The following is a 60,948-nucleotide window of genomic DNA, read 5'->3' as shown; positions in this document are numbered from 1 at the left end:
TGGTTTGAAGTGTTGGCAGCCAATCAGATCTTCGGCACAAGATCGGGAGGGGTCACCGGTCCATTGTGACCCTATATATACAAGTGGGAATTTCATCACATTACTAATGAACACATTTACACTAAATCAAACAAATGGAACTTCCTTGAAACAACATCTACCTTCCCTGGCAAATTTGGTGTAATTCCGTTCAGCAGTTCAGGCTGTTGCCTTGTCTGAAGGTCCCATGGGAATTAACATGGGGAAAACATGTTTTCAAACACACCCTGATTCTAGTCCCCCATTTGACGGATCACCCCAAAATGTTGAAGAGATCAGCTGAAGTAAGCATCGTAACAAGTTCGACAATGTTGTGAAGATTCGTCATTATTGGCAAAACAAAAAACACTTTTCTAATAGAAACTGCAAGTAGGTATTTATATGTATATATTCACTGAAAAAAAACAAAGATTACAGGGGCATTTCACTTGAACAAAAGCAGATAAATTTGGCCGTTATAGTTAGTTAGTAACTATAACCCACACCCTCACAATGCACTGCTTATGACCTCACATATTACATCACTCGTGATATGGTCAGTGATATCACTGATGACATCAATGATGACATCATCCGGTGACTGTATCTCAAAAGTTTGTGTGTTAAATATATATACCAAGGGGTCTTGGTGAATCAGTGGATGTATGTCAGATATTTCCCAGGAGCTGAAGTGAGCTCCCAATGCCTACTCACCACTGCCCACACTCACAACAATAGCTAGGCAACAGAAAGGGGGATGTGGAGGTGGAGGAAAAACAAGTGACTGCCTTGTAGACTATGGTTCACTACTTCTCACTAGCACTCTTCTTAAATTGATCTTCTCAGTTTGAATACCTGCTATGGTGTTCCTGTAGTTAACAGATGAACAGAAATATACTAAACATTCTTTATTAATAGTCCCTACTTTAGAAATATCTAATTTCCAAATCTTTTACCCAAATATCACAAGGCAAGAGCCCCACTCTTTATAATGTGTCTGTACAGTGGAATGACACTTAAATGTTGAACTTCAATAGTATTTTACTTTTGAAAAGAATAGAACTGATGACTCAGTTAAAAGTCTTGTTTTGTTCCTATGCAGTCTCTAAGACAGACTCTGGAAAAGTTCTTAAGTTGTAGATCCATTATAAGAGGATTGCAACTGTACAGCTTGCTACAACTTGTTGAGAATGATATATATAGTATTTATATGTCTTTACCTTTGACCTTCTTCTCAATCAGCTTTTTTTCTTAAAATAAGCACGTCTTCTCTCTAAGGTGCACATCCATCAAAGAAGTCAATAGCGATTCTTCAATTGTGATTTTTAAGGAATCACAATTAAAGAACCGCTATTGCCTATGCATGAAGGAATCGCAAATAAAATAGAGATTCCTACAAATTCCTTAATTGCGAGTTGCAAATCTCAAGTTACAATTAAGGAATTGCTTCCCATTCATTCCTATGGGCCTATGAATGGGAATGCATGTGCAATTTCAAGGGTGCACACAGGCCACCCTGTTGCACCCCTGAAATTGTAATGTGAACTCATGTTGCGCACACACATGCCCCAAGGGCATGAATGTGTGTAACCAGAAACTTTGAAAAATACACTTTATTGCATTTTTCACAGTTTTTGCAAAGTACCGTCAAATATCATTTGACGGTAATTTGTGTCCCCTAATAGCGAAATCGCTATTTTCAATGGCATCATGCATTGCATTTCAGGCATCGCCAGGTACTCAGACAAGCAATTACTTACCCATAGATAAACTTACATGCACATTCACACACCCATATGGCCACTTAGATACCAACTAACAGACAGTTACAGACATTCTCATAACCAGTCTCTCACCAACACATTCACTGAGACACCTAATCACTCACGTATATAGACAGTAACATACCCATTGAATAATCCATGCAGACTCTCGTCCATTCTCTCAGGTACTACCCATGCACTCATCCAATTACCCATGCACTACTCATACACTTATACAATCACTCAGGTACTACTACTACACTCTTACAATCACCCAGGAACTACCCAGATACTCTTGCAATCAATCTGGCACTACCTATATACTCCAACAATCACCCAGGCACATGTATTCTTGCAATCACTCAAGCACTGCTTATGTTGTTATTCATTCACCCAGACACTACACATCCACTCATCCAATCACCCAGGCAGTACCCTTTCAGTCATACAATCAACAAAGCAAGGTGTTCAACATGTAGATACATGCCCAAAAGAGAAAACAAACAGGTGTTAAATCCTCCTTTTAACAAAATGAAAATCCTTTTACCAATCAAAAGCTTTATTTCCATGTCACATAATGTCACGACGGGGGTCGCGTTGTCATAGCGTCCACGTTGTGCACCTGTAAAATATGTTAAATTCCATTAAAAAATGTAATTTACCATTAGTAAACCAATGTTTTATACATTTTAGACAAAAGTCTTAAACTAACACACATCTGAATAATACACAAGCATATTTAAAACTTTTTCAAATCATGCCAAAGTCGAAACTGCTACCCAACCCCGGAAATAAGTGCAAGCACTGTGCGAAACACCATTGCAGTTTTATAATATACTTATGAACCATTTTGAATTGAACTATGATATCTTCATATTGATTTCACTACTCTAGTTCTAATTCACTACCATTAAAATCTACATAAAAAACATTTTAAATGTATTCAAAACTATAAAAAAATATGCAGTCGTGAACCTGTGGGGTGCTCGAGGTAGCCACGTCCACGAAAATCTGTTGTAAACCTCAAAAAATATTTAACAGATACACTATTACTATTTATTTTTTGAATAGTAAACCTTTTACCTAAAAAAAATCCTATTTTTTTCTAAATATGTATTTTACACTTGTAACCATATATGGATTCAGAAATGACTCCCCCATAAATGATTCTAATTATAAAAAATGTATTGAGAAAGTAACACAATAATATATTTAACACTGCTAATAGTAACCTGACATAAATTACTTGTCATGAAAACAATAAAAAAACAGAGAAAATATTCCCAAAGACCGAACACAAATTTTCTCTTTTTTAATGTAACTTTATCATAGTATGACAAACTTAGTAAAACTAATAATAATAATAGAACACTATCAAATATTTCTAAAACTCCAAAACTTACAAATAAGTAACATTACCACCATATTATCACATAGCCATACAAATATTTTTTTAACTAATTAGAAAAAACACTTTAATGTTTTTAAAAATTTAGAGAAAACATAAAAAACAATAAAAAAAAAGATTAGAGGTATCTTCTAATAATGAAATGCTATTTTAGAATATTAATATATATGACACTGAAAACTGTCAGTAGTAGAAACATTAAAGTTACACAATAGTTTTTTAAAAACCTTAAAATGTCACTGAACAAAAAAAAGGTTACAGGGATGTTATAGTTAGTAATTAGCATTTAGACTGACATTTCACTAGTAAATAAACCAGAGAAATTCAGGTGTTATATTTAGTGAGGTAAACACAACTCAAACCCCGTATATGCTGCTTATGATGTTATATATTACCTCACTGATGACATGGTCAGTGACATAACTGATGACATCTTGAATGAAATCACTGATGACATCATCTACATCATCTCTGATGTATCCACTCACACCCCCAAATAACCTTTCATAATCTACTCAAAATCCATACCATTACTTACACAGCCACTCACTGATTCATATCGCACTCACCCATAAAGGCCTTCATAGACCCACTCACTCACTCACTCATACAACCACTGACACATCCATTCATACATACATGCAGCCACTCACAAACTGATCCAGTCACCCATAAATCAATTCACACATCTACTCACCTCACTTATTTTTACAGATAATAACAGGTACTCACACACCTATTAAGTCACTGACACAAGCACACACTTACCCATACAGAAACTCTCACATTTACGCAGCCACCTATACAGTAAACATAGCCCATCACTCATATATATATTATGTTATGTTATATTCATTTATACAGCGCACAGCTACTCGGAAGTGTCCCGGCGCTATAGACCGCTGGGGAACCTGTCCTGGCTATCCCTGTGAGATGGTCCCTTTCTGGGTATCTCCAAGGTGAAACCAGGTATCCCCGGCGTCTGTGGGGGGCCGTTGTAGAGCTGAGGCAAGGTTAATGCCCAGAGTTGCCGAGTGTGTTCCTGGTTAGAGTAGGTACCGAGGCGAGAATTATCGAGTCCGTTTTGACCCTGGTCCACGACCCTGCCGCGTCGAGAATTGAACCCTGGTCCCTGGCCGATTCTCTGCTTACGGATCTGCCACCTCTAACCAGTGAGCCACACCTCTCCACATCTGTCATATACCCAGGTGCTCACACATATACCACTGATACATGCACTCCCTCACCAACACAACCATAAACACACTTGAACAATCATACAGTTTGTTGTCTGACGATGGAAGCAAGGGGGGCCATGTAGGTGTTGAAGAACCTGGGGCTGAGCAATGATCCTTGGGATACACCGCAGTTGATTTCCATGGGTTCAGAGAGGAAGGGTGAAAGTCGGATTCTGTCTCAATGACAGAATCTTCTTCCATGCACCCAGCAGGAACCGCCGATCCACTGACCTCGCCCTCCCTGAACCCCCGCACTTAGGTTCTCACATATTACATCACTTGTGACATGATCAATGACTGTGAGTGTTTTTATAATGTTTATGTGTGTTAAATATATATATACAAAGGTGTATTGATGAATCAGTGGGTATATGAGTACCTGTAACTATGATTCAGGAGGTGCTCGACTGTCTGTATGAGTGAGTGATTGTATTGGTCACTGACTAGGTTGTCTGAATTTCTGTATCAGTCTGTTGGTTGGTGTTGAAGTGGCTGTATGGGTTGCTGAGTGGGTACATGTGTGGGTGTATCGGTGATGTTTTTTTTCAGTTACCTGTGCAGGTATTTCCACGCACAAGCCATGGTTTATAGGGTGTGAATTTCATCCGGGGTTCTCCTAAGTCCACATGGAAGGATAATGGAAAGTGTGTAAGGTCGGCCCTGTGTGTGTTCCGGTTTCAGAAGTTGAAGGCACGCATCTGGATGATACCAAAAGTAGGCGTAATGTGCCTGTGCTACCAAATAGGACAAGTAAAAATCAGATATCCCAAACCCTCCCCTTTTGAAAGCTTGAATGAGTGTTTGCCAGCTTACTCATGCCTGTCACCAGGCCCATATCAGTTGAGTCAGCAGCCCTCTAAGGGTTTTAAAAATGTTACTGTGAGGGGATGGGAAATTTTTAAAAAAGATTTAAAAAAACTGGGCAGCACAGCCATCTTAATTACAGCAATGCCTCCCGCCATTGACAAAGGCAATGCAGTCCAGCAAGCTATCTGTCCGGAAAGTTTATCTATAGCCGAACCATAATTTAACCGCACCACTTCCAAAGCCACATGTTGTATAGTTACACCTAGGTACTTAGGGGGTTTATCACACCATCACAACGGGAACTCCAGTGTGAAGGAAATATCTCTGATTTGTACTTAATTCCAGAGATGTTTCTTGATGCAGGAAAGTGGTTCACAGCGCCAACCAAGGGTTCATATACTCTGGTTTTCCTCTTGGGCACTGGGACTACAACTCCCACAATGCACCTGGTCATCTTATGGATCTTTTGACAGAACTTGCTTCAATTTTCAGGAACTTCTTCATGAAGTCCCACTTGTGGGTTCAAAGTGTCCACAACACCAATCCAAGGGTCTAGAAGCTCTGAGGTAGTAATGGGTTATTTGGGCAACGTTTCCAAAAATGTACCTGGCCAAATACTTAAAAGTCAACTGAACACATTCCAGGTGGATATGAAAATGCACCCCCAACAACTTGGGGTGTGTCCCCCAGGCGCGTAACTAGTCCTCCAAAATGGGTTGTAAAAGATTATACTTGATTCTTCAATATGTTGAAAAACTTTATTTGTTATTTCGAATTCATCATGAGCGTTTTTTCACTTCAAACGCATTACGAAGATCATGACATTAGTTATATATTCCCAATGCATTTCGGCATGAGCCTTCATCAGGGGAACTCTAGAAAAACGATACAGAGAACAATGAGCGCTATGTGTGAGGTCTGATAGTTACTCGTGCGTTAAAAAAGCGAAAAGAAGTGATTTAAAACGGGTAAGTTGTGACGCGTAGGCGGTATAGTGAAGGTGAAAAAAAGTTGATGCGCGAATGGTAAATTGCTCGTGAGGGTTATGGGGAACTGTTTTGCAACCAGAAGCGGATGACAACGATTAAACCAACGTGATGTTACAGCTATTAAAAGATTTAAACGTGATGTAATATGGAAGTGAATTTACCGGTAACGGGCGGTGTGACTCATTTCGAGGTTTACGAAAGGTGATGAAGTTAGTAATGAAGCGTGAAAGCATTCTAGAATGGTGATAAAGGTTACTCTTACCCAATGTAGAAAGTGTAGACGTGTGCTCTCGCGTTTGGTCACGAACGTAGTGATGGTTGTGAATCAGAATTTGGGTACGGGAGTTAAAAAACTGCTAACGGCAAGTGACGTGGTGAAACATAGTGCGCATAGAAATAGGACGAGTGTTAGGTTACGAGACAACCGAGGAAGGACTAACCTGATAGAGTGAAAAAAGATTCTGTTATCACCGTGAAGAATAAGTAACCGCAGATCTAAGGGACCTCAAAAGTTATATTAGGAAGCGTGTTATCACTATATTAAGGCATTTTAACACATTTTCACATGTTAACACATGAGAACAGAAACGTCAATATAAGTAATGTTAAGGATGGTTCTATATGCGATAATAAAAGGTGAATATGATGAAAAAACTGCGTATATCGGTGTAGTATTGGAAACTGCAGACAAAAACATCATCTTATGTACAGTGGATGTTAATTCACTGTACACATCTATCCCTCACCAAATGGGCTTGGAAGCCATCGAACAAGCGCTATTATATTCTCAGTACACACACAACTTGCAAGTCTTTCTAATGGAATTAATGGAGTTCACTCTTTTACACAGCTATTTTCAACACAGCAATGAGTGGTACCAACAGTTAACCGGTACATCTATGGGGAATTGTGCCGCCCCAACGTATGCCAACATCTTCATGAATCAATTTGAGGAAGACCATATCCTTAACACACCAGCATGGACCAAGCATTTAAAGCTATACCTTAGATTTATCGATGACATCATCATGATATGGAACGGTCCTATTCACATTCTCAAAGACCAACTCAACAACCTCAATCAAATAGATCAACGTTTACAATTCACTTTTAACATCGATACAGACACTATCAACTTCTTGGATGTTACTATTACCAAAACATTCACAGGATTCGAAACTGATCTATACAGGAAAAGTACCGACAGGAATAATACCCTCCACTTTCAAAGCTTTCATCCTCCACCTCTCAAGCAACACCTTCCTTATTCGCAAATGCTTCGAATAAAGAGAATTGTATCCAACCCCAACAAATCCATCAATCAACTCAATTCACTCACACAAAGATTCAAATCCCGTGGTTATCCTGATCAAGTACTACAAAAAGCTCAAGAAAGATCAACTATTAAAAATCGTGATGAACTTCTTGCCATTCAACCCAAACCCATCAAGAATCAAATCACGGTAGTATCTAAATACTCTACCATCAGCCCCAACTACAAACGAATCATAAAAAAGCATTGGCAATTACTTAAACTGGAGCAGGAGTTTAATCACATCTTCGATCAAGAACCAATTTTTGCTTACACAAGAAATAAAAACATAGGTGAAATACTCAATCAACCAAACCAACCCCTTTCAAATTTATCATTTAAAGGAACCATTCCTTGCTTAAACTGTAACAGTTGCAATAACGTTATGAAAGCCGATTACATCACTCATCCAATGAAAGGACACAAAATCAGAATCAAAACTACGGCTATCTGTGACACTTCTAATGTTGTATATATGCTTAAATGCCCTTGCGGCAAAGTATACGTAGGGCAGACCGAAAGGAAAATTAAAATCAGACTGAATGAACATAAGTCTAATATCAGAACCAAACAACAAAAATCATCAGTTGCACAACACTTTTTGGATCCTAGAGACCGTCGCTAAAAGGGAAGGAAGAGACAATCACAACTTTCTTCTTAAAAGAGAGAACCATTGGATATATTTGTTAAACTCGATGAAACCAGATGGTTTAAATGACCGCACAGAATTTTTATGTTACTTGTAATTTTCCTAAGCACTATTGATCTCTAATGTCGTTTACAATTTTTAAATAGTTACCAATTAGCCTTGTTTCCAATACTACACCGATATACGCAGTTTTTTCATCATATTCACCTTTTATTATCGCATATAGAACCATCCTTAACATTACTTATATTGACGTTTCTGTTCTCATTAACATGTGAAAATGTGTTAAAATGCCTTAATATAGTGATAACACGCATCCTAATATAACTTTTGAGGTCCCTTAGATCTGCGGTTACTTATTCTTCACGGTGATAACAGAATCTTTTTTCACTCTATCAGGTTAGTCCTTCCTCGGTTGTCTCGTAACCTAACACTCGTCCTATTTCTATGCGCACTATGTTTCACCACGTCACTTGCCGTTAGCAGTTTTTTAACTCCCGTACCCAAATTCTGATTCACAACCATCACTACGTTCATGACCGATCGCGAGAGCACACGTCTACGCTTTCTACATTGGGTAAGAGTAACCTTTATCACCATTCTAGAATGCTTTCACGCTTCATTACTAACTTCATCACCTTTCGTAAACCTCGAAATGAGTCACACCGCCCGTTACCGGTAAATTCACTTCCATATTACATCACGTTTAAATCTTTTAATAGCTGTAACATCACGTTGGTTTAATCGTTGTCATCCGCTTCTGGTTGCAAAACAGTTCCCCATAACCCTCACGAGCAATTTACCATTCGCGCATCAACTTTTTTTCACCTTCACTATACCGCCTACGCGTCACAACTTACCCGTTTTAAATCACTTCTTTTCGCTTTTTTAACGCACGAGTAACTATCAGACCTCACACATAGCGCTCATTGTTCTCTGTATCGTTTTTCTAGAGTTCCCCTGATGAAGGCTCATGCCGAAATGCATTGGGAATATATAACTAATGTCATGATCTTCGTAATGCGTTTGAAGTGAAAAAACGCTCATGATGAATTCGAAATAACAAATAAAGTTTTTCAACATATTGAAGAATCAAGTATAATCTTTTGAAACCCATTTTGGAGGACTAGTTACGCGCCTGGGGGACACACCCCAAGTTGTTGGGGGTGCATTTTCATATTTACATACGCCCTATTTCGGAGGACGAACCCCGGAGCACGCTACAAACTACAAACCACCACTGAACTATTAGGTTGTGCACGTACCAAATCCATTTTCTTTTCACATTCCAGGTGGGTCATTCTTGATGGAGATAATTCATGTGCAGCTCTTTAAACCTTTTGCTTTCAGGGAGTCGACTCCTTCCACTTTTGAGGCCAGGCAAAGTCCTTAGGGCTGTGGCTCCTAATGTGCAGCAGGTGCAGTCATCCAGAGTGCAATCTATTGGGTGCAGGCCAGGGTTCCAGCAGGGGAGTCCTTGTTCTTCTGTTGTGTCAGGCAGGGAACTCTTGTAGCTCATTTGTACCTGTTGCTATTAGAGAATCTCTTCCTAATACTTAAGGCTGTAGTTCAAAAGTGTTCAGCATGTGCAGTCCTAATCATAGCATTCCATTTAAGGTGCAGACCAGGGGTTCCCACATGGCAGTCCTTCTTCTCTTGACTATTCCAGGAAGGATCTTATTTGCTGTGCAGTTATCCTATATTAAGCAAATGTTCCTGTAAGACAAGCAGGGAGGCACCCCTGACCACTGGGGGATAGGGTGACATCAAGAAGTATGACGACTTCCTCCAAAGTACAGCATATTCATGCCCAAGAAAGTGCTATTCTTCCAGAATCCAAAATGGTGAAACTCTCTCCTGGAGGGTTATATATGGATAAGCAAACCCACTGGTGTGGCTAACTATACCTAACACACCCTTCCCAGCCCCTCTGTGAATCTAATTACTGGTGCTCATGTGTATCTGGGAGTTCAGGATGTGGGAGTGACCCTGTACTTCCCAAACCTTTCCTTCTCTCTTTGAAGACCAGTTTGGATACTTCACCCTCATCCTTCCTTTTGCTCTTTAGCTTGCAATTCTCCCCCCACAGGAAACCCATTGTCTCTAGTCAGCTACTTCAGACCTCATTAAGACAGCTTGGATCAGCCTGGCAGCAGCTGGCCAATCATGAGAGGCTCCTGGATGGCTGGATTTTGGCTCACAGAAAAGAAAGTTCTATAACCTATTTTCTGTGATAGTTATAGAAAATCTAATAGTGTCATATTGTTGGATTTATTCTATCATTTCAAGTCTTTGAATGATATTTTAGTTCACTGTCAATAATTATACTGTGATAAAGTATTCCCATATTAGCCTATGGAGATCATTTTCTACAATACGGAACATTAACATTGTCTGTTTTTTTCTTCACCAGGGCATATTAAACATATGTTATAAGGACCTTGCTTAGAGTTATAGCACTCAGAGGAGAAAATGGGGGTGACATATATGTAATAGTAAATTTGAGTCTTTTAAATTACCTAAAAATTGAAAAGAAAAATGTACATATGATTTAAGTTTAAAAGCAGCCTAGCAAAGCAAGGCTGGGTTTTGAAATAGCAGCAGGTGCCACAGCAGTGCACACTTGAGTGCATTAAATCGACTGGGCCTTCAGACCTACATGCCCTTCTATATACTAGGGATGTACAGGTAGGGTCTCAGTACCAACTGTAGTTATACCTAATTGCCATGTACATTTAATCAAAGCAGAGGCACTGGATATGGTCAGCAGAGCCCAGGGCACAGTCAGAGTCATACAATCACCTTCTAGTTGTCAAAAAGGGAGAGACAAAAGCGGGGGCGCAGGAAACAAGTCCTGGCTCCACAATCTAAGCCTGAGATCTTAAGTGCACAAAGCAAGGAGCAAAAGTACATGAAGTTTTGGTATGATCAAAAGGCCACAATGCCTGATTATTACTGAGATCAGTCTGTGTTCGTTTTGGACCAGAGGTAGCTAAGGTGATTGAGCTGGGGATAATTGAGCCCTCTGACAGTCCATGTTCTGTTATGTTATGTAATGTTATTGGCTATTTATAGAGTGCACAATCACCGGGGAGGTCTCTTTGTGCTAGGTAATGAGATGTCATAAGCCCTTACTACTGGTAAGCCTGTATAAACAACCAAGTCTTCAGAAGTTGGCTAAATTTGGTGTAGACAGAGGACTGCCTAATCTCCAAGGGGAGTGTGTTCCAAGCTTGTGAAACCACGACACAGAACCTGCAGCCTCAAATCCTGAGTTTCTTATAGGTGGGGGTAACCAGGTAGTGTTGGTGGCTTGATCTCAGTTCTCTTGTTGGCCGATATTTTACAATTTGAGCTTTCATGAAGCCCGAGCAGCTCAAATGCAATGCCTTGCACACTGTGCAGCATGCCTTAAATCTCTTGTTATGCTTCCAGTGGCGGGCTCACCACCATCCCATCTTGCCTGCTCTGTCAGGGAGGTGGAGCATGAGCATGTGTGATAGGACCCGAAAGATGGTGAACTATGCCTGGGCAGGGCGAAGCCAGAGGTAACTCTGGTGGAGGTCCGCAGCGGTTCTGACTTGCAAATCAGTCATCAGACCTGGGTATAGGGGCAGTAGACTAGCAGTTGGTTCCCTTCGAAGTTTCCCTCAGAATAGCTGGAACTCGTAGCCCCCAGTTTTTTCTGGTAAAGTGAATGATTAGTGGTCTTGAGGCCGAAATGATCTCAACCTGTTCCCAAACTTTAGATGCTGGCGTGGAGCCGGGCATGGAATGAGAGTGCCTAGTGGGCCACTTTTTGTAAGCAGAACTCGCGCTGCGGGATGAACCAAATGCCGGGTTAAGGTGTCCAAGGCCAATGCTCATCAGACACCAGAAAAGGTGTGGGTTGATAAAGACAGAAGGACGGTGCCCATGGAAGTCAGAGTCTGCTAAGGAGTGTGTAACAACTCACCCTCTGAATTCACTGACCTTGATAATGGATGGCGCTGGAGAGTAGGGCCCATACCTGGCTGGCGCTAAGAGCCGTGGGAGCTAAGCAATGCAATGAGTAGGAGGTCTGCTGCAGTGTGCACAGAAGCCTGGGGCAAGGGCCCGGGTGGAGCCACCACAGGTGCAGATCTTGGTGGTAGTAGCAAATATTGAATCGAGAACTTTGAAGGCTGAAGTGGAGGAGGGTTCCATGTCATCAGAAGTTGAACATTGGTCAGTCGGTCCTAAGAGATGGGTGAGTGCCGTTAGAAGGGACGGGCGATAGCCTCCGTTGCCCTCGGCTGATCAAAAGGGAGTCAGGTTCAGATTCCCTAACCGGGAGTGGCAGCATCCAGTAAGCTCTGGGGGGTTTGGTATAAATCTCGTGCCGGGCTGTACCCATATTTGCACCAGGTCTCCAAGGTGAACAGCCTCTGCCATGTTGGAACAATGTAGTTAAGGGAAGTCGGCAAGTCAGATCTGTAACTTCGGTATAAGGATTGGCTCTAAGGGCTGGGTCGGTCGGGCTGTGGCGCGAAGCGTGGCTGGGCGAGCATTGCGGCTGGGTGAGGAGCCTCCCTTCGGAGCAGCAGCGACTCTGGATGTGAGCTGGGCCATTCCTGTGGATCGCCCCAGCTGCAGGTCACCTCTCTTCCATGCCCCCTCCCCAGGGGCAAAGGGCAGGCGTTCTGCCTTGGTTGGAGCCTAGCAGCTGACTTAGAACTGGTGCGGACCAGGGGAATCTGACTGTTTAATAAAAACAAAGCATTGCGAAGGCCCGAGGTGGGTGTTGACGCAATGTGATTTCTGCCCAGTGCTCTGAATGTAAAAGTGAAGAAATTCAATGAAGCGCGGGTAAACGGCAGGAGTAAGAATGACTCTCTTAAGCGAGAGTAACTATGACTCTCCTAAAATATTCTCAGTTGTAGTGGCCTTTACCTCCCAGTGGTCTTGCTGGTAACTGCCTCTATAGTACTAGACTCTGAGTAGAGAACTCTATAGAGACAGGTCAAACAAGGTTCTATCATGGCGGCGAGCGTGATAGTGAGAAATGGCGAAGCAAACAAACACATTAACCTACTCACCAAATTTGACAAACCAGAACCCGCTTCGAACAATGCAACAATGAACAATAAATCAGATCATGATATAGGCCCTAGTTCACCCTCTGTAGCAGAAGAAGACACAACAGTAGACCTCAGCAAAACCATCGAGTTTGTGGCATCCTCAGCCAAGAATGACATTGTTACAACCAAGTTTGTATGAGGTCAGCAAAGAATTAATAACAAAGAAAAGTGACTACACAAAATAGTCACATACTGGAAATACCCAAACGAAAAGTATAAATGTGACTTGTGTGGAGACATATTGGGAACTTTTAAAGAGCTGAGAAAACATGTCTCCAACAAGCATAAAGGATTCTATCTTAAAACGTATTGCTCAAAAAGGGACAAAGAAGCCGAATACAACAATATTGCATGCAATATATTTTGCTGAGATGTACACTTTCTTGCAGCACATATGTCACCCTTATAAAAAACATATTGTTTTAAACTGGTCATTCATCAATATTTAAATGTGGTTATACAGTTACATAATAGTTCATAGTTGACACAAGATTTAGGATAGATGTGAATTTTATTGAAATGTCTTGAATGATGACTAGGTCTCAAATAATTACATACACAAAATCACCACATACCCCACATTGATTATTGATGTCCTGTTAATCATACTTTAAGTTCTCGGGACTGTTTGTAGAAAATTTTAAATTGTTGGAATAGTACTGCAGGGTGTGCTATCTCTGGCCTATACGTGATCCCAGTTCCAGTGAGGACAGCGTTCAGTGTGGCTGTAGTTTGGAGCAAACTAATGTTGTATTGTTGGAAGCAAAACTGATTTTATACCGATGGGCAGCATAATAACCCAGATTGAGCCACCATGAGGTGGTACAGATATAGCCAAATGCCTCGTCATCTAGTTAGTGATGTGCATGAATGGATAAACAAGATTCCCACTGTCCCTACCTACTATGTAACGAAACCACAGCTAAGGGAACTTGCTTGGCGGAATCAGCGGGGAAAGAAATACCCATTGAGCTTGACTCTAGTCTGGCACAGTAAAGAGACATGAGAGGTGTAGGATAAGTGGGAGGCACTCGGGCTGCCGGTGAAATACCACTACTCTTATTTTTTTTTCACTTGCCCGGTGAGGCGAGAGGGCGAGCCTCGTGGGGCTCTCGCTTCTGGATTAAAAGCACCTGGCCCCCGCTGGGGGGACAGTGACAGGTGGGGAGTTTGGCTGGGGCGGTACACCTGTCAAATGATAACACATGTGTCCTTAGGCAAGCTCTGGGAGGACAGAAACCTCCCATGGAGTAGAAGGGCAAAAGCTCATTCGATCTCAGTTTTCAGTATGAATTCAGACCGTGAAAGCGGGGCCTCACGATCCTTCTGACTTTTTGGGTTTCAAGCAGGAGGTGTCAGAAAAATTACCGCAGGAATAATTGGATTGTGGAGACCAAGCGTTCATATCGACGTTGCTTTTTGATCCTTCGTTGAGGGTTCTTCCTATCATTGTGAAGCAGAATTCACCAAGTGTTGGATTGTTCACCCACTAATAGAGAATGTGAGCTGGGTTTAGACCGTGGTGAGACAGGTTAGTTTTGCCCTACTGATGATGTGTTGTAATAGTTCCTGCTGAGTATGAGAGGAACAGCAGGTTCAGACATTTGGTGTATGTGCTTGGCTGAGGAGCCAATGGGGCGAAGCTACCATCTGTGGGATTATGACTGCATGCCTCTAAGTCAGAATCCCCCTAAACCATAATGATACTGCAGTGCCGTGGAGCCTCGGTTGGCCTGGGATAGCTGGCCTCTCTCGGGGGCCAGTGCGTAGAGCTGCTCGCTTGGGGACCACCTCCATCGCCTTAGTACATCACATGTTTGTGGGGCACCCGGTGCTAAATCATTTGTAGATGACCTGATTCTGGGTCAGTGTTTCATAAGTAGCAGAGCAGCTACCTCGCTGCGATCTATTGAAAGTCATCCTCTGAACCAAGCTTATGTCTTTCCATGCGTTGGTGCCTGCAGATGCCCTCCTCCAGCAAACCCAGGGGTAGGTCTCTCTGCCGCTAGGATGGTGGGAGGGATGCAGAGGGGGCGATGCGGGCCTGCGGGAGACCGCCTTCACCATGTGCCCTCCGGCATTGGGCCTCTCCCTGCCGTCCCTGTGCCACTGGAGTGTGGGGATGGGGGCCACCATCCCTTGCAGGTCAGCAGGGTGACCAGATAGCCTGGACCTGCCTGCTCCCAAACAAGTCAAACAGGGAGGTGAGCAGCCCAGGGGAAGAATTGGCTCCCCGGGCAGGCCGGCAGAGAGAGGACATGGCCTGCGCTTAACCTTCTTTGGTTCCAGCCGAGAGTCCGGGCGCTGGGGACAGGGGGTCCATTGGGGCCCGGGGAGGCTCTCCCCGACCTGGCTAGGGTTTGGAAGCTGGAACCGGGCCTGGGGCTTGAGCTCTGTCTGGCGAGCCCCAGGGTGCGTGAGCCCCCTGTCCTGCAAGCCAGCTGAGGGTCAGGGCACTGGAGAAAGGGGTTCATAGGGGCCCAGGTAGGCTCTCCCTGGCCTGGCTAGGGTTTGAAAGCTGGTATGGACCTGGGGCTTGAGCCCTTGTGTGCCGGATCCCCATCCAGCAAGCCAGCCGAGGGTCTGGGCACTGGGAACAGGGGTTCATCGGGGCCCAGAACGTCTCTCCCTGGGATGGCTAGGGTTCAGAAGCTGGGACGGGCCCAGGGCTTGAGATACGTCTGGCGGGCCTCTGGGTGCGGGAGCCCCGATCCTGAAAGCCAGCCGAGGGTCCAGGTGCTGGAGACTGGGGACCACTAGAGCCCAGGAAGGCTCTCTTTGGCCCTGCTAGGGTTCTGAAATTGGGACCCTGTGAGGGGCTTGAGCACCATCGGGTGGGCCATAGGATGTGGGAGCTCCTGTCCTGCAAGCCAGCCGAGCATCTGGGCACTGTGGATGGGGGTCCACTGGGGCCCGTGGAGGCTCTCCACAGCCTGGCTAGGGTCGGAAGCTGGGACCGGGGCCCGGGCTTGATCTCCGTCCATCCAGCAGGCCCCAGGGTGCGAGAGCTCCCCGGTCCTGCAAGCCATCTGAGAGTCCGGGTGATGAGGATGGGGGTCCATTGGGGCCAGGGCAGGCTCACTGACCTGGCTGGGTTCAGATGCAGGGACCATGCCAGGGGGCGGGGGTGGCTTGCCAACTCTGCTCCGCCGGCGGAGTGGAGTTCTCTGCCCACCCCTAGTTTTACCTTGGCGAGAGTGGGACAGGGGTCCACCGGGGCCCGGGGTGGCTCTCCCCGGCCTGGCTACGGTTTGGAAGCTGTGACCGGGCACGGGGCTTGAGCTCCATCTGGCGGGCAACGTGGTGCAGGATCCCCCCACCCTGCAAGCCAGCTGAGGGTCTGGGCGCTGGGGACAGGTGTTCATTGGGGCCCAGGGAGGCTCCACCAATTTGGGTACGGGAGTTAAAAAACTGCTAACGGCAAGTGACGTGGTGAAACATAGTGCGCATAGAAATAGGACGAGTGTTAGGTTACGAGACAACCGAGGAAGGACTAACCTGATAGAGTGAAAAAAGATTCTGTTATCACCGTGAAGAATAAGTAACCGCAGATCTAAGGGACCTCAAAAGTTATATTAGGAAGCGTGTTATCACTATATTAAGGCATTTTAACACATTTTCACATGTTAACACATGAGAACAGAAACGTCAATATAAGTAATGTTAAGGATGGTTCTATATGCGATAATAAAAGGTGAATATGATGAAAAAACTGCGTATATCGGTGTAGTATTGGAAACTGCAGACAAAAACATCATCTTATGTACAGTGGATGTTAATTCACTGTACACATCTATCCCTCACCAAATGGGCTTGGAAGCCATCGAACAAGCGCTATTACATTCTCAGTACACACACAACTTGCAAGTCTTTCTAATGGAATTAATGGAGTTCACTCTTTTACACAGCTATTTTCAACACAGCAATGAGTGGTACCAACAGTTAACCGGTACATCTATGGGGAATTGTGCCGCCCCAACGTATGCCAACATCTTCATGAATCAATTTGAGGAAGACCATATCCTTAACACACCAGCATGGACCAAGCATTTAAAGCTATACCTTAGATTTATTGATGACATCATCATGATATGGAACGGTCCTATTCACATTCTCAAAGACCAACTCAACAACCTCAATCAAATAGATCAACGTTTACAATTCACTTTTAACATCGATACAGACACTATCAACTTCTTGGATGTTACTATTACCAAAACATTCACAGGATTCGAAACTGATCTATACAGGAAAAGTACCGACAGGAATAATACCCTCCACTTTCAAAGCTTTCATCCTCCACCTCTCAAGCAACACCTTCCTTATTCGCAAATGCTTCGAATAAAGAGAATTGTATCCAACCCCAACAAATCCATCAATCAACTCAATTCACTCACACAAAGATTCAAATCCCGTGGTTATCCTGATCAAGTACTACAAAAAGCTCAAGAAAGATCAACTATTAAAAATCGTGATGAACTTCTTGCCATTCAACCCAAACCCATCAAGAATCAAATCACGGTAGTATCTAAATACTCTACCATCAGCCCCAACTACAAACGAATCATAAAAAAGCATTGGCAATTACTTAAACTGGAGCAGGAGTTTAATCACATCTTCGATCAAGAACCAATTTTTGCTTACACAAGAAATAAAAACATAGGTGAAATACTCAATCAACCAAACCAACCCCTTTCAAATTTATCATTTAAAGGAACCATTCCTTGCTTAAACTGTAACAGTTGCAATAACGTTATGAAAACCGATTACATCACTCATCCAATGAAAGGACACAAAATCAGAATCAAAACTACGGCTATCTGTGACACTTCTAATGTTGTATATATGCTTAAATGCCCTTGCGGCAAAGTATACGTAGGGCAGACCGAAAGGAAAATTAAAATCAGACTGAATGAACATAAGTCTAATATCAGAACCAAACAACAAAAATCATCAGTTGCACAACACTTTTTGGATCCTAGAGACCGTCGCTAAAAGGGAAGGAAGAGACAATCACAACTTTCTTCTTAAAAGAGAGAACCATTGGATATATTTGTTAAACTCGATGAAACCAGATGGTTTAAATGACCGCACAGAATTTTTATGTTACTTGTAATTTTCCTAAGCACTATTGATCTCTAATGTCGTTTACAATTTTTAAATAGTTACCAATTAGCCTTGTTTCCAATACTACACCGATATACGCAGTTTTTTCATCATATTCACCTTTTATTATCGCATATAGAACCATCCTTAACATTACTTATATTGACGTTTCTGTTCTCATTAACATGTGAAAATGTGTTAAAATGCCTTAATATAGTGATAACAAGCATCCTAATATAACTTTTGAGGTCCCTTAGATCTGCGGTTACTTATTCTTCACGGTGATAACAGAATCTTTTTTCACTCTATCAGGTTAGTCCTTCCTCGGTTGTCTCGTAACCTAACACTCGTCCTATTTCTATGCGCACTATGTTTCACCACGTCACTTGCCGTTAGCAGTTTTTTAACTCCCGTACCCAAATTCTGATTCACAACCATCACTACGTTCATGACCGATCGCGAGAGCACACGTCTACGCTTTCTACATTGGGTAAGAGTAACCTTTATCACCATTCTAGAATGCTTTCACGCTTCATTACTAACTTCATCACCTTTCGTAAACCTCGAAATGAGTCACACCGCCCGTTACCGGTAAATTCACTTCCATATTACATCACGTTTAAATCTTTTAATAGCTGTAACATCACGTTGGTTTAATCGTTGTCATCCGCTTCTGGTTGCAAAACAGTTCCCCATAACCCTCACGAGCAATTTACCATTCGCGCATCAACTTTTTTTCACCTTCACTATACCGCCTACGCGTCACAACTTACCCGTTTTAAATCACTTCTTTTCGCTTTTTTAACGCACGAGTAACTATCAGACCTCACACATAGCGCTCATTGTTCTCTGTATCGTTTTTCTAGAGTTCCCCTGATGAAGGCTCATGCCGAAATGCATTGGGAATATATAACTAATGTCATGATCTTCGTAATGCGTTTGAAGTGAAAAAACGCTCATGATGAATTCGAAATAACAAATAAAGTTTTTCAACATATTGAAGAATCAAGTATAATCTTTTGAAACCCATTTTGGAGGACTAGTTACGCGCCTGGGGGACACACCCCAAGTTGTTGGGGGTGCATTTTCATATTTACATACGCCCTATTTCGGAGGACGAACCCCGGAGCACGCTACAAACTACAAACCACCACTGAACTATTAGGTTGTGCACGTACCAAATCCATTTTCTTTTCACATTCCAGGTGGGTCATTCTTGATGGAGATAATTCATGTGCAGCTCTTTAAACCTTTTGCTTTCAGGGAGTCGACTCCTTCCACTTTTGAGGCAAGGCAAAGTCCTTAGGGCTGTGGCTCCTAATGTGCAGCAGGTGCAGTCATCCAGAGTGCAATCTATTGGGTGCAGGCCAGGGTTCCAGCAGGGGAGTCCTTGTTCTTCTGTTGTGTCAGGCAGGGAACTCTTGTAGCTCATTTGTACCTGTTGCTATTAGAGAATCTCTTCCTAATACTTAAGGCTGTAGTTCAAAAGTGTTCAGCATGTGCAGTCCTAATCATAGCATTCCATTTAAGGTGCAGACCAGGGGTTCCCACATGGCAGTCCTTCTTCTCTTGACTATTCCAGGAAGGATCTTATTTGCTGTGCAGTTATCCTATATTAAGCAAATGTTCCTGTAAGACAAGCAGGGAGGCACCCCTGACCACTGGGGGATAGGGTGACATCAAGAAGTATGACGACTTCCTCCAAAGTACAGCATATTCATGCCCAAGAAAGTGCTATTCTTCCAGAATCCAAAATGGTGAAACTCTCTCCTGGAGGGTTATATATGGATAAGCAAACCCACTGGTGTGGCTAACTATACCTAACACACCCTTCCCAGCCCCTCTGTGAATCTAATTACTGGTGCTCATGTGTATCTGGGAGTTCAGGATGTGGGAGTGACCCTGTACTTCCCAAACCTTTCCTTCTCTCTTTGAAGACCAGTTTGGATACTTCACCCTCATCCTTCCTTTTGCTCTTTAGCTTGCAATTCTCCCCCCACAGGAAACCCATTGTCTCTAGTCAGCTACTTCAGACCTCATTAAGACAGCTTGGATCAGCCTGGCAGCAGCTGGCCAATCATGAGAGGCTCCTGGATGGCTGGATTTTGGCTCACAGAAAAGAAAGTTCTATAACCTATTTTCTGTGATAGTTATAGAAAATCGAATAGTGTCGTATTGTTGGATTAATTCTATAATTGTAAGTCTTTGAATGATATTTTAGTTCACTGTCAATAATTGTACTGTGATAAAGTATTCCCATATTAGCCTATGGAGATCATTTTCTACAATACGGAACATTAACATTGTCTGTTTTTTTCTTCACCAGGGCATATAAAACATATGTTATAAGGACCTTGCTTAGAGTTATAGCACTCAGAGGAGAAAAGTGGGGTTACATATATGTAATAGTAAATTAGTTTGAGTCTTTAAATTACCTAAAAATTCAAAAGAAAAATGTACATATGATTTAAGTTTAAAAGCAGCCTAGCAAAGCAAGGCTGGGTTTTGAAATAGCAGCAGGTGCCACAGTAGTGCACACTTGAGTGCATTAAATTGACTGGGCCTTCAGACCTACATGCCCTTCTATATACTAGGGATGTACAGGTAGGGTCTCAGTACCAACTGTAGTTATACCTAATTGCCATGTACATTTAATCAAAGCAGAGGCACTGGATATGGTCAGCAGAGCCCAGGGCACAGTCAGAGTCATACAATCACCTTCTAGTTGTCAAAAAGGGAGAGACAAAAGCGGGGGCGCAGGAAACAAGTCCTGGCTCCACAATCTAAGCCTGAGATCTTAAGTGCACAAAGCAAGGAGCAAAAGTACATGAAGTTTTGGTATGATCAAAAGGCCACAATGCCTGATTATTACTGAGATCAGTCTGTGTTCGTTTTGGACCAGAGGTAGCTAAGGTGATTGAGCTGGGGATAATTGAGCCCTCTGACAGTCCATGTTCTGTTATGTTATGTAATGTTATTGGCTATTTATAGAGTGCACAATCACCGGGGAGGTCTCTTTGTGCTAGGTAATGAGATGTCATAAGCCCTTACTACTGGTAAGCCTGTATAAACAACCAAGTCTTCAGAAGTTGGCTAAATTTGGTGTAGACAGAGGACTGCCTAATCTCCAAGGGGAGTGTGTTCCAAGCTTGTGAAACCACGACAGAGAACCTGCAGCCTCAAATCCTGAGTTTCTTATAGGTGGGGGTAACCAGGTAGTGTTGGTGGCTTGATCTCAGTTCTCTTGTTGGCCGATATTTTACAATTCGAGCTTTCATGAAGCCCGAGCAGCTCAAATGCAATGCCTTGCACACTGTGCAGCATGCCTTAAATCTCTTGTTATGCTTCCAGTGGCGGGCTCACCACCATCCCATCTTGCCTGCTCTGTCAGGGAGGTGGAGCATGAGCATGTGTGATAGGACCCGAAAGATGGTGAACTATGCCTGGGCAGGGCGAAGCCAGAGGTAACTCTGGTGGAGGTCCGCAGCGGTTCTGACTTGCAAATCAGTCATCAGACCTGGGTATAGGGGCAGTAGACTAGCAGTTGGTTCCCTTCGAAGTTTCCCTCAGAATAGCTGGAACTCGTAGCCCCCAGTTTTTTCTGGTAAAGTGAATGATTAGTGGTCTTGAGGCCGAAATGATCTCAACCTGTTCCCAAACTTTAGATGCTGGCGTGGAGCCGGGCATGGAATGAGAGTGCCTAGTGGGCCACTTTTTGTAAGCAGAACTCGCGCTGCGGGATGAACCAAATGCCGGGTTAAGGTGTCCAAGGCCAATGCTCATCAGACACCAGAAAAGGTGTGGGTTGATAAAGACAGAAGGACGGTGCCCATGGAAGTCAGAGTCTGCTAAGGAGTGTGTAACAACTCACCCTCTGAATTCACTGACCTTGATAATGGATGGCGCTGGAGAGTAGGGCCCATACCTGGCTGGCGCTAAGAGCCGTGGGAGCTAAGCAATGCAATGAGTAGGAGGTCTGCTGCAGTGTGCACAGAAGCCTGGGGCAAGGGCCCGGGTGGAGCCACCACAGGTGCAGATCTTGGTGGTAGTAGCAAATATTGAATCGAGAACTTTGAAGGCTGAAGTGGAGGAGGGTTCCATGTCATCAGAAGTTGAACATTGGTCAGTCGGTCCTAAGAGATGGGTGAGTGCCGTTAGAAGGGACGGGCGATAGCCTCCGTTGCCCTCGGCTGATCAAAAGGGAGTCAGGTTCAGATTCCCTAACCGGGAGTGGCAGCATCCAGTAAGCTCTGGGGGGTTTGGTATAAATCTCGTGCCGGGCTGTACCCATATCTGCACCAGGTCTCCAAGGTGAACAGCCTCTGCCATGTTGGAACAATGTAGTTAAGGGAAGTCGGCAAGTCAGATCTGTAACTTCGGTATAAGGATTGGCTCTAAGGGCTGGGTCGGTCGGGCTGTGGCGCGAAGCGTGGCTGGGCGAGCATTGCGGCTGGGTGAGGAGCCTCCCTTCGGAGCAGCAGCGACTCTGGATGTGAGCTGGGCCATTCCTGTGGATCGCCCCAGCTGCAGGTCACCTCTCTTCCATGCCCCCTCCCCAGGGGCAAAGGGCAGGCGTTCTGCCTTGGTTGGAGCCTAGCAGCTGACTTAGAACTGGTGCGGACCAGGGGAATCTGACTGTTTAATAAAAACAAAGCATTGCGAAGGCCCGAGGTGGGTGTTGACGCAATGTGATTTCTGCCCAGTGCTCTGAATGTAAAAGTGAAGAAATTCAATGAAGCGCGGGTAAACGGCAGGAGTAAGAATGACTCTCTTAAGCGAGAGTAACTATGACTCTCCTAAAATATTCTCAGTTGTAGTGGCCTTTACCTCCCAGTGGTCTTGCTGGTAACTGCCTCTATAGTACTAGACTCTGAGTAGAGAACTCTATAGAGACAGGTCAAACAAGGTTCTATCATGGCGGCGAGCGTGATAGTGAGAAATGGCGAAGCAAACAAACACATTAACCTACTCACCAAATTTGACAAACCAGAACCCGCTTCGAACAATGCAACAATGAACAATAAATCAGATCATGATATAGGCCCTAGTTCACCCTCTGTAGCAGAAGAAGACACAACAGTAGACCTCAGCAAAACCATCGAGTTTGTGGCATCCTCAGCCAAGAATGACATTGTTACAACCAAGTTTGTATGAGGTCAGCAAAGAATTAATAACAAAGAAAAGTGACTACACAAAATAGTCACATACTGGAAATACCCAAACGAAAAGTATAAATGTGACTTGTGTGGAGACATATTGGGAACTTTTAAAGAGCTGAGAAAACATGTCTCCAACAAGCATAAAGGATTCTATCTTAAAACGTATTGCTCAAAAAGGGACAAAGAAGCCGAATACAACAATATTGCATGCAATATATTTTGCTGAGATGTACACTTTCTTGCAGCACATATGTCACCCTTATAAAAAACATATTGTTTTAAACTGGTCATTCATCAATATTTAAATGTGGTTATACAGTTACATAATAGTTCATAGTTGACACAAGATTTAGTATAGATGTGAATTTTATTGAAATGTCTTGAATGATGACTAGGTCTCAAATAATTACATACACAAAATCACCACATACCCCACATTGATTATTGATGTCCTGTTAATCATACTTTAAGTTCTCGGGACTGTTTGTAGAAAATTTTAAATTGTTGTAATAGTACTGCAGGGTGTGCTATCTCTGGCCTATACGTGATCCCAGTTCCAGTGAGGACAGCGTTCAGTGTGGCTGTAGTTTGGAGCAAACTAATGTTGTATTGTTGGAAGCAAAACTGATTTTATACCGATGGGCAGCATAATAACCCAGATTGAGCCACCATGAGGTGGTACAGATATAGCCAAATGCCTCGTCATCTAGTTAGTGATGTGCATGAATGGATAAACAAGATTCCCACTGTCCCTACCTACTATGTAACGAAACCACAGCTAAGGGAACTTGCTTGGCGGAATCAGCGGGGAAAGAAATACCCATTGAGCTTGACTCTAGTCTGGCACAGTAAAGAGACATGAGAGGTGTAGGATAAGTGGGAGGCACTCGGGCTGCCGGTGAAATACCACTACTCTTATTTTTTTTTCACTTGCCCGGTGAGGCGAGAGGGCGAGCCTCGTGGGGCTCTCGCTTCTGGATTAAAAGCACCTGGCCCCCGCTGGGGGGACAGTGACAGGTGGGGAGTTTGGCTGGGGCGGTACACCTGTCAAATGATAACACATGTGTCCTTAGGCAAGCTCTGGGAGGACAGAAACCTCCCATGGAGTAGAAGGGCAAAAGCTCATTCGATCTCAGTTTTCAGTATGAATTCAGACCGTGAAAGCGGGGCCTCACGATCCTTCTGACTTTTTGGGTTTCAAGCAGGAGGTGTCAGAAAAATTACCGCAGGAATAATTGGATTGTGGAGACCAAGCGTTCATATCGACGTTGCTTTTTGATCCTTCGTTGATGGTTCTTCCTATCATTGTGAAGCAGAATTCACCAAGTGTTGGATTGTTCACCCACTAATAGAGAATGTGAGCTGGGTTTAGACCGTGGTGAGACAGGTTAGTTTTGCCCTACTGATGATGTGTTGTAATAGTTCCTGCTGAGTATGAGAGGAACAGCAGGTTCAGACATTTGGTGTATGTGCTTGGCTGAGGAGCCAATGGGGCGAAGCTACCATCTGTGGGATTATGACTGCATGCCTCTAAGTCAGAATCCCCCTAAACCATAATGATACTGCAGTGCCGTGGAGCCTCGGTTGGCCTGGGATAGCTGGCCTCTCTCGGGGGCCAGTGCGTAGAGCTGCTCGCTTGGGGACCACCTCCATCGCCTTAGTACATCACATGTTTGTGGGGCACCCGGTGCTAAATCATTTGTAGATGACCTGATTCTGGGTCAGTGTTTCATAAGTAGCAGAGCAGCTACCTCGCTGCGATCTATTGAAAGTCATCCTCTGAACCAAGCTTATGTCTTTCCATGCGTTGGTGCCTGCAGATGCCCTCCTCCAGCAAACCCAGGGGTAGGTCTCTCTGCCGCTAGGATGGTGGGAGGGATGCAGAGGGGGCGATGCGGGCCTGCGGGAGACCGCCTTCACCATGTGCCCTCCGGCATTGGGCCTCTCCCTGCCGTCCCTGTGCCACTGGAGTGTGGGGATGGGGGCCACCATCCCTTGCAGGTCAGCAGGGTGACCAGATAGCCTGGACCTGCCTGCTCCCAAACAAGTCAAACAGGGAGGTGAGCAGCCCAGGGGAAGAATTGGCTCCCCGGGCAGGCCGGCAGAGAGAGGACATGGCCTGCGCTTAACCTTCTTTGGTTCCAGCCGAGAGTCCGGGCGCTGGGGACAGGGGGTCCATTGGGGCCCGGGGAGGCTCTCCCCGACCTGGCTAGGGTTTGGAAGCTGGAACCGGGCCTGGGGCTTGAGCTCTGTCTGGCGAGCCCCAGGGTGCGTGAGCCCCCTGTCCTGCAAGCCAGCTGAGGGTCAGGGCACTGGAGAAAGGGGTTCATAGGGGCCCAGGTAGGCTCTCCCTGGCCTGGCTAGGGTTTGAAAGCTGGTATGGACCTGGGGCTTGAGCCCTTGTGTGCCGGATCCCCATCCAGCAAGCCAGCCGAGGGTCTGGGCACTGGGAACAGGGGTTCATCGGGGCCCAGAACGTCTCTCCCTGGGATGGCTAGGGTTCAGAAGCTGGGACGGGCCCAGGGCTTGAGATACGTCTGGCGGGCCTCTGGGTGCGGGAGCCCCGATCCTGAAAGCCAGCCGAGGGTCCAGGTGCTGGAGACTGGGGACCACTAGAGCCCAGGAAGGCTCTCTTTGGCCCTGCTAGGGTTCTGAAATTGGGACCCTGTGAGGGGCTTGAGCACCATCGGGTGGGCCATAGGATGTGGGAGCTCCTGTCCTGCAAGCCAGCCGAGCATCTGGGCACTGTGGATGGGGGTCCACTGGGGCCCGTGGAGGCTCTCCACAGCCTGGCTAGGGTCGGAAGCTGGGACCGGGGCCCGGGCTTGATCTCCGTCCATCCAGCAGGCCCCAGGGTGCGAGAGCCCCCCGGTCCTGCAAGCCATCTGAGAGTCCGGGTGATGAGGATGGGGGTCCATTGGGGCCAGGGCAGGCTCACTGACCTGGCTGGGTTCAGATGCAGGGACCATGCCAGGGGGCGGGGGTGGCTTGCCAACTCTGCTCCGCCGGCGGAGTGGAGTTCTCTGCCCACCCCTAGTTTTACCTTGGCGAGAGTGGGACAGGGGTCCACCGGGGCCCGGGGTGGCTCTCCCCGGCCTGGCTACGGTTTGGAAGCTGTGACCGGGCATGGGGCTTGAGCTCCATCTGGCGGGCAACGTGGTGCAGGATCCCCCCACCCTGCAAGCCAGCTGAGGGTCTGGGCGCTGGGGACAGGTGTTCATTGGGGCCCAGGGAGGCTCCACCCGACCTGTCTAGGGTTTGGAAGCTTGGATGGGCCTGGGGCTTGAGCTCCATCCATCGGGCCCTGGGATGTAGGAGCCCCCCATCCTGCTAGCCAGACAAGGCCCTGGGCGCTGGTGACAAGGTCCACTGGAGCCCTGGGAGTATCTCCCTGGCCTGGCTAGGGTTAGGAAGCTGGTACCGGGCCTGGGGCATGTGTTCCTTCCGGCGGGTCCCAGGGTGCATGAGCCCCCTCATACAGCAAGGCAGCTGAGGGCCTGGGTGGTGGGGATGGGGGTCCATCGGGGCCCAGGGTAGCTCTCCCCAGCCTGGCTAGGGTTCAGAAGCTGGGACCGGGTCTGGGGCTTTAGCTCCATCCAGCAGTCCCTGGGGTGCAGAAGCCCCCTGGTCCTGCAAGGGTCCAGGAACTGTGGATGGTGGTCGATCGGGTCCAGGACAGGGTCACCCGACCTTGCTGGTTTCAGAAGCAGGGACCGGGCCAGGGGGCGGGGGTGGCTGGCTAACTCCACTCTGGGGCAGAGCAGAGTTCTTTTTTCACCCCTAGTTTTACCTTGTTGAGAGTGGTGCACCACATGTATTGTATTGGAATGACGATCTTTTAGGAGTTTCTGAAATTTTTATATTCTGCAATAGTATTTCAGAGGTGAGTTACAAATTTGGAAGGTTTTTTATGTATTGCGTAGGAGTGCTTCTGTGTTTGTAATTATATTATATAGCTTGTAATGCATTATTTATAAAGCTTGCAAAGCATTAGAGAAATGTGGTGTTTGAAATATGTTAAAATATGTACAAATGAGTATTGTAGTTTGTTGTATTGCACTGAAATGAATATTGAAATAGGTTGTGCATAGTAATATGTGTGCTTCCTGAGTGTCTAATGAAAGTAGTAGAGAAAACTGATGTTTATACCATGTTGACAGATGTATTAACCAATATCCCAGTCTATTTAACTCTGTAAACATGTGCCCTGTATTATGAGCAGAAAGGAATACATACACCTGGTTGTAAAACAAATTTAGAGAGCATGAACACAGGTATTATACTATTTGTATGAAATACTTCAGCCCTATACATTTAAAAAGAATGTTAGAGAGAATATAAAAGAAGACAGATATGCAGTAATGTGATGTAATGAATGGTTAGTGAATCATGTCAAAGGGAATCTTATTAATCACAGAAAACTGAGTTGTGAGAGTGCAGATAAGAGAGAATGTTTCTATTTAGCACTCCTGCAGCTGTTTAAGCCTTGGCGTAGTGAAACAGAATTACTTGGAGATTTTGACTGCTATGAAGATTGTATTAATGCAATTAACCCCTTCAGTGCCACGCCCTTTCCCCCTCCTGTGCCGGGCGTTGCACTAGTGGGTGGGGTTCATGACGAGATAGTCTCGTCATGGGCACAGCGCAACCGTGCTCCATGACGAGACTATCTCGTCATGGGCACTGAAGAGGTTAAAGACAACATTCACTACACAAATGTTAAATGATGAGATTGGACAAGAAAGTACTATTGCAGCTGAAATAGCTAGAGACAGTTCTCAAGATAGTCAAAGTTCTGGTCCTCTGAGTCAAGATCCACTGGGGCAATCAATTCTTGAACATGAAGCAGCATTAGAAATGAATGAGGCAGGTAGAAACTGCAATGCAACAAGCACACAAGGAGATTGTTCAGTGGGGACAGTTAGAGAAACAACTAAATGTTGACCAAAAAGAAATATATCTGAATATATGTTCATAATTGAAACCTTTTATGATGTACATCAGCAGTCAAGCTGGCAAGCTGGAACAGGAAAACGTTTCTTAATTAAACTATCTACACAAAACTACAGAATTACATGTATCTTGTGTCGTAATAGCTCCAACTGAATGAGCAGCACACACCATTATTTTTTTTTACTTTACATCAATTACTTATGCTAGCTGTTAAACATGATAATACATTGGAATATCAGTAGCTATCTGGAGAAGCATGTTATGGAGTCTCAGAGTTCTGAAGAAAATACAACTCTTTATTATTGATGAAGTGAGCATGGTCTCAGACGTATTGCTTGCCTTTGTACACTTGAGAATGCAACAGATTTTAAAAACAGATTATGATGTTCTGTTTTGAAGAAACATTTAATTGTATTTGGATACCTACTACAACGTACTCCTGTTAAAGGACAAACTGTTTTTAAAACACTTTTCCTTGATTAGACAAGGACATCTTTTAGAAGTATAGGAAATATAAATATTTGGTTAAACTTTGAATATAAAGAACTTGCTAAGAATATTCACCAAGCAGGTGATGAACATTATGGAAATATTCTCAAAGACATAAGAATTGGTGTCTTGACAGAACATGGTAAACAAGGTTTAGAAAGTAACCTACTAAGGAACTTGTTTACAACTTTAAAAACAGCAGCTGAAGAGATGTACAATATGCTTGTGGAAACCATTCTGTAGTTTGTCTAATGCCTACATTGCAAGAGTGTTCTACATTTAATCAACAAGTTCTCAAACTGAGAACTACAGGCTAAATGGGAGTCTTAAAAATGTCTGTATCTAAAACTGCAGGATTAGAAAAGACTTTACATGTATGTAAAAACTTTTGAGTAATTTTGTGGCACAATTTGAATGTAGAAGAAGGATTAGTAAATGGATCAATGGGAAAAGTTATTGATTTTGTAAATTTCCAAACTAGGAATGGAATAGAAATTGTGATAATACAATTTTAGCAGGTTAATGAGGTAAGACAGATTGAGTGTTGTGTTGTACGTTTTTTGCTTGTCAAAGACTATATGTTCACAAACAACAGTTTCCTCTGCCTCTATATATGCAGTAACTGTTCTTAAATCTCAAGGTTTAAGTATAGATAGAGCTTTTGTAAATATTGGAAGTACAGTGTTCAAAGAGAGAATGGCATATGTTGCATTGTCTCGAGTAAGAACATTGTCTGGTTTGTATTTGATAGATTTTGATGACAAAATGTTTAGTGCTGATGCAAATTGTGTAGGAGAGTACAATCATTAAAGAAGACTTTAAGCTCCTCATTTATGTGAATATCCCATTTATGAGAAACTTGCAGTGTGTTCAAAACAAAGATATGTAAAACATTCAACGGAGGTTCAAAACAAAGAAAAACATTGAAAAGAAAGTTGAAGGCATAAAGAAAAAAGTAGAAAGTGTTGATGACTTTGTAGGATATCAGTTGGAATAAGGTTCAGGTATCAACTGTTATGCTAATGTGATTCTGACTGCTGTGTTTCATCTACATCTTCATCATGAAATCATGGAACATCGTGAAAAAAGATAATATTATGGACTACATCATGTTGTGCCGCAGTTGGTTAGTGACAGAACAAAAATAGTTACTACTTGTGGCATTCAACATCTTTTAGATATGTGTACCATTCATTGACATTTACTCTAAACAGACAACAACATGCACAATAATTTGTAATGTTCCTGCTTGGAGTATTAGAAGATGAAAGAATACACAATTTATTAGGACTAAGATACAGATGGGACCATAAGTGTGAAATGTTTTCATATACTTCTACCACTGAAATACAAACAGAACAATTCCTATACTTGGCAATCCCAGGGCCCGATTCACAGAACTAACTTAAGACAAAATCCTAAACTTACTACTTTTGGTATTCACAGAAGTTAGGATTTTGTCTTAAGTTTGTCTTAAGACAGACTTAAGACAGACTTAAGTTAGGATTTTGTCTTAAGTTTGTCTTAAGTCTGTCTTAAGTCTGTCTTAAGTCTGTCTTAAGTTTGTCTTAAGTCTGTCTTAAGACTGTCTTAAGTCTGTCTTAAGATTGTCTTAAGTCTGTCTTAAGTTTGTCTTTAGACAAACTTAAGACAAAATCCTAACTTCTGTGAATACCAAAAGTAGTAAGTTTAGGATTTTGTCTTAAGTTAGTTCTGTGAATCGGCCCCCCAGACTTTAAGTCAGTACCTTTCAGAAAATTGATAAAACATTGTAGACCTAATGGAAGAAAATTAGAAACAAAAAGTACACATGTTAAAGGAAGTCACATATCTATTTCAGGAAGAACTTTTACAACAGTGGCTATTATTTTCCATGATGGTCCTACTAAAACATCTGGACCCTATACTGTTTATGTAAAATGTAACAAAGGATGGACACATTGCAATGATGCCCACTTTAAATTCAAACCTAGATTGCCTTATGAATTTCTGCAGCCAATGTTTTGAGTACATCATTCAGCCTATTGGGGAAGATGTTAACAGAAAGTAGACAGCACTGCAAACTATTAGTCCTTATAATTAGCATTTTGATTATTATTATTTGCCCTAATTTGCATTACATTTGGAAAAAAGTGTTTAAAAGCAAATCGTTTATATATTTGTTGTCTATACTGTACCATATGTAAATGAGATTATACGTTTTGTGAAATATATCTGTGAAAAATAATAGAGTTAATGTAGATGAAAGAAGCGATTAAGAAAGTGTAGATGGCAAAACGCATAGCTATACATTTCATAATAATGTTCAATGCTGATTTTATTTTTTCCAATCACATTCTATAATACGTATATTTCACACCACATGTTCTCGAAATTTGTGTAAAAGAAGATACATGTTTTACTTTCACCTCCTCATACAGAATAGGTCTGTATGGAAAGTGATTTTTATTATATTTGAAATTTTGACAGTGTTGACGTTTGATGTATCATTCATGCATTCACTGACTCACAACCCAAGGACTTATCCAATCATTCAAACATTATACTTGTACTCATTCATTCACTCAGGCATTATGCATATACCCATCCAATCACCCAGATTCTACTCATGCACTCAGTCAATCACCCAGACACTACCTACGCACTGTTCCAATCACACAGGCTGCACCCATGCACTCAGCTATTAACCTCGGCAACACCCATGCAGTCCTCTATTCACCCAGCCACTACCTATGCACTCATGGAATCACCCAGGGGCTACCCATGCACTCATCCAACCAAACAGCCACTATGCATGCACTCATGCAACCATTCAGGCACTACCCATGCATTCATCAATCACTCAGACACTTACAATGCACTCACTCAGTGAGGCAGGCACTACCCTTGCACTAATCCATTCACTCTGGCAGTACCCATACACTCAAACAATCACTCAGGCAAAATCCTTCAACCAAACCATTTACTCAGGCACTACTTATGCACTCCTCTATTCACTCAGGCACTATTCTTGCACTCAACCATTCACTCAAGCACTACCCATGCACTCATCCAATCACTCAGGCACTATCCTTCAAATCAACCAATCACTCACACAATACACATGCTCTCATGTATTTACTCAAGAAATACTCGTGCACTAATCCAATTACCCAGGCACTACCTGTGCACTCATCTAATCACCCAGACACTACCTTTGCAATCCTGCATTCACTGATGCCCTCCCCATGCACTCATCCAATCATTCAAACACTATCCTTGCACTCATTCATTCACTCAGGCACTATGCATGCACCCATCCAATCACCCAGATACTACACAAGCACTCATTCAATCACCCAGACACTACACGCCGGTCCAATCACCCAAGCAGCACCCATGCACTCAGCCATTCTGCCAGACACTAACCATGCACTCTTCTATTCACCCAGCCACTACCTATGCACTCATGGAATCACCCAGGGACTACCCATGTACTCATGCAACCAAACAGCCACTCTGCATGCAGTCATCTAATCATACAGGTACTATACATACACTCATCCATTCACTAAGGTACAATGTATTAACTCATGCCATCACCCAGGCACTGCTCTTGCACTCATTCATTTATCCAGTCACTACCCATGTATTCATCAATTCACTCACACATTGCCCATGCAGTCATTGAGGCAGTACACATGAATTAATCGAATCTCTCAGACACTACCCACGCCCTCACCCAATAAGCCAGGCACTATCCTTGCACTGATCTATTCACTCAGGCAGAGAGCTTTATTGCTTCAGACATCTGCTGAGGTCAACAAATACAAAATGCATAAATATAAAACAGTTATATTTATAGACGTTAAAACAGGTTTAAAAAACTCTTTAAGAATGTAAACAGATTATAATAGACAAATTAATTTGGGGGAGACTTACACAGCATGATTAAAACTTGAGTGGAAATAGCATTGTATCTAAAATAAGCCTGGGCGTTGAACTACGCTCCGTTCGCGGAGCTTGCGAAGTTTAGGTAACTTCGTGATTCACGTAGAGCGCGAAGTTGCAGATTGCTACGCAATCTAGCGCGTAGCGTAGTAGTTTTGCTTCCTCGCGCGCTCAATATTCATTCTCGCGCGCGCAGTAACGTCTTACCTTGATTCTGCGATCGCCAACTTGCTTTTCTGTCCGTTCGCGAGCGCCACGAGATTTGTACAATGGCTGCCCAAGCCCGCGAGAGTGTGCGAACCCGAACACGTCATTGGTGCGCGCGAGCTGACTTCCGGCGTCTGTTTTGGTAAGATCGCGATCCCGAACATGGAAAAACTGCAATCTGGCAAAGAATATCTCGCGAGCATCATAAAACCTTCTCTAAAATGATAATTTTGCTCAGAAAACTCCTCAGATTGTGATCTTGCTGTAGTCTTTTGTGTAAGAAAGAGTCCTTTAATTTTTTTAACTCTTTTTTTTCAAGAGGAAGGAAGTGCCCCTGAGTCTACAACATCCTGTTCCTGTCCAGCAGGCTCCTCCCACGTGCTTTGTGCATGTGTTGTTCACTTTCATTTGGATTTGGAGCTGGAAGGATCACTTTTTGTGTCTGTCTGCTGCATCATACCATTGGATTGGATTTATTTGAGGAATTTTTGATTTGAGATTTAATTTACTACAAGTAAGTTGGAGAATTGGTGTGTTTGTTTCATTGGGGCTTGTTTGTACCTACATTTTTCTGGGATTTTTATTATTTTTTAAAATTATTGTTATGGTGGGTGGCCTGTACTACTTTCAATAGGGGCCTAGTTGTTTTTCTCTGCAATTTCAGCCAGTCGGGTACCCATGGGTCCATGTTTTGTGGTGTCTGTAGAATTTCTACATCATGTAGGGCATGGATGGCATAGGATTGAAATGCTAAACGTGGCTGTGGTGTATTTCACTGTTGGTGTGTGTGTGTGATTTACCTTTGTTGGATGTGTGTGCTTGATGTCATTGAGCTGTAGGTTTGGAGCAGGGAGAAGCTTTTATTTGTCTGGAAAACATTTTTATGGGAGGGAGTAAGTTCCACAGACACTACAACTTCCTGTTACTGTCCTTTGCATTCACTTTTTGGTTATTATTGTGGTGGGTGGCCTGAGCATGTGTGTGGCGGCCATTTTAGGAAGGCATGCATTGTGCCTTTGCCATAGGCGTACATTGACTGTCTCCCATTTCTTGTGGTTGTGGGTGTGTGGCGGCCATTTTGTGGAGCCATCCAAGCAGTGTGCTTGCTTTTGCCATCCGGTTCCAAGCTTGTGGCTTAGTAGTCTTCCAGTAGGCCCAGAGGTAGTCAGCCTCCAATCTGTGGTGCGTGATTTAAATGTACAGTTGGTGTTGTCTGCCGATTTTCCTTTACTCCATGGATGGCTTTGGATTTTATTGCAAAAGGTGTGTTTGGGGTGAAATAGCATTTTTTGGGTGTGAGCTAAATAAATTTGGCTTTTTTAGCCAGTATGTAAGGCAAGGGATTCAGCTCGCAAACTTTCGGTAACTGCACAGCGCGACAACGCGGACTTACAGTTTTCGTCATTTTTGCGCTCGCAATATGCGTGTTCGCGCACGCGAGAAAGCCTTTTTGTACAGTTCGCGATCCTCAACAAGCAGCTTTTGCAATCTGGCAAACAATATCTCGCGAGCAACATAGAACCTTCTCGAAAACGCTTTTTTGTGCATTTCTGCACAAAAAACTCCTCAGACTGTCATTGAGCTGTAGGTTTGGAGCAGGGAGAAGCTTTTATTTGTCTGGAAAACATTTTTATGAGAGGGAGTAAGTTCCACAAACACTACAACTTCCTGTTCCTGACCTTTGCAATCACGTTTTGGTTATTATTGTGGTGGGTGGCCTGAGCATGTGTGTGGTGGCCATTTTAGGAAGGCATGCATTGTGCCTTTGCCATAGGCGTACATTGACTGTCTCCCATTTCTTGTGGTTGTGGGTGTGTTGCGGCCATTTTGTGGAGCCATTCAAGCAGTGTGCTTGCTTTTGCCATCCGGTTCCAAGCTTGTGGCTTAGTAGTCTTCCAGTAGGCCCAGAGGTAGTCAGCCTCCAATCTATGGTGCGTGATTTAAATGTACAGTTGGTGTTGTCTGCCGATTTTCCTTTACTCCATGGATGGCTATGGATTTTATTGCAAAAGGTGTGTTTGGGGTGGAATAGCATTTTTTGGGTGTGTGCTAAATAAATTGGGCTTTTTTAGCCAGTATGTAAGGCAAGGGATTCAGCTCGCGAACTTTCGGTAACTCTGCACAGCGCGACAATGCGGACTTACAGTTTTCGTCATTTTTGCGCTTGCAATATGCGTGTTCGCGCATGCGAGAAAGCCTTTTTTTACAGTTCGCAATCCCGAACACGCAGCTTTTGCAATCTGGCAAACAATATCTAGCGAGCAACATAGACCCTTCTCGAAAACGCTTTTTTGTGCATTTCTGCACAAAAAACTCCTCAGGCTGTCATTGAGCTGTAGGTTTGGAGCAGGGAGAAGCTTTTATTTGTCTGGAAAACATTTTTATGAGAGGGAGTAAGTTCCACAGACACTACAACTTCCTGTTCCTGTCCTTTGCAATCACTTTTTGGTTATTATTGTGGTGGGTGGCCTGAGCATGTGTGTGGCGGCCATTTTAGGAAGGCATGCATTGTGCCTTTGCCATAGGCGTCCAAACTTGTGGCCTAGTCGTACAGTAAGCCCAGGGGTACAACTCAGCAATCATCACGGCGGGTGCATGGAATGTAAACAACTGTTTTTGTGTTGTGCATTGAATTTCAACATCATGTATGGCTTTGGATTGAATTGTAAAATGTGGCCTATACTTTTTTACGGGGTTAGATTTCACTTTTTGGGTGTTGTAAATAAATGCCTTTAGTTTTTATGTGTATATGTTGGTTGTCGTTGCTCCCTGATGCTGCATCCATCCCATAAGATGCACACATTTTTATTTAGGTCAAACAGGCTAGACTACATTTATGTTTTTGTTCCTTGCTATTCTTCTTCCTCAGTGTACACAGTACAAATACAACAGGATCCCTTGCCTTGTCAGTCTCTTAAGAGTCTTAATGGCTGGCTATACTGGTGATGTTGTTCACTGACTTCATAAAATTTAATAATTGTGATGACCACCCACCAGACACTAATAAGTTATATATTAAATTATGGATCTTTTGACTGATGTTCTTCTGACTTTTTTGCTGTTAGGTGCACAAAAGACAGAGGAGGTGTGTCATCATCATCCACTGTTGTGGTGCCAGACCGACGTCCTGCTGCTGTACACAACGTGACGTGTCAGTGACCTGACCAGGCATCTCTGCAACTTGTGCAACTGAGTGCTGTTTTGACATCTGTTGAAGATGCCCCCAAAGAAGGCAGGTAGCAGGTCCTCCGGTACCAAGAAAGTTGCCATGGAGAAGAAGGAACAGAAGAAGAAGGAAGTGTCACTTAAGTCTGGTGTGCCTCCCAAAACCTTTTTTGGTACACCAAAAATGACGCCTGCAGCAGCGGTGTCGGGGGGCCAAGCTGGGGGCAGCATCTCCACATCAGTGGGCCCAACCCGCCAACCCATGCCCAAGCAGATGAGTGTGGAAGAGGTAGCCAGCCTTATGGTGGAAAGCAGTGATGCTGAGCCTGAACTAAACTTATCGCTATCTCAAAGTAGTACACAATCAACGCAGGAGGGAACATCATCAACACAGCAGATAAGTGGTCAACAGCCGCAGCCACCGCCCGCAATAGTAGCTGTTGTTCCTCCCGAAGTAGGGGCAGTTCAGGAAATTGAGCCTCATGCAGAGGAAGAAGAGGAAGCCACTCCTTTAGAAGTTGCATTGCCTTTTAAATCCCCAGCAAGGAAAAGGAGGGTTAGTACATCAAGTTCTTCACCAAGCCCCCCTTCTGATGATCTAGATGTCACTTGGAAGCCACAAACTGAGTCTGAGAGGGAAACACATCACAAGAGCAGGCATGGGAAAAGGAAGGTTCCAGAAAGCCTTACACTTATGGATGTTGATGTAGAAGAGCAGGATGATGAGGATGATGATGATGATGAGCCAGTCATCACAAACATCACTCCTGGGCCTGAGGAGATGGAGACCAACATTTTTACACTATCCAAAATGGATGCGAGGGATGTAGCACGCATACCTCTAACACAGGTAACACCAACACGACCTCCAGCTTCCATATTTACATTAGCAAAGGGCCGGCAGCGTCCTACACCCAGCACAACAAGCACCACCTCAGCAGAAGTAGGTAGTGGTACTGCACAGATTCAAATTCAACACACAACCTCCAGTTCATCCGGCATTGGGAGTCGGAGTGGCACCTCCAGCAGGAGACAAATGTTAAGCTCCCCAGTGTAGGACTTCTTTACGGTTAGCGGAAAGGAGGAGAACATTGCTGTATGCTCCGTTTGTCATACCTCTGTTAGTCGTGAAAAGATTGGTACAAACTATGGTACCGGAGGCCAAATGACCCATCTGAAAAAACACGACGCAATCCAGTGGGAGGAGCACCTTGGGCTCATCAAAACTGGAACCATTGCTGTTGGGCTTAAACGAGTAGAAAGTCCACTCACGGTGGAACAGGAAGAAGAGGGAGACATTCTCTGTGCTAGTGGTACACAAAGTAGCCCTGTCCCCAGCACTGCAGTGGTAACGCCCACATCCTCAGCAACATCTTATTGGCACAAGAGTAAGAGTCAGCCTGAGACACCAAGGCGCACTGCTGGCCCAAAAAGTGCGATGTTGACCACAGGAAAGAATACCATGCAGCCTACCATTCTTAGCATGTTTAGTAGGCCGGAGGGGCAGTACGAACGCAACCACCCAATAGCACGTTTGTACAATGCAAAGCTGGCAAAAATGTTAGCACTGGACCTTCTTCCTTTTTCTTTTGTTGAAGGGGTGGGTTTTCTTGAGTTTGTGACCACCATCTGCCCAAAATGGAAAGTTCCCAGCCGCTACTATTTCGCAAGAGTTGCTGTTCCAGCACTACATCACGACGTGCTGGAAATGCTTGGAAAAGCCTTAAAACAGAGTGCTGTTCAGAGTATACACCTGACAAGAGACATGTGGACCAGTTGCCAAGCCACTGATTACATGTGCATCACTGCACACTGGGTCTCTTTTTCGGGTGTTAAAGATAAGATATCTGACGGTGTTGTTGACACCGCTGAGATTTTTAAAGACACTCGCAAACATGCAACTGTAGCCATGTTTGCTATGGAGAAATCTCAAACTGCTGTTAACATTTTGGATGAGTTTAACAGCAAGGTGTTTGAGTGGCTGCGACCAAGAGGTCTTACCATTGGTTTTGTTGCCACGGACAATGGCAGTAATGTAGTTAGGGCCATGAAAGATGGTGGCTATTTCAGGGTGCCATGTTTGGCACACTGCATTAACATTGTTGTTCAAGACTTTCTGAAAAATGAAAGCAAAGTCAGCAGCTTACTGACCACCTGCAGAAGAATATGCACACATTTCAACCATTCTTTTAAAGCCCGGAAGGAGCTGAGGGTCATTCAACGTGACCATAAAATGCCAGTCAAAGCACTCATCCAAGAGGTGCCAACACGTTGGAACTCAACGTATTACATGCTTGTGCGTCTGTTTGAGCAGTACATACCACTTAATGCTTATGTCATGAAAAGGTCAGGGGATCCTACAGTGAAAGGCATGAGAGTTGAGATGACCCAATGGGACCTTGTCAAAAGCCTGACAGAGATGCTACTTCCTTTTGATGTCTTCACACGTGAAGTGAGCAGGGAGGACTGTACTATGGGCCAAGCTATCCCATTGTTGTACATGCTAGAGCAACAGCTGAAGGAGGTGTCAGAAATGTACGCAGGTGTGGATGACAAAGTAGACGCACATTATTTGGCAGACACCTTATCCGCTCGCTTATCTCACAATACAAGGATTCAAAATAACATTCTGTCACATCCACATTACATTACTGCCTCAATTTTGGATCCACGTTACAAATTATTGCTGCGCAGTAATGAAGTCATTCCTTTTTCAGAAGTGAATGTTGCCCAGTACAAAACTTTGATAGCTGAGGAAGCCACTGAGTTTGAAAACGAAAGGATCTCCATTAAAGGCCCGCCTCCCCAGGGCCAAAAAAGTACTGCAGGGCACCCAGAACAAAGTTCTACTTCAGAGGCCAAGAGCAGTGCGTTTGCCTCCCAGCAGTCAACAACACTGCCAGCAATAACATCAACAGCACCAACAGGATCATCAGGCACATTTACAAAAACGGCAGGTGATTGGTTTCTACGGAAAGGGTATTGCACATCCATGACTGATGCAAAGGCAAAAGAGGCCCAGGAAATCGGAGCACCCCTGAACATTGAGCGGATGGTTCAGGCCTATCTAGATGACACAACAGAGGTCTACATGGAGCAAAGCCCATTGGTGTATTGGTATGGGAAAAGAAGCCAATGGCCAGTGCTCAGCAGGCTGGCAATTAAGTATGTGGCTTGCCCTGTTGCAAGCGTCTCTTCAGAGCGTGTTTTCAGTGCTGCTGGTGCCATTGTTACTTTCAAAAGGACCAGTCTACCAGTCTCTCGCCCAAAAGTGTTGAGAGGTTAACCATGATCAAAATGAATCAACACTTTATACCACCAGAGTACAAAATACGTGAATCACAGAAGGAAGAGGAGAGCAACTTTGATGACATAAGTAGTGGGTTGTTAGACGGACTTCTGTCCGAACCACCAGAGTTTGAGGACGAGCTCCTCTTCCCTGACAACTAGGCTTTCAAATTGGTCTCCCTTCGTTTATTTGTGTGTGTCTGTTTTTCTGGTTCAAAATCTACATTCACAACAAATCCATCAACAGTCTCCTCTTTTTATTTCCCTATTGGAGTTGCACGTCTGTGCATAACTGTCCACTCCACTCCTCAGGGTCCTGCTCCATGTTCCTTACTCTCCCTAAGTACATTTCAAGCAAGTCAGACATTGGATGGAGATGGAGAATAGTACAATACAGGTTGCCTCTAACAGTCCCTCCATAAGAAGTGAAACGTGACTCCACCTATTTTCCATTTTGTTTCCAAGCCGAAAGAAACTCATCACTGACTGGCAGAAGGCTAGGCAGGCATCAGATCAGATAGCCAAAGAGAACACCAAGACAGGTAATGAGTGATTATTGTGAATGATGGTGGCATGCATTGCATTGGATGCTGGCTGACTACGAAGAATTGTGCATGCCATGAAGTAGAACTATACTAGTTTATCGACAAAGTAAAAGTGACTCAGGTGTGGTGACAGTTAATGTTTCCTTGTTGTTTAATAATGACCACATTGTACTCCTACCACTGCAGGTGCCGGCCAATATCATTGCAATTTGGTAATATGGAATATATTATAAACTTAATCAGTCACTACAGACTGAGTTGGTGTTGGAGAATACGTACCACACGGTCACCATCATGATGATGCTGAGCATACTATCTTTGCACACAGTCAGTTGGATTGGAGAAAGTTGATGGAATAACTGCGTTTCATGGGCTGACTTAAAAGGTAACAAGTTTGAACAAGAACCACAGCAGACCTAGGCTAGATGTTTGTGTAGTGGTGTGGACTGGAGTAAAGTGTAGTGGTATGACGGACAGTGGCGCATTGATTTAGTCACTTCATTTGGAAAATTCTAGGTTGCTGCAGTTCATATGACATTTCTCTTGCTCGGTCAAAATGTAAGTAAGGGGTAGGGTGCCTGGCCTGTGTAGCGGTTCTCCTGTTCTGTGGCTGTGCTGGCTCCTGAATCCTGTCCCGTTGTTGTTGTACCTTACCTTAATGCTGTAGAGTAGACACTATGTAGCCTATCCAAGCTGCCTCAGTCTGAAAGTGTTCTCTCCAGAGTGTTGTCTTGCACTCCACTGTAATTGAGTTTATTGTTGTAAATGCTGTAATTTTTCAATACCCCTTTTTTTTTCCATCTACACTTACAGGCCGGCCTTTACCCTGTGCTACAGTGGGAGAAACGACTCACACGTACCTTACCAATCCGCATCAGGCGTTTCATGGGCTGACTTAAAAGGTAAAAAGTTTGAACAAGAACCACAGCAGATCTAGGCTAGATGTCCGTGTAGTGGTGTGGACTGGAGCAGAGTGTAGTGGTATGACGGACAGTGGCGCATTGATTTAGTCACTTCATTTGGAAAATTCTAGGTTGCTGCAGTGAATATGACATTTCTCTGGCTCGGTCAAAATGTAAGTAAGGGGTAGGGTGCCTGGCCTGTGCCGCGGTTCTCCTGTTCTGTGGCTGTGCTGGCTCCTGAATCCTGTCCCGTTGTTGTTGTACCTTACCTTAATGCTGTAGAGTAGACACTATGTAGCCTATCCAAGCTGCCTCAGTCTGAAAGTGTTCTCTCCAGAGTGTTGTCTTGCACTCCACTGTAATTGAGTTTATTGTTGTAAATGCTGTAATTTTTCAATACCCCGTTTGTTTTTCCATCTACACTTACAGGCCGGCCTTTACCCTGTGCTACAGTGGGAAAAACGACTCACACACACCTTACCAATCCGCATCAGGCAGGCAGTGGTACCCAAGATTGATGTGCGGAGTGTCCATGGAAGGGAGGACCAAGAGGAATGACGAGAATGATGCAACTCCACATTTGGACCAGGATAATAGAGTAACTTTAGTATCATCATTCTTCTTTACATTTATTTGCTTGCTTTTTTCTCTTCAATCATTACGACTGTGTGTTGTGGTTTGTTTGTTAATTGATCCAACTTTTTTTTAATTTCCTTAGGTAGCTTGAAAAATAAAAGTAAGCCCGGTACAGCATGTAATTGGGTTCGGTCTGAGCTCTGACGGCGGCAGACAGGCAAGGCAAATTTCAATTTCGTCCCTGACTGTACTGTCTCATTGGGTCATAGTAGTTATAGTACAACTCATTATCATTAACCATCAAGTTATCTTCCTCAGCATGCATGCATTTGCTTTCTCTCACTTCATACTTTGATTTCTTTGATAATGGATCATGGTCGTCTTACAAGATTGTGTTTTACTTTTGTTGTGTCTATGCATATTGTCTGTTTTTCTTTCTCAAACCTTTCCCAAAACCCCACTTCCCATCCAATCATCAATCCCTAACCCTCTTCCCCCGGGCTGTGTGATTTATATTGAGGTGTGATGTGATGGCTATGTACACCAATTGATCACATGCTTGCTGGGGCAGATGTGGTGAAAGCAACACTAATTGAATTTCAACTAAGGCAGGGCAAGGATCTTCTTCTGCTTGACCACCCATGATGTAGTTTACTTTGTGTTCTGTTCTACTACTCCTCCCACAGTCTCAGTCAAGTGACTTTCTCTTTCTTTTTTCAAACGCTATTGCCAGTGTCTACTACTACCACCACAATAATGGCATCTACTCTGTCAATTTGGGAAACCAACCATGCAGCCATCAGTGTGCCGAACTTCATCATCAATCACAGGTAAGATAAGTTTGGTGGGAGGTATGGACTAGGAGGAGAGACTGACAGTACTATTATGACAATTAAAAATAACTCAGTGAGGGGTACTGCATATATCGGTTTGTGTGTTACAAAATCGGCAGATCTTTTAAATCAAACACTGGCTGTGGGCATGCAGCAGCACGGAAACAAAGTAAACAACCATGTAACTTACATTGAATTCGGAAAACTGTAACCCACCACAAAACATTAACATCATATAAATAAATAGTAAGTATATTTTTAATGTCCCCTAACAAAAATAAACTATCCCGTTCTGACCTAACCCACCCCCCTCCCTAACCCCAACGAAACAAAACGAAAGTCCAAAGTCCCAATGTCCGTAGAAATCCCCAACGCCCACAAACCCACCCACCAACAAAAGGAATGAAAAAAGGGGCAAACGACGAGGTCCTCTATTGTCGGCGGGCCTTAAGGTGTTTGTCCACCAGGATCTTTACCCGCTCCTACATGTTCTCCACCAAGCGGGCCATCCGGCGGAGCAGCTGGCGGCGAAATGCCCTACAGTTACATCCAGGGTGGGGGGCAGCAGTGCTGGAAATAGAGGCGCGGCGGCGGGCGGATGCCGGACCACGGCGCCGTGAAAGTGGAGGCCGGGCCTGACTGGGGCCCGGGGCATTGGAGGAGGCTGCAGCTGCAGCCGCCTCCTCCTCCTCCTCCTCCTGAGCCACCAGCCGGTGATAATGCTCGCAGATGGCCTCCAGTTTCCGGCGCCGGGCCCTAGCGGCCAACTCCTTCCTTGATGGTTTAGTGGAAGGAGTATCATCTATATCAAGAAAGAAAAAGAACATGTTGGAGCCAATACTCTTAGCAAAACAGGAACACTAAAATCATTCAACACATAGTGTCACAGTATCACTAGCAAGCACAGTTCATAACATTTGGGATTTGGTGGTGGTAAGTATCTCTAATCCTACTTCCTTGGACTCTAACATTTGTGAAAGTTTCCGACATTATTTATAAATATAATCGTACTATGTATGTACTCCGGTACACCAGTCGTGCTGTTCTTATCTGTAGTTTAGCCCAATTACATAACCTTGTTGTAGGCGGCATGCCAGCTCCATCAGCTAAGCTTGCACCCAAGAGAAACAGATATGAGCCACATGATGCAGACTCACGTTAGTTTTATTTACTACTACTGTCTGCAGGTGGGGAAGCTCATCTTTTTGTCTGACGCCTTATGGCCGTTGGCACTGGTCATACTCTGTTACATGAGTGCAAATGGCATGCACAATTTCACTTACACCCTTCCATGGGTACTACAAAAAGGCTGATTATTTATCGGATCCAACGATCATTGCTTATATTCATATTATAGATGCTGCTAGTGCTAATACGATATACGACATCAGGTCGGTAGCGGTCGGTGGTGGGAGTGCTGCCGGTCGGTGACTTGGGAAGGTGCAGGGTGGGGATAGTAAACGATGGATTAAGGACATTCACAGGTAATTAAAGAATACATTAAAAACAAAAAACAAGTGCTGCACATAGTAGCACACACTGCATCGCATTCGGCGGTGCAGTGCGCACCTTGAAAATAATTTTATTTATTTTTATGTTGATTACCTGTATTTGGCCATAATACACAGTTTACTCGCCAGTGCCACCCACCCGTCCCCTCCCCATGTCACCGCCCGCCAACAATCCCACCACCAACCGCTAATGCAGAGGGTACTTTGCTTTCATTGATTGTCTAACCAATATCCATAAACAACAGATAGGCCACCCTTTGCAGGCTGGCTGCCCCAATCGAAAATACATTAATAATAATAGGTAGGGAGTGGTGCCCAGAGTGGGAGGAAGGGGTTTCCGCTTGATAATATATGACGTGCTTGCAAACTACTGCAAGTGTACTGTATGCTCATAATACTACCTTGATTCCCCTAGGCTTTGCTACTGTCGCGCAGTTTCTTTTACATTTTCTTCAAAGTAAGAATCTCCAGTGACACTTTCCACCTATACTGTCTCTTGGTGATAGTACATCCAGGCATACATCCATTAAAGTAAACGTCAATCCTTTTTTTATATATCTCTTAACAAACCTTAGTTGGTTTCACCAACAAACACCCATGCTTCTGCTCCTTCCTTGCTTGCCTTGGCTTTGAGTTTGAACCAAAAACACCGCTGATTCTTGCTATCTAGTACTATCCACCCATAGTGTGACGCCCACCCAGGCAGGCATTCTTTCACCTTCCACCCATCCTTCAACAACCCATGCATCTGATCTTATTACTATCAGCCACCTATGCATGCTTCCAACAACATATCCTTCTCTGCTAGTCAGTCATATTGTTTATCTTGCCCGTCCTTCCACCCTTAGTGCTTTCCCTCTTTGTTCAACACATCCATCAAGGTCATCTGATCTGAGTTTGTCTTCTCCATAAAACATTCACAGCTGATTTTGGAGTCAAATAGAAGAGGTCATTGGTTACTCTACTCACGCTGGTAATGCTACGTAAAGGGTGTCTTCTTCAACCGTTGTATAATAAGTCGCACAGTACAGTGAAATAGTGAACACAGTTCCATCTAGCTGTAATGTCAAGAAGTAATGAATATGACTTGCCGCCGCTGGCCACTGCTGCTGGATCCCCCCTGGGTCCTGTGTCTCCTGCAGGTGCCGCCAGTTCGCCTGCCCCCTCCGGAATGGCCGCATCGCTGGCCCCGACGGCACTGGTGAATGGTAGTGTGCCTAGAAAAAAGCATCACAAATTTTTTAGATGCCTGTAAACCTCCCCTTATTTTAAGTGTTCACTTGGAACATTGAAAAAAAAGTTAATGCGATGCAACATACATCAGCACTAGACAGTAAGTACAGTCAGTAGACAGACACTAGTAGGATATGGTTCCACTTCCTAGGGTCATCTAGTCCTACTCTACTCTTTTGAAAGTTAGCCTGAGCCATGAGTAAACCTTTTAGATTCATCATGTCGACTACTACTCTTTTGGTGCATATCATACCTGCCAGCGTATTGGCATGTGCAGTAGATGCCTTTAAGGCCGCTTGACTGTTGCGTACAAGTGAAGAGGTTGAAAAAAAAACAACTTATTGACTTTGTTGAGTTTATATTGCTTAGCCATCACATACATGTTACACTTTTTGGCATGACTGCAAAATGCTAGCATTCACCAGTATACTATCTAACGGCTAACTCGCAGCGTTTTTCTCATATATCATAGGCGGAAGATTCCCTTCTACAAACCAGAGATTTACAGAGCATATTGGATGCAAGATGATGTAACCAGTATTTCTACGTTCTACGGTGAGGGGTCTTCCAGAATTCAAAAGATCTTGGCTCTTGTTCTTGTTGTCAATCATGCACTTGTAAATGTTTACTGTTTTAATGTTAGGCTTTTTGCTGGCTTATTGACTATGGCTGTAGTAAATTAAGTTTCATATTAACGATGTACAGAGTTTGATACTTGTTTCAAATAAACCTTTTGAACTTACACATAGACTCTGTGGTATTTGGTGTGGTGGAGTGGACTTACACAAGTGTGTGAGCAAAATGGTGTTTGTTATTATGTTCTGGGTTGTCTCTGTCTCAGTCATCATCAACATTGTGTATCTTCTTCGTGGGGGGGGTCGGGAGTGGGACCCTAATGTTAGACACTATAGCTAGTCGGTCAGGGGATCCTGGGTTCTTCGGACTGAGGTGTGATCAGTAAGATCCAACCTCCCATCAGCAACATCCTATTTTGTTGTGCATAGTTCTGTATGTGGCTCTGCAGAATCCTAGACAATAGTAGTATCATGTACTATCCGATCAAAAATACTAGTCAAATATCTGGTTGGCATTTTGTTTGTGGTAATTGTCAAAGCCTCAACATTGAGAAGACTTGAAGAGGACAACCCAAAGGACAGGACACAGTGGCTAGAGCTATTGGTCAATCAGAGTTTTATTATTCCAAAGAAAACCTTCTATTAAAGAGTGGGCAACTGTGCAAGCTTCGCTACACACAGAGTAATAATACTAATAGTAATAGTAGTAGTAGTACAGAGAGTTATAGCAGAGGGAGTTAGAAGCAACTTAGAGGCAGGGATAAACAGAATTAGTAAACAGATAGTCAAGGTCAAAGAAGTAAGCTTTTGTAAAAAAGAGATTCAGAAAGTGGAACCATAATTTAGAGTTTGGGAAAAAAAGATGCAGTAACATAACATTTAGGGAAATATAAATGTCAATCTAACCAATGGAGGACTTACTGGGGCCAGCTGCAGGAGCCTCAGTAGAGGAGCGGTCCTGGGGTTCCCCCGCCGACTCCGACCCCGTCTTCTTGCCCCTGGGTGGTGTTGATGATCATGTAAAATATAATAAAGAAAGAGACCAACATTAAGGAATGCTGTGAGAAAAATAATAAATCATTTGGAAAAATAAGTCAAAGAACATTTTAGGAAACAACAAGTGCAATAAAATTGACCTATCTAATCAGATGGATTGACTACTGGCTGCTTCCTAGTGCATTTACGGATTGTCTACTTATTTATGAACACTCCAGTGTTCCATGATCATTCTGATTCCAAATACTAACAGAGCCTAGTAAGTACCACCTGACCTACACCACCTATTCCAGACGGGCCAATTGTTCACTAAGTCTGCACTTCAATTTTTTTCAGCCATCTAATGCATAGATGAGATGGAGGACACATGCATAGTTGCCTACATTAGTGCATACATACAACAAATTGTGGGTTGGTTGCATAATTCTGATCTAGTTCTGCTACTGACTGGCCATGATAAGCCTACCACTCACTAAACAAAGTACAAAAGGTTCGACGGAGGACTGGGGTAAGCAGCACTCAGTGACAGAGGATGCGTCACGCAGACCGCATAAAACAATTACTAACTACTACTAACAAACTAAACCTAGTATCCAATATCCATCCACCACTATTTCACAGTAGGACAATGGAAGGACTAGAGTCTCTCTAGCAAATCGCATTACCTAACTTCAGTTCTGTAAAGTAAACTCTTACGTAATCAGCATCAGCACAAGCTAGCGCAAACTAAGTTGCAAACAAGTAAGAGTACCACCGTGCACCTGGGTCCTTAAATCAAAGAACATTTTGCTTTTTGGAACGTAATTTACCAGCAACGCTTGGCACGCAGCAGTAATCTTGTTGTTCATCTAATTTAATATACACAATCAGTTACTCACCAAGCCCGACGACCTCGACACCTAGCAGGTCCAACAGGTCCTGCTCCCGGGCCAGGATGTCGGACCACCGGTGGGCTAGTTGATTGTGGGTGCGCCGGACCCCTGAGCACCGGAACACGGCCCGGCGCACCTTCGCCCACCAATGGTGCCGCTCCTGGGTAGCGTACCCGGAGCCGGGCCTGCCGCCTGCTGCCAAGGTCAAGGGGAGGTGGCGCTGGATGAAAAAAACAAGGGCGGCCACCTCCTCCTCCCCAAACAGTTGCCGGGCCTGCACCCCTGCAGGATGCATTCTGCCGCAAGGCAGGCGGCCCTTCTCTGCTCCTGCAGGTCCCTTTCCCTTGGCACTCTCACTTAGTGTGCCCTTGGCCATGATTATGGGGTGGGTGGGAGGTGGAAAAGAAGAGTTAGATGGGAAAAAAAAAGTTAGGGGGAAGAAGATAGAAAGAACTTTATAAAAGTAACAAAAACACAGTAAAAGTAGAAATAAAATGCAAAATATAAACTTAGGCAAAGAGAGAGATAGATAATAACTAAAAAAAGTCAGGAAAAAGGCTTTAAAGACAAAGGATTGCTAAGATAAAGGGAGGATACAAAAGTAGGCCCAGAACCATGGCATAGAGTGAAAAACAAGATGGGCGTGCCCATTCGCGACCGCGTGGGTAAGTTTGCGCGATATTTCTCGCGAACATGTACTATTCATCGCGAACAAGTAAAATGCGCTTCCGAACACGCTATCCGCGACCCGGAACAGGAAATAAGGCATCGCGAGCGGGCGGGACAATAGAAAAACAAGATGGCCGCACCCATTGGCGACCGCATGGGTAAGATCGTGAGATATATCCCCCGAGAATGCAAACAGCTCCCCGAACATGCTTACCGCGCTCGCGAACAAGAAAAAGCCATCGCGAACAGGTTGCCACAAGCAACTACGCAAGCTTGCGAAGCTTCGCGAAGGTCGCGTAGTGCAATGACATCTTCGCGAAGCTTCGCGAAGCTTCGCGAAGCGCGACTACGCGAACTACGCCCAGGGTTAATCTAAAACTAATGGGCTTAATGAACCAACACTGAGCCTCTACCAAGGTCGGAATTGGACAAATTAACAATAAGTGACAAAGAATTTGTGTTCCTCCATTACTCAAGTCACACGTACCTGAGCAGTGTTCTTGGGTATTCCATCTAGAAGTATACCATTTTAATCGGAGGATACCTGATCGCAGAAGAAGGATGCAGCAGCTTACTCTATGCTCTATCTGAAAAAAAAGATAATTTACAGGAGACATATATTCTATACTTTTCATGATTTCATTATAATGCTTTAATTAAATACAGCGGTCAATGTCTAATTCAACTCATTGTGGGTACCACCATTTTTAAAAAGAGCTTCAAATGTGCTGGAGTCCAGGCCTGCACGGTGCAACAGTGCATTGAGACGTGTCAAGTGCAATTTTAGGACTCCTATTAAAAAGTATACAGTGCCAACTGAGTTCCAAAAGTCTCTAATTCAAATAAGTATCTTAGGGATCCAGGAGTTGCATGTAAATATATTATTATATTAGAAATAGCTATAGTGTGTGTGCTCACTAGAGATAACTCAGGACATAATGCTTGAACCAGGGCTGATTGGTTAACTTTTGATAATTTACGTAAGATGAACCCTTCTTTCAATTTTATTGGTTGCCAGGTTTTGATCTGTCTGTTTTTCAAAGCACAAGATAAAATAGGAGGAATTTTTTGTTTGGTAAACCTCGAGCAGGGTTTGGAAATGTCTGTTCCCAGTAGAAGAGTAGGATCTCTGCATTGCCCCAAATGGGCATCTGGCTTTCACCCTATATCTTGGAAGTGGTGAGCATTTTGTAAGTTTTGGGAAAACATTCTACCCAAATAGGTATATCCTTTTACAATCTCATTGGTGTGTCTCCCAATGACCATGTAAAAGGGCAAAATTGCCTTTTCCCTCTAAAGGGAAACATTTTAGTTTTGAAAATGTTAGGGACCAAAAGGTTCTCTTCTGCGTATCGATTTAGTTCCTTTGGATTTCTTAGAGGCCAATTGGAGTACGATCGAGAATGACAATGTCAGCAGCATGCATTAAACTATGGATGTCCCTTTGTGCTAATTTTGGTGGAATGTCTACCTAGACTCATGTGAAAAAGTTCTGGATAAGCTGTTGTCTCAAATCCACAACATCATCATCATCTCCACTGTCATCATGTCTCAGTCCAGTGCGATGACCTTACGCACTTTCAGTGGGGCATATAGGAGGGCTCCTCCAGTCCGATCCAGACAGCAGAATCTTATCTTCAGGAGGCCAAAGTTCGCTCAATGACTTGCCGGCTCCTACCATGGGCCTCATTAAACCGCACTTCTGCTGGGATAACTGGGTTACGGAGTAGTCTCAGTAGCCAAGGCTGGTTGGGGTACCCAGAGTCTCCCAAGACTCCCACAACACACACATGCCTTACCACCTACCAACAAACCTGGCATGGTGAGGTTGAAGCTGAGATATCAAACGGGGGATGATGCTGTTCCTCATGATATATGCATCATGTGCCGATCCAGGAAAACATGCACAGTTGTGGGAGATGAACAAGTCAGCCAAACATACCAGCTGGACATTGATGGAGTGATTATGTTTGCGATTGTGATTCACCACCTCATTTGCATATGGGGTATCTGTCCTAATGCAAATAATTCCCCCTTGATGTCTTACAACTCTCCAGGCATTGGGAACTTAATGTAGTGTATAAGGTGAGGGAGCAATGCCTCCAGAACCTCACAAAGAACACAGCTGAACATGGTTTGTGACATTCAACCAGATGTTGCCACTGTGTATTGAAATGAAACGGTGGCATAGAAATGTAAATCTTGCATAACTTTCACTTTGGGCATCAGTGCATTTGGATATATGTAATCAGACTGCAGATGAGGTGACAACTGCGAAGACAACGGTTCAAATATGGGCCTGGTGAATCTGTACTTCCTGATGGTGTCACGTTCTTCCATGGTCTGTAGGTCTGGATCTGTGATACATATGTGTTCAGTGTAAACACAGTTTGTGTCAAGTCACAATGTACAAAGCAACATGCATTTATACAGACAGAACAGGAATTGTGAACACAACTGAAGCTACAGAACATTTGAAATACAGATTTCAATTAAAAACAGATGACCTTAGATAGATATCACAGCATCAGCAACCTTCCCAGACATGTTACCAAGGTATGTTGACACAACCATAAGATTGGTGTATTGTACAACTCACTAGTGTCTGACATCATCAATGTGAGCAAGCATCACCTACTCAACTGCTCCACAGAAAAATATTAAACATTTATATTTTTGTGAACAGTTGCATGTTTAATAGGTAGACAGAATAGGAACATGTAATGCAAGAGATGTGTGACACCTGATATACACAGCATCCCACATACTCAGTCATGCCCACCACTGTCATAGGTTGGACACTGTCCCTTAGTTATGTCTACATTACACAAACAATCACAATCACAGACTATTTTCAATGTAGTGGATTTTGATATATGTAACACTACAGTCTGGGGCACACAGATAGACTACTAATTCACATTTCTCAAACAAGCTGAAGATGCAGAATAATGTCACTGTCTACTCATCCCATAGTAAAAGCTTTGGCCATTACTTAAACAACAGACATCTCCAGTCTGTAATGACAACACTTGCACAATGGGTCATACAGTCCACAAAAGCAGTGACAAGGCAAGAATGCCCATGTACATCCACACAAAATTGATAGGCACTGTGACCAATACATGGTCGGTGGGTGTTGGAGCTGTTCCCAGTGCGGTCAGCCACCAGGAGTCGTTCTAGGCCGAAGGGGTGGACCTCCGTCTTGTCCGAGTTCAGCTTCAGTCGGCTGTTCCTCATCCATTCTGTGATGGCCTTCATTCCTTCGTGGAGGTTGGTTTTGGTGGTGTGGGGGTCCTTGGTGAGGGAGAGGATCAGCTGGGTGTCATCAGCATAGGAGAAGATGTTGAGGTGGTGCAGTCAGTCGACGTGGGCAAGCGGTGCAATGTAGATGTTGAACAGCGTTGGGCTGAGTGATGAGCCCTGGGGTATGCCGCAGATGATCTCCGTGGCATCGGAGCAGAAGGGGGAAGGTGGGCACTCTATGTTCTGCCAGAGAGGAAGGAGGTGGTCCAGTCCAGGGCCTCCTCTTGGATTCTGGCGTCATGGAGGTGTGTTTGTTGTGTGCGGTGACAGACCGTGTCGAAGACGGCTGACAGATCCAGGAGGATGAGGGCCGCAGTTTCTCCGTTGTCTAGCAGGGTCCTGATGTCATCGGTGGTGGTGATTAGGGTAGATTTGGTGCTGTGGTTGCTATGGATCACGGACTGGGACAGGTCCAGGATGCTGTTCTCCTCGAGGTAGCGGGTCAGTTGTTTGTTGATGGTCTTCTCGATGACCTTCGCCGGGAACGGGAGCAGGGATTTGGGCTGGAAGTTCTTGAGGTCCTTGGGGTCCGCCTTGGGTTTCTTGAGTAAGGCATTGATCTAGGCGTGCTCCCAGCTCTGCGGAAAGGTTGCTGTCTCAAAGGAGATGTTGATGGCTTTCCGGAAATGAGGTGCGATGGCGGGGCTGGCTTTGTTGAAGATGTGGTGTGGGCAAGGGTATGACTGAGATCCAGAGTGGATGGTGTTCATGATCTAGATGGTGTCATCGTCGTTGATGTTGGTCCAGGAGAGCAGGCGGTTGGTGCGGATGGTGATCGTGGGGGCGTAGGTCTTAGTGGTTGTCTCCGGTTGTCGTGGATGTCAGTGATCTTGCGATGGAAGAAGGTGGCCAGCGAGTCGCGCAGGTCTTGCGAAGGTGGTCTCTGGGTGAGGGTGGGGGTTAGCTGGTCTTCGGTGACTTTTCTCCAGCAGTGGCGAGGCATCTGTTGGGAGCGGTGGTGCATGGTGGGTTTCCGGAAACTGAAGTAGATGCAACGATGGTCGGTCCAGTGGAGTTCAGTTGTGTGGTTGAAGGAGACATGGGGAATTGCGGAGAAGATGGGGTCGAGCGTGTGGCCGGCGGAGTGGGTGGGTGTTGTGATGAGTTGTCTGAGTCCAAGGTTGGCTAGGTTGTCGATCAGGGTGGTGGAGTTGGTGTCGTTGTTGTTCTTGAGGTGGAAGTTCAGGTCCCTGAGAAGAATGTAGTCCATGGAGGCGAGGGCGTGTGTGCTGACGAAGTTGGCGATGGAGTCGCTGAACTGTTGTCAGGGTCCGGGGGGTCTGTAGACGAGGGTTCCTCTGTGGGTGGTGTTGGGGTCGGTGTGGATCTGGAAGTGCAGGTGTTCGGCGGTGCTGAGGGTGTTGGTGGTGTTGGTCAAGACTCTGAGAGTGTTCCTGTGGACGATGGCTATTCCTCCTCCTACTCTGTTGGTGCGGTCCCTGCGGGAGATCTTGTAGCCTTCTGGGATGGCTATGGCGATGTCGGGTGCTGAGGAGGGGTTCAGCCAGGTCTCTGTCAGGAAGGCGACGTCTGGGGAGGTTGAGTCTAGTAGGTCCCAGAGTTCAACTGCGTGTTTTTGGGTGGAGCGGGTGTTGAGAAGAATGCAACTGAAGTAGTTGGGTTCTTTCCTGGTTGGTGGGTTGGCGGGCTGGATGCTGGTCAAGCTGCAGTTTCGGCAGGAGAAGGGTCCTAGGGGTGGCCAGGCTGCAGGAGTGTGATCGTCTGGTGTTGAGTGCATGGAGGGTGCTGGAGTCATAGTGGAGTGGGGCGTCGTGGCGTTCACAGGGGCCAGGGATTCTGGCACTGGGCATGGTCCAGGCGCGGATGGGCATAGACGGGCTTGCCTTTGGCACGTCAGCGGCGCAGCCGCACAGAGGCTGCCATAAGAAGGGGAGATGGGAGGGAGGAGCAGCTGGAAGGTGGGAGCGGGCGAATGGGAGAGCAGGGGGCGGGGCTGCAGGGGACGCAGCGGTGGGAACGGGAGAGAAGAACGGCAATTGATACAGAAAAGAAATGGGCAAACAGTCAAAAGGGCACAGTAATGGCACAGATGGGGTAAACAAGGGCAATAGACCAACAGTGAACTTACAATAAAGCACAAATTACAATAAATAAAAATACTAAAACATGAGCAGGAGCAGGGATGGCCTCGAACCCCTGGCAGCAGCAGCTGGACTAAGGCACGGGCACACAGGCGGTGCCGTGCGGTGTGGGGAGCGACCTACAAAGGGACAAGGTGTTGTGGCCCACAGGTTGCGCAAGAGAGCACTGCCATTCCGAACGGCAACCAACCGCGGTCGGCGGACATGACGGGAACTACCATTCCCATGGGGCAATGCGTGCTGACGCGCGTGACGTCAGCACGCTGGACGATTAGTTGAAGAAAAGGAAACATCCGGCTTCAGTCAGGTGCCTGTTATTTTGAATCCAGGTCGGAAGTACGAGCGGAGAACAGCGTTCTGGTAGGGGTGCTCTGCACCAAAACTGTGGTTCTTTGCTTACTTCTGTCGTTCGGTTTTCGTTTGTTTTCTCTGTGGTACCAAGGCGAGGTTCGCCTTGTCATTCAGGGACCAAGTACAGTGGCCCCGTTGGATGCCGCGTTGAGGCGTGCGGGGTCGCAAGTTCCGTTGAACAGTGTTGGTTAAAGTCCAGCACTCCTAGCTAAGGGAAGAATAGCCTTGTTTGTCCCTGCCCTAATTTCCGTGGCCCCGTTGGATGCCGAGCTAAGGCGTGCGGGGTCGCAAACACCGAGGTTCGGTGTTCATTCCAGTCATTGCTCTCAGCTGCCCAAATCCGCCTCTTGACTTATAATAGGGCGGAGAGCTGCATTAACTTTCCGAGTGCGATATACTCGCGGTGGTGTTGTTGGCATACCATACAGTGGAGTATGGTCGCATCAGGGAACGTATGGTTTCGTCTCTGTATATCGTAAACACTGCCAGTTGGTATTATAACAGTGTGACAGAGGTTCGTCTTGAAAACCTGTAGGGCCACCAGAAGAAGTATCCTGTTCACGTGCCCTGCTGCATTTTATGTGTGTTCGTTTGTACTCCATACAGGGGTGGAAAGGTGACTGCTGGCATACGTCCTTCCCCCCTGTACAGAGAAGAATCCAGAACTCATGGTAGGTCCTGTAGCTGAGGGGATATACGAGGGGTGCTAGTATACTACGACCTCTGCTGATTAGTATCTTGTCTGTAGGGTTCCAGTTGCCTTGCGATCAGGTCCTTCCAGTCTCCTGTTCCCCGAGTGCATTCTTTCTTTTACAGGTAAAAGGGGGAGTTAGGGAAGAACGGGGTGATAGAGAGATAGGGATTGATGTAACCATTGCATGTTGTTCTTTCTCTTTCAGATCTCCCTCCCTGCTGTCCCCTTCCTTTTCTTCCCTCGCCTGATCACCCTTCTGTGTCTGTTCTATATCTATCAGACCAATAGGTTATCGGGAGGTGGACCCCTTACAGCATCGTGCGACTCTGAGGACACTTGGACGGCGACAAAATAACCGGCCCATGGATAACTGTCCTCCCAGTCGCACGGTGGGATGGCCACCTTAGAGGATGTCATAGCTGTGTTGGCCTTGTTGCAGGCTGAGGTAGCGGCTTCTAGAACCGAAACAGCAACACTACCCTGCGCAGGTCACAACGGCAGGGAGAAAACCCTTGACAGAGTCCTGAGGCAATTCTGGTGGCCTTCGGTACGGGAGGATGTGGGCACGTGGGTAAAGGAGTGCAGAGTATGCAGTCAAATGAAGGCCTCACATTCCAAACCAGCAGGTTTGCTACAACCTCTCCCCACTCCTAATCTCCCTTGGGAAAACATTTCGGTGGACTTCATCGTGAGAATGCCTTGCAACAAAGGATGTACCGTTATCACGGTCATAGTGGACTATTTAACAAAGATGGCACACTTTGTAGCCTGTGAGAAACTACCCACGTCAGGACAGTTGGCACATCTACTTTTAGTTAACGTGGTCCGCCTACACGGTCTGCCTCGGAGGATTGTCTCAGACCACGGAGGGCCAATTCACAGCAAACTTCTGGAAAACCTGGTGTTCGTCGTTAGGGATAGAGTCCAACATCTCCACTAGTTTTCACCCGCAAACCGATGGACAGACCGAAAGGGTCAATCAAACCCTTAAGCATTACCTAAGGTGTTACTCCAGCGCTTCTAAAAACGATTGGGTGGACTTACTATGGTTGGCAGAAGTGGCGTATAATAGCGCATCGCATGCATCCACCAAACTTACTCCTTATTATTGCACATATGGTTTCCATCCTTGGTTTTCGCCCTTCCTTAATCCAATACAAACAACAAAGGTTCCAGAAGCGCAGAGTAGAATAGAGCGCATTCAAACCACCTTACAGGAGGCAAAAAACAATTTGCGAGAGGCTAAACGCAGATACAAGGCTTCCGCCGACAAAAGTAGACGGCCGGGACCAGTATATAAAGTGGGAGATTACGTGTGGTTGTCCACAAGTAACATCCGGTTCAAGCGCTATAGCGTATTCAACCCCAAGTACATAGGTCCCTATCGGGTGGTGAAATTGGTGAATGCGGTAGTGGTTAAACTTTCTTTGCCCTCCTCCTTGCGCATTCATCCGGCTTTTCACGTGTCCCTCGTGAAGCCAGCTCTGGTGAAGCCGAATAAAACCCCTGCTACAGTCATTGTAAATAGCGAAGCAGAGTACGAGGTGAGAGGGGTTCTGGATTCCAAGATATATCGCTCCAGGTTGTGGTATTTGCTGGCCTGGAAGGGATATGGGGATGAGGAAAACTCTTGGGAACCAGCTTCCAGTGTCCACGCCCCTGCCCTGGTGGCTCAATTCCACAAAAAATATCCTAAGAAAGCTTGTTTATGTCAGTGCTCTTCGGGGGAGGGATGTACTGTTGTGGCCCACAGGTTGCGCAAGAGAGCACTGCCATTCCGACCGCGGTCGGCGGACATGACGGGAACTACCATTCCCATGGGGCAATGCGTGCTGACGCGCGTGACGTCAGCACGCTGGACGCTCAGGCGAAGAAAAGGAAACATCCGGCTTCAGTCAGGTGCCGGTTATTTTGAATCCAGGTCGGAAGTACGAGCGGAGAACAGCGTTCTGGTAGGGGTGCTCTGCACCAAAACTGTGGTTCTTTGCTGACTTCTGTCGTTCGGTGTTCATTTGTTTTCTCTGTGGTACCAAGGCGAGGTTCGCCTTGTCATTCAGGGACCAAGTACAGTGGCCCCGTTGGATGCCGCGTTGAGGCGTGCTGGGTCGCAAGTTCCGTTGAACAGTGTTGGTTAAAGTCCAGCACTCCTAGCTAAGGGAAGCATAGCCTTGTTTGTCCCTGCCCTAATTTCCGTGGCCCCGTTGGATGCCGAGCTAAGGCGTGCGGGGTCGCAAACACCGAGGTTCGGTGTTCGTTCCGGTCATTGCTCTCAGCTGCCCAAATCCGCCTCTTGACATATAATAGGGCGGAGGGCTGCATTAACTTTCCGAGTGCGATATACTCGCGGTGGTGTTGTTGGCATACCATACAGTGGAGTATGGTCGCATCAGGAACGTATGGTTTCGTCTTTGTATATCGTAAACACTGCCAGTTGGTATTATAACAGTGTGACAGAGGTTCGTCTTGAAAACCTGTAGGGCGACCAGGAGAAGTATCCTGTTCACGTGCCCTGCTGCATTTTATGTGTGTTCGTTTGTACTCCATACAGGGGTGGAAAGGTGACTGCTGGCATACGTCCTTCCCCCCTGTACAGAGAAGAATCCAGAACTCATGGTAGGTCCTGTAGCTTTGGGGATATACGAGGGGTGCTAGTATACTACGACCTCTGCTGATTAGTATCTTGTCTGTAGGGTTCCAGTTGCCTTGCGATCAGGTCCTTCCAGTCTCCTGTTCCCCGAGTGCATTCTTTCTTTTATAGGTAAAAGGGGGAGTTAGGGAAGAACGGGGTGATAGAGAGATAGGGATTGATGTAACCATAGCATGTTGTTCTTTCTCTTTCAGATCTCCCTCCCTGCTGTCCCCTTCCTTTCCTTCCCTCGCCTGATCACCCTTCTGTGTCTGCTCTATATCTATCAGACCAAGGGGTTATCGGGAGGTGGACCCCTTACAGCATCGTGCGACTCTGAGGACACTTGGACGGCGACACAAGGGTCACTCTCACTACCGCGCAGCATCCGCCATAAGAATGAGAGGTGGGAGGGAGGAGCAGCTGGAAGGTGGGAGCGGGCGATTGGGAGAACGGGGAGGTGGGGACGCAGGGGACGCAGCGGTGGGAAATGGAGAGAAGAACGGTAATGGATACAGAAAAGAAATGGGCAAACAGTCAAAAGGGCACTGTACTGGCACAGATGGGGGAAACAAGGGCAAAAGACCAACAGTGAACCTACAATAAAGCACAAAGTACAATAAATAAATCACAGTCATTGGCTATTGGTTTTTATGGTGAGTTACAGGGTTGAGTATTCAAAGGACGCGGTATCAGCATCATAACCAATTAGGTCACAGCCATTGGCTGGCGGTTGTTGTGGTGAGTGATGCGGGTGAGTATTCAAAGAATGCAGTAGCTACATATGAACCGATTGGTCACAGCCATTGGCTGTTGGTTGTTATGGTGAGCGACGCACGTTTGGACTCAGGTCTTCATCGTGTGAAAACCAACTTGGTTACCTCCCATCACCAATGTATCAAAGTCAATCGTGGTGGGATGATGAGTTTTTGAACATCGTGATAGGCGTGTCATTTGAAAGCAATGTAATACAATGGACAGATTCAGCAAATGTGACTGAAGCCAACCTATGATTTTTTATGCATTAATTTGAGACTGCCACTGCTGTTTCGATATAAGTCTCTCTGTTCCCTGGAGAATTCACTTGCCTGCACTACCTGCATCATTCCTGTACCTCTCCATCTCTCTACTGCTGTTACTACATCCTCTGATAGCCACTATGGCATGGACACAGCCCAGGGCCCCATCTTTCTCAGAGGAGGAGAACCAGACTCTGCTGGAGAAGCTCCTGCCATGGCACAGCCAGATGTATGGCAAATCAGAGGAGCAGGTGAGTGATGATTACATTGCATTGCCATTAGACATGTGCAATAACCAAGCACTACTGCTATAAGGAATCTTGTTTGCAAACATTTCATTTGGGTTTTCAAAAGTTTAACAGTGTGTAGGGAACTGTTTTGGGCAGGTACACTGCTGTAGAAGTATGTGTACTGGGGCAAACTTATCACCACTGTTCTTATGGTACAGGGATGTCATAAACACAGTACAAACGCACATCATGCCACATGTATACCCCTTAGATATTATTGCCAATCTGACCATGACCTATGTGTAGAAATGTCTGACTCAGAAACATGTTGCATGTGAACTAAGGGACTGTCACCATGTCATCCTTACAGATCAGGCCCCATGAGAAGGTGAAGATGTGGAGGACAGAAGGCGAAGATGTGGAGGACCATCGGCGAGAAGGTGTGTGACATGGGGGGTGGCATCCGGTGCATCTGTCATTGCCACAAGAGGTATCAGGACCTTTGTGGCTGGGCCAAGAAGATACCTGAGAACCAGCTGGGCCTGTCACAACCTGGCAAGAGAGGCGGGCATCGAACCCTGACCCCCCAAATGCTCTATATACTAGTGGTGGTCTTCCCTGTCCTGGATAGGCATTTGAAGGCAAAATAGCAGCAAGGATAGGGTGAGTATGCACCTTGTGGCACTTCTATCTTTAAGCATGGATATTGTAATATTCGAGCCTGATGGCCCTTTACAGGTCATAAGTCAGCCAAACCCTCTGTTATTTTCAAAAGATGCATATGCAGAAGGATCCTTAGATTGCTGGTTATGCCCCTTTCCTCAGGGATATGTGATTAAGTAATTGTTCAGGGTAGTGACAGTAGTGCCACGCACATATATTCAGTGAAAATGCTGAGAACATGTGCATGTGGTTGAGCTTCAGAAGTAATGCCGTAGCTTGACATTTGTCTGCACATTGACTGATGGGTGAGCCTGTTCTCAGTGTGGTTTTAACAAATCATTTAAGTATGCTGTAATTGGAGCACTCAATTATGGAAAGCCCAAGCTAAACATTCCAGCATAATGTGTTGTCTATGTTCAGGCCTAGGGAGTTTCCCTTGGTCTTTGTGCCAATGTTTGGTCCTAGCCGTGCTGCTAAGTGTAATCAAATGTATACCATGAGACAATCAATCACGGCTATGCTAACTTTGGTTACATGTAACACTGACCTTACACATGATATTGTTGACTATTCCATTCCATTCATTCTAAAGATTGAGACCATGTGTACGATTCTGTAAGTCTGAGAACACAAGCTCTTCAGTGTCAAACACAAGTGGTCACTCATCGAAACATGGCTGCAATTGTGAGGTATGATGTGAGGTACACATTCACATGTGTGTAAATGCTCTTGACTATTCTACTTTATAAACAATGTGTCTGGAGCATCATGGTCAGATTCAGAGATGTCAAATATGCATCAATTTGGAGATAGTTACCAAAATGAGATGTTAAATAGGAGTGATATCAGCTGCACAAAGTGTGCAATATGTCTAATTTAAGTGATGAACTTTCAGATTTGCTCCATACAAATGGGGTCTTGTGCAGCCTAGACAGGATTGGTAAACAGTGTTGACTGTACTCATGAAGGATATTGGTTCAGGAACAATAGTGTCTACAGACAATGCACCCAGACGTGCCAGTGGAATGGTGCTCCACCTTAAGCATTGTGTAGCTACAGTCATCAGACTTGGAAGTGTGTTGACTATTTTTCACATGTGTACAACTTGAGCTGTTTTCAATGTGCAAAACATTTGGATTCATCTTCATGACACTGTGCATAGATGACACAAGACAATGGGCCGTGTGCCTGTTACTCTAGCTAGGTGTACTACCTTGGTGCGTCAGCAATAAGAATCAGATGTGTGAACTGAAAGTAGAGAAGCTAAGTTACTGGACAAATGGGACCAATCACTGTTATCTGTGTGACATGACTCATGCAATGACTACGCAATGTGAATGTTTGACAAGGAAGACATTTGAGCTGTGACAAAGAGCCAATGTTTCTACATTTGATGACTAAGGACAGCAGAATGGAAATAATTTCTCAATTGCAGAAGAGGAGACAGGTATGTCAGAACACAAGACCGTCATGAGCACAAGACACAACATTTCCTGCTACATAGTGCATTAGTTGACCTTGCGGTTGTGTAATTCCATGATCATACACCCAATGTTGCAGATCACATCATGTGTGATTGAGCAATGGTTAACTGGCAGACTAACGAGTTCCATGTCAGTTAATGTAGCAAGAGCTAATAGCACAACTCAATGTTATGTCTTTTTT

The 60,948-nt window shown here is 44.9% G+C and overlaps 4 pseudogenes; all 4 read left to right on the top strand.

Annotated features, from left to right (window-relative positions):
- The first annotated feature begins 11,550 nt into the window (after positions 1-11,550).
- On the top strand, positions 11,551-12,595 carry LOC146829815 (28S ribosomal RNA; annotated as a pseudogene).
- A 4-nt stretch (positions 12,596-12,599) lies between these two features.
- Positions 12,600-15,220, top strand: LOC146829814 (28S ribosomal RNA; annotated as a pseudogene).
- A 6,451-nt stretch (positions 15,221-21,671) lies between these two features.
- On the top strand, positions 21,672-22,716 carry LOC146829813 (28S ribosomal RNA; annotated as a pseudogene).
- Positions 22,717-22,720: 4 nt separating this feature from the next.
- On the top strand, positions 22,721-25,341 carry LOC146829812 (28S ribosomal RNA; annotated as a pseudogene).
- The last annotated feature ends 35,607 nt before the right edge of the window (positions 25,342-60,948 follow it).

The sequence above is a fragment of the Triturus cristatus genome, chromosome 5_2 (assembly GCF_964204655.1).
Source record: "Triturus cristatus chromosome 5_2, aTriCri1.1, whole genome shotgun sequence".
Classification (NCBI taxonomy): Eukaryota; Metazoa; Chordata; class Amphibia; order Caudata; family Salamandridae; genus Triturus; species Triturus cristatus.
This window is presented reverse-complemented; position numbering and strand designations above follow the sequence as displayed.